This window comes from Salarias fasciatus, chromosome 3, assembly GCF_902148845.1.
Source record: "Salarias fasciatus chromosome 3, fSalaFa1.1, whole genome shotgun sequence".
NCBI lineage: Eukaryota > Metazoa > Chordata > Actinopteri > Blenniiformes > Blenniidae > Salarias > Salarias fasciatus.
Genome location: NC_043747.1, coordinates 6,980,634 through 7,051,410, shown reverse-complemented (window position 1 = coordinate 7,051,410; position 70,777 = coordinate 6,980,634). Strand labels below are relative to the sequence as shown.

The 70,777-nt window shown below is 46.5% G+C and overlaps 2 protein-coding genes and 2 long non-coding RNA genes across 8 annotated transcripts in view; 2 read left to right on the top strand and 2 right to left on the bottom strand.

Annotated features, from left to right (window-relative positions):
- The first annotated feature begins 4,038 nt into the window (after positions 1-4,038).
- Positions 4,039-12,754, top strand: LOC115384487 (uncharacterized). Its single transcript, XM_030086774.1, has 7 exons — positions 4,039-4,088; positions 5,233-5,284; positions 9,402-9,439; positions 9,524-9,627; positions 9,737-9,836; positions 10,001-10,124; positions 10,984-12,754. The coding sequence occupies exons 3-7, from the start codon at positions 9,410-9,412 to the stop codon at positions 11,787-11,789; spliced, it is 1,164 nt and encodes a 387-aa protein (XP_029942634.1). The 5' UTR covers positions 4,039-4,088; positions 5,233-5,284; positions 9,402-9,409; the 3' UTR covers positions 11,790-12,754.
- A 10,151-nt stretch (positions 12,755-22,905) lies between these two features.
- LOC115384541 (uncharacterized) lies at positions 22,906-25,649 on the top strand. Of its 2 annotated transcripts, none has more exons than XR_003930896.1 (3): positions 22,906-23,080; positions 24,620-24,797; positions 25,442-25,644. It is a non-coding gene; the product is annotated as an uncharacterized LOC115384541 (long non-coding RNA). The 2 variants fall into 2 exon arrangements; XR_003930897.1 differs by lacking the exon at positions 22,906-23,080 and adding an exon at positions 24,289-24,341 and having other exon boundaries at positions 25,442-25,649.
- Positions 25,650-56,210: 30,561 nt separating this feature from the next.
- Positions 56,211-70,511, bottom strand: LOC115384472 (E3 ubiquitin-protein ligase TRIM21-like). 4 transcript variants are annotated; one of them, XR_003930884.1, is made up of 11 exons: positions 69,797-70,511; positions 69,254-69,312; positions 68,213-68,288; positions 61,885-61,967; positions 61,516-61,617; positions 61,003-61,098; positions 60,412-60,515; positions 60,203-60,302; positions 59,921-60,093; positions 59,033-59,059; positions 58,136-58,213 (listed from the first exon to the last, which is right to left on the bottom strand). XR_003930884.1 is itself a non-coding variant. In XM_030086747.1 (10 exons), the coding sequence occupies exons 2-10, from the start codon at positions 69,299-69,301 to the stop codon at positions 57,681-57,683; spliced, it is 1,212 nt and encodes a 403-aa protein (XP_029942607.1). In that variant the 5' UTR covers positions 69,302-69,312; positions 69,797-70,501; the 3' UTR covers positions 56,211-57,680. The 4 variants fall into 4 exon arrangements, 2 of the variants coding, with proteins under 2 accessions (XP_029942607.1, XP_029942616.1); XR_003930883.1 differs by having other exon boundaries at positions 59,921-60,065; positions 69,797-70,506; XM_030086747.1 differs by lacking the exon at positions 61,516-61,617 and having other exon boundaries at positions 56,211-58,213; positions 59,921-60,065; positions 69,797-70,501.
- Positions 70,512-70,666: 155 nt separating this feature from the next.
- Positions 70,667-70,777, bottom strand: part of LOC115384519 (uncharacterized) — a 2,019-nt gene continuing 1,908 nt past the window's right edge. Inside the window, exon 3 of the long non-coding RNA XR_003930887.1 lies at positions 70,667-70,777. This exon is cut by the window's right edge and continues 583 nt beyond it. This is a non-coding gene — a long non-coding RNA (uncharacterized LOC115384519).

The following is a 70,777-nucleotide window of genomic DNA, read 5'->3' as shown; positions in this document are numbered from 1 at the left end:
CTGTGACGTTCAACGAATGAGTCGTTGGTTTGAACAGCTCTTTTAAATGAACGATGAGAGCCGGTTCCTGACTGTCTGAGAGACGTTCCTACGTTCAAACTGTCCACGCTTCCTTCCCGTTTCTCCTGTGAGCCTTTAGAGTCCGTGCTGTCAGCGCTGCCTTCTTGAGAATGACTGAGTTTCAGTTTTCCGCAGCATGATCCAGTCACCTGAACGCAGCAGCTAACTGACAGAGGAGAAGTGTGTAGACACCGGAGAGGAGCCGGTGTTTTGGAAGAACTGGTTTCCCTGTTAATTGGTGACTGGATTTCTTTCACGTCCCTTGTCGCTGGTAGATGTTAAAAACCAGACGAAAAGCCGTGTCAGATTTTTAATGAGTCTGATTTAAACATTGACTGCTGCAAGCAGCAGCAAGAAGTGCTAAAGGAAGTCAGCCACCAGTTAACAAGGTAACCAGTTAATTTGAAACACCGTATCGACTGCTTTATCAGACATTTTAGCAACGGAAAGCACACACACACACACACACACACACACACACACACACACACACACACACACCATAAAATGCTCAGTCAAAGGACACGTAGCAGGTAAACCACAATGCACTGTTTCAGAAAAGCATCGCTTCAATCCAGGTCATCAGACAAATCAAACCACCAGATAAAAAAATCATAACAGTAACAGTGTGAGATATCAGAAAATAATGGAGTGACTCTGCAGGCATGAGGTTGATGTCTGTGACAGAGATCATGTGACGTTCGTCAGGGAGCCAGTCTTTTAGATTTAGATTTGTTTAAGATTGTTTTGGTAAATGGCTTAACTGTGAACTTCCCAGATCGCCATGATTGTCTCCTAGCACTAGGAGGACCAGAGAAGGTCAACTGTCCCTTTCCATGTGTCAGACAGGAGAGGAGTCATTTGACCCAGAAGGTGACCAGCCGAGCTTTTGTGATGTGAAAAGGCAGGTGAATGGAGCATGTAGATGTACATGACGACCAGGGCTCAGGCGGTGCCAGAAAGTCTACCCGTCTCTCCTGTCATGTAAATGAGGCAATCACAGCTGCAGGCATGGACAATACAGAACAACATCAAGGAACATCAGTGAGAGAGGATCTATACATACCGTAACAAAAGCTCGGCTCATCCCCGACACACCCCGCCCTTCTGGGTCAAATGACTCCTCTTTGGTCTGATATTGAGAAAACCTGGTCCTCCGAGTGCTAGGGGACAAAACTATGGTACTTCATTTAAACAAACATATCTTTAGAATTTCAAAAACTAGCCTCATAACCTGTGCAAGGACAATTCTGAAGTGTTGGAGAGACCCCCAGATCCCCAGGCTGAATATGTGGAAGCAGCAATATGTGAGAAGATGTTAGGAGATTGAACAATCAAACTAGTAATCACCAACTTTGGGATAGTTTTGGCAGTTTTACATTAAAGACAGAAAGCTAGAATTTAAAAGACAATACTGATTTGATAAAACTGTGTTGCATCAATGCCTGTGCTTTCCCCTTGATCATGGACTGCCCTTCATACAGAAGTATATTTGTGTACATATATTGAAATATGTTTAATTACCTGCTGACCTGCTCATTTTCTTTTTGTTATTTTTCTCTTTTTTCCATCAAAAATCTGTCTTTTTGTTTTTTAGTTGTGTTTATTTGTCATTACAAAAATGAAAACTTGATGAAATTTGAAATACAAAAAAAAAAAAAAAAACAGCCAATCCTTTGAACGACTCTTTCAAATAAATGGCTTCTTACAAGACGGCTCCCTTCAAAGAGCCAGAAATCCCAGCTCTATTTGGCCTTACTTTGGAATCTATGAGAAAGATTTGGAACTTGGTAAGACTCACGCAATATGCAAAGAATGTTATGCTGCTATTAAACACAGGAGCAGCACAACAAACATGGCAACACACATGAAAAGACGGCACGGCGTTAAAACCTCGGACGCTGCTTTCTCCACAAGTATTGCTTTTTTGTGTAAGTTGTGTTGACACTTAAAGGTATAATACAGGATTTTCTCGAAAAGACGAGGTCAAACGTCTGTTACTCACTTTTTGAACAACACGCATGCGCTAGACCATCCGCCCGGCTCTCCTGCTTCTCCCGGGAAACGTGGAAGCGTGCGAGCGCGATCTCCTCTTCTCCGGGCGTGCACGGCTCTGTTTACAGTTTCTGCGATCGACCTCGCTCATACATAAAGCTCGTTTTCAGAAACAGTTACAGTTTCATTATGTCAGACTCGCCATCGGTAAGTACGAGCTCAGAAGCTCACCGGCTACATAAACACTCTGAATGCGCATGCGCAAAAGGGAGAAGCTGACTGGGTGCAAGCACGTAGAACCGCCTTACGAAAGCAGCTCGTCAGATGATTGACAAAAAGACCCACCAATTATTTAGGTGATCCACCCAGAAATCAAAATCCTGTATTACACCTTTAAGTGCAGATATCAAGTTGATCTGAGAGTGATTCACACTGACGATCTCTATGACAAACAGACTTCTTCTCTGTATTTTACTCCTGTGACTGTGTCAGACCTGTGTGCCGCTCCACATTTCAAAGCTTGGTAGAAGAACTTCTGACACACTCCATGTTGACCTTCAGCTTTCAAAGCAGGCTGATCTCTCCTGGACCAGTCCTGTTGGCTTCAGCTGTTCGGACTTTATATTCCTAAACTCTCATTGTGGGAATTGTGGGCCACATTCAACAAGGCAGAGGTGGCTTTGGCCTGGGAGGATCAAGAACAACATGGTAAAAGGCTAATCCTGCAGAACACTGACTCCTGGTGATAGAGGAAGTGCGCAAGCAAGAGGAAGTGAGTAGGTGTGCCAGAGACACTTCCCAGGGCTAGCAAGGCCGCTGGACGAGATAGGATGATGTCAAGAGGAGAAAGATCACCTGGACTGAGCTGTGGGGACTGCAGTCAAATGTGTTGAGCTTCATTATCAGGGCAACATGTCCTGCCTACTCGCAATAACTTTCATCCCTGGATGGGCCAAGATCCAGCCTGCCCTCTGTGCTCGGGGCCAGCTTCACTCAAGGACATCTTGGTAGGGTGGTTATACCTGGCGGCATAACCAAGTTGTGAGGTGTTAGCAGTGGAGTTAGAGGCCAAGAGAGTATCCATCAACACCATGCCTCTCCATCCCCAGGACCAGTGCAAGCAGACCATATTGTTTGTACGGGAGGGAGAGAAACAGACACCAAACTCTTGCTCTCCTGAGCTCAGACAACTACAGGGAGTCAGAGACTGGGAAATGTGTGTTGACTTGGACCACCGTCTTATATTTCCATCTGAGATTGCAGCAACCAATCTATGACCAGATTTGGCCTTCTGGTCAAAGTCCCGGCAGCTCGCCTTTCTCATAGAGCTCACTGTCCCCTGGGAGGATGCCATAGGGAGGCCTTTGAATGGAAAAACCTTTGTTATGGTGACCTAGCGGCTGTAGCTGCAGCGGGTGGTTGGAAGGCTGAGGTGTGGCCAGTCAAAGTAGGCTGCAGAGGCTTCATAGGCCACTCCATTATAAAACTCCTCAAAGACTTTGAACTTAGTGAGCCAACACAGAAGAAAACCATCAAAGCCCTGGCCAACACAGCAGAAAGAAGCGGTCACTGGCTGTGGATGAAGAGGAAGGATCCTGTCTGGGCCCCAAGGTGACAGAGGGAGGAACCAACCCATCGACACTCACCCAGGTCTGATCAGCCTGTGGTGGGCCTTCCTCAACAGAGGGTGTCTTATGATAAATGGGCAAAACACTCAATGAAGTTGAGGTACACAACTGAAGGGGTCAAGGGTTGGCCTCAGTCTGTTACGACGATCGAAAGCAGTCTCTGGCAAGGAGTGTTCTGAAACATAGGAATTGTAAGATTAAGTCCTATTCACAAATCTAAACATCCAACTTTGTCCTCTCACCTCACTTCTTTCTCTCTTCATACAGGTTGATGATCTGCAGTTTGTCAGAGATCAGCTGCTTTTCTGTAGCTTCAGCTCTGAAGTCCAATCCCTCCCTCCTGAAACATCTGGAACATCTGGACCTGTTTCTGCAGAGTCCACTCTGTGGTCTGTAGACTCTGAGGTCAGTTGACGGTCTGTTACTTGTCTTCACGCGAGAAGATTCTGTAGGAGCCGAACCTGGGTTGATATTGGGATTTATAACCTTCTAGGGTCGCCTAGGGGTCACAGGTGAAATTCTTGGTATACATACTCGAACTGCGCATGCACCTAGCGAACAGTCCAGTGCTTTCAGTACAGCCCTCTAACAGTCATACGCGAGCTGTAGAACTGTAGTTACATTTGTAACTTTTGTTTTAATGCATGTGTAATATTTCTTTTAAACCCATTTAAAATCTGTATTTTTATATTTCAAACCATGTCTCATGCCTCCCTATTGAGCAACGATCCTGTGTGCCTTTTTTGGTGTAAATAATTCTCTGGGTGAAATTCCCAGGGTGGTGTTGCCGTGCTCCTCAATGCATTCTCCAACCATAATCTTACCCATCGTTGCAACACTTATAAGCTATTCTTGGAAGAGCAAATCTGTCAGGCACATAACAGCAGCCAGACCTCCATTCTGCTGGAATGTTCTCACTAAAGGGACGGAGGCAATTACAGGAATTACAAACTATCTGGGTGTGTCTTTTTTATGCAAGGGAGTGGTTTGCAGCATCTTCTTCCTTTAAATACAAATGAATTGTTGTAGTTACTGATTACAGGGATTGAAAAACACAGGACACATTTCTTGGTACAAAATCATAGCATCATCTGCATAAAACCATGCAGACGCTCATCCTTGATGTTCTGAACCACACTATTGATGTAATGTACTAGACTGGCCCTAAAAAGAAGGATGATGTACACTTTTGATGTGGCAGTAAGTACTTAGAATCTGGCACTTGCTACTGACAGTAAAGTATCAGTAAATGTCAAAAATGTATTAGTGTAAAAGTACCAATTAAAATGGAAAGGTATCGATATAGTGCTAGTAATAGTGGAAAGGCATCAAAAAAAATTTAAGTATCAATAATTTACAATTAAGAGTAAATAATTCTCAAAGTACCAGGAGTAAAGGAAAAAAAAAACACAGACGAGGCTGTGAGAGAAAGCAGGGCCAAAGGGAAAATTGTCATAAAATGGAATGAAGCCATAATAACTTGTCATTCAGGTTCTGTGTGGTTTTTGAAGAAGTGAAACTTAGTCAGTGAATTAATTTTTGGCTCCAGCAGATAAAAAGGAGGCAGATCCCAGCTGAGTGTCACTCCAGCAGAGAGACAGGTAAGCTGCAGCTCCTCCTCACTTCTCGCTTTTTATCCAACTTAGCAGCTGTAAGATAGAATACTAAATGTTTGTGTGTATGGGCTGGGGGAGGGGTGGGGGGGGGGGGGGTGTTGTTAATGTATTTGCTGAATTCAGCTCAATTCACATCTGCTCTAGCTTTTCTTTCACTCAGAAAAGGAATACAGGAAACTTGCAACAATTATGTGACAGTTTCAACTCGGGTGCGGACAGAGACACAGCCGATCAGTAAAACTCAGGACTGAAAACCAGAAAAAGAAAACTTGGATCTCAGAACTAGAAAGAGAAAATGCGGGACTCTGAACCAGAAAGAGAAGAGTCACAAATCGCCGAAGTGGGGAGTACGGCTAATCTCAGAAATAGGGTGCTGAGGAAGACTCCAGAAACTGGGAGCAGTAGGGAAACTTAGAAAACAAGAAACACGAGGACTGAGAACGGTCCTGCTGCAGCCAAAGCTGAAATTAAAACTGAGGCTACGTTCACACTGCAGGCTAAAGTGACCCAAATCCGATTTTTTTGCCCCCTATGCGACCTGGATCGGATCTTTTCATGACGGTCTGAACGACACAGATCCGATTTTTTCAAATGCGACCCAGGCCACTTGGATATGTGGTCCTAAATCCGATACGTATCTGATCTTTTGCCATGCGACTTCAGTCTGAACGGCCAGGTCGCACTTATCCGACCTACATGTCACGATATGGGGCGCCAAAGACGTGTGTCTTACCGTGAGTGTTAAAAAAAGGCGCTCGCAGATGTACATTAAGGGAGTTCTTGTCATCCGAAAATTATTATTGAACTCATGAAAGCCTCGCTCTCACACCACTGTCCCCCCACTCCTGGCTGCGTTTCAAAACGCCATGGCCAAAAACTTGGCTCTCTTCCGTCTCATTCTAAATTCTGTAGCGCCAGGACAATGGAGAAAAAAAAAAAATATATCCACACGTGCTCTCTCTCTCGCTCTCTCTCTCTCTCTCTCTCTCTCTCACACACACACACACACACACACAGAAGGAGCTCGGCGTGGCTGATTAGAAGCGCTGTGCTCAAATGATTGCTCAATGTTCAATTGTAAGAATGCGTGTTTGATCAGTTCTTAAATAAATCATCGACGCTTGAAAAGCTGCAGATTCTGTCTGTTGTTTGTGGGTTCTGCAAACACTGAAGCGCTGCTGTGTGACGTCGTTCTGTCCTCTTCTGCGCATGCGGGACACTTTTGGGTTGTATTCCATTCAGACGGGAGATCACATACAAGTCGCATTTTATTGTAAATGTGAACAAACTCGCAAAAAGATCGGATTTCACAAAAATAATCCGAATTGAGCATTAAGCCCTGCAGTGTGAACGTAGCCTGAGTCTTTGGAGCAGGACCAGCTGCATGTCCGCTGGGTTCCTGTTTCGTTGGCTTGTCCTGTCACGACCAGGGAATTGTCCCAAATGCAGACCACACAAGGCGAGTGAAGAGAAGAATTTATTAAGAAAGAATTCCATGGACACTGAAGCCCAAAACAAAGTAACAACTGTGATTATGTTTAGACTTGAAGCACACTAGAGAACCAAGCAAGATGAACGAGCACAGGACAAAGACAGAGATACCACTAAATAGCAGTGGCGGACCGTGCATTTCACACTAAGGCCTTCAGAACAGATCCGCCTGAACCAATCCACCTCTCAATAACTATTTTATGTCTATAAAAAAAATCTTATTATACAGATATGCATATAAAGAGTTGTTGCACAGCAGATAGATACTTCTGCAGCCAGAAAAAATGCCTTTGCTGAAGTGCACACGTCTCCTACTACATCTGTGCACATACGGTAAGCATCAACAACTTAAAGCTGGGGTTGGCGATCTTGGAAAACTAGCGTTAGCATCTAGCATCTCCCCAAGGCTCCGCCTAGCTAGCTCCGCCCAGCTCCCACCCCATTGGAGAAGCTCCCGTTGGGAGCGGAGACGCGGAGACGTTCGCGGCGCGTCCAGTGCGTTCCTGGCGTAACCTGTCCTCGGCACTTCGTTTCTTCGTTTTTCTTTAATTGCACAATGCCAAGGTATGGCGCACTCAACGGTAAGTAAACCCCCAAACATTTGTCTCCGCCATTCTGCAACGACGCTCCGTCCTTCTACGCGTGCACTGAACCAGGGTCAGTGCACGCCATTGACATGTACGCGCAGGGGGCAGGTCGAACGGCGAAGGGATTTGATTGGTTTAAAAAAAGGTGTCCTGTCAAGACGATTGGTTGCTGTTTTTCCCGTTTTACTCCTGCTGTAGATAGAACTACTTTAAGAACACGCAATGAATTGCTTCCCATCGGGTCTTAAAGATCATTTTAACCAGTATTTAAAAAAATGTATCTCATTCAAATCGCCAACCCCAGCTTTAATAAAACAGCAATATTATTTAGGAAAAGAGGAACATTTTACTCACCAAAATCCCGATTATTTGTAAACAAAATCCATCCTCCTTTCCTTCCTCAAAAAGACTTCATTTTCTCTGTCATATAGATTATCCGTGCGTTTCAGTTCCATCAGCAGATCCTTCTCCATTGCCATCAAAGCCAGGGCTGAACGTCCAGCTTTCCCTGAGGTATTTCTGGCATTAATTTTAATTCTCTTCGAAGTCTTCTTCTTCTTTGGAATAATGGTGGGTGGCGACCAACAACTTAGGTGCATACCGCCACCTACTGTATCTCTTGGTAATTAAATCTCTGCCCACTGTTGGACTTTACGAAGGACTGCGATCTTTTTTTTTTTCTCCCGCCCACTTAAACACGAACAGTGATTGGTCAATTTTCTCCCATCTCTCTCCACTCCCAAACACAAAGCCTGGTCTTCCCGGGATTCGTGATGTCCTAACCAATAAATGAGCCAGCTAACCGGGCTCTGACAGTGACGGATGATTCTGATTGGATGACATGTGTCTGGACAGTAACCCTTTCATTGCTGATGTGAACTTTACAGGAAACTTAATTTTCAACTTATATGATGTACTTATACTTGTATTAACTGTATTTTATCAAACTAAATAAGATTATATAATGACAATATATATATATATATATATATATATATATATATATATATATATATATATATATATATATATATATATATATATATATATATAAATATTGTATATATATATTTTCTCATTATATAATCTCATGCAAAAAATATGAGTTTTGATTAAAATTCATATTTTTTGAAACTCATATTTTTTGGTCCTTCTCTGAAGGCCGAGAAGGCCCTGAGGGTTCCCCTCTGCTAAATAGGCTTGGGCAAGGGGCTGAACCTAGACTCAATAGATAGATGGGATATTTGAAAGATTGAGGTGACATGAGGCGAGACAGACAGGCAGACACAGGTGAGATTGACAAAGCACACAGGAAAATATGAGAACATAGAAGAGGATGCAAGACCCAGCCAGAGGGCGGGACCCATAGGGTCCTGACAATAACAGCGCCCAAGAATTTCAAACTATCTGGGTGTGTCTTTTTCAAGAAAGGAAGTGGTTTGCAGCCTCCTCTTCCTTTAATTTCAAACGAAATGTTGTAGCTACTGATGGCAGGGATTGAAAAACACAGGACACATTTTTTAGCACTAAATCATAGCCTTATCTGCATAAAACCAGGTAGATACTCATCCTTGATGTTCTGAACCCCAGCATTGACATAACATACTCAAAGATGGCCCTAAAAAGAAAGATGTGGTACACTTTTGATGTGGCAATGAGTACTTAGTATCTCTAGAAGATTTCAGATGACATTTTCTACTGCCACTTGCTGCAAAGTACAATAAAGTAAAAGTTAAAAAAGTATCAATAAAGTCATAGTATTAGTGAAAAAGTATAAAGTACCAATTAAAATGAAAAAGTATCAATAAAGTGCCAGTAAGCATGAAAAGGCATCAACAAAAATGGGAAAGTATAAATTAAGTACCTTTAGGATTATAAAAAAAAAAAAAAGTATCTAATGAGGGAGAAAAGTGGAATCATGGATTTGAAATACTTAATCCTCAACATAGGGGGGCCTTTTTCTTGAATGTGTGACATAGTGGCACAAAATAAGTGTTGCATTAATGTGTTTTTGTCTTCAACAGGCATCATCATGGCGGACAGCAGAATTCAGGAGGAGAGGGTGGGATGCCTAAAGTAAATTTAACTAACCTGTAACATGACAGTTTAATCCCAACTCATGTTCCCTATCCACCTCTTCTTTCAGGGACATCTGGATGCTAAATGGCAGCAAATCGACAGTGTCTTCAAAAATGTGATGAAACTTGTTCTGGATGTTCGTCAGAGAATGCTTCAACCTCTGGAGGACAGGTCAGTCCTCAGTGGCTCAGGAACTCTCAGCAAAGTTAAAGAACTTTGATGCACTTATAACACTATACATTTTATTAGAACTAACATGTCATCATGCCTTTATTTGCAGAATAAGGGAATTAGGAGGAGGAGGTGAAAGTGTTGTTCGGAATCCACAAGGAGAAACTGACACACTTGAAAATGCCATGGGAGAGTTAAACCTTAACCAGGTGAGCTTTAATGACCAGAAGTCTGACTCCTGCCCTTTCTAACATTGATAAAACATTCAAACTGGATGCAGTTTGTTCAGTTCCAGTTTTCAAACTCTTTATTTTTTGTGTGTTAAATGAACCTGGACTCTCAGTGTGACACTTCTCTTGCCCTCAAACCTCAGGTGTCCTCTGCAACAAGCCTGGATGAATCTGAGGATAATGAAGAGACCAGCATTCATACCTCAAATGCAACTCTATCCATGATAAATGAGATTCAACAGGAACTGAGAAAACTAACCTCACTTGGTGTGTTTTCTTATTTGAAACAGTTTGATCCAAATTCCATCCATTTGAATTCAACTTTTAGTATATTTTTCTGACTGTTTGTTTCTGCAGAACTGAAGACAATTCCAACATTTGCAACTGAGTGTTTATATTTCTGTGTGTGAATGCTGGGAAAAATGCACATTTACAGAAAGACATATTAAAATAAGATCACATAATGAAGTTATTTTCAACTTGATATCCCAGATCTTTTCAGAGGAGTCTGACAACCTGGGGTCCATGACTTCAGGTTCTGATAACAAGACATTATTTCCTCAGAGTCACTAAAAATGCTACTTTTTCAAATGCCTCCAAAGGTGGAACTTTTGAAAAAGCTCTGACTCCATGTCTGTGGAAAAGGGAGAAAATGCTACTTTTTTGAAAAAACTTAAAACTGTCTTTGTGGAAATGGAAAAAAAGGCAACTTCTCTGAAATGCTGTTCCTGTGAATGAGGACCACGGCTGCAGTAAATAGTTATTTTGCATATTCACCAGTCGATGGACAATATGAAAAAAAAGTTTTAGTAATGAAACCACACAGGCATGCACAGAAAACAACACGCGCTTAACATTTACAATGGGAGAGCACAAACCTCTGAATGAACAGATGACCAGGTTGGTTTGGCATTACAGGTGACTCTCAGCTATAAAACTTAAAACTACCAAATCCCAGAGAGTATGGACTGGGAGTCTCAGTCTGGATATAAACATTGTGCCTCTACTCTTCACTACAGCCATGATGTGCTCATACAGTAACAGCATTTCTACCATCTTCATGGAGTCTGCTGTGTTGTTAGTTAACTGTTGAACTGTGAAGTTTTGCTTTCCTCTGTTTCTACAGACACAAAGGCCTCCCTCCCCAGCATCATCGCTGGGAATGTGAGATCCATCTGCAACAAGATGGACGATCTAAGGCAGCTAACACTGAAACACCCGGAATGTAGCCTGATGCTGTTCAGTGAGATGTGGCTAAATGCAAATAAAGAGGCTGAGCTGGAGGGGTTTGAGCTGATAAGGGCAGACAGGACATTAGACAGTGGTAAGGAGAAAGCAGGGGGAGTAGCTGCATATGTAAACAATCAATGGTGTCACCCGAAGAAGATTACTGTCAATGAGAAAGTCTGCGAGAGACACATTGAACTGCTAGCGATCACTATGCAGCCATACTATCTCCCAGAGGAATTCTCAAAGGTTATTGTGGTAGTTGTGTACATCTCCACTTCTAAAATTAAATCAGCCCGTGAAGATCTCCACTCTGCTGTTAGGGAACTGCACACAAAGGATCCAGGAGCCCTCCTCTTAATCACTGGAGACTTCAACAGAGTCACCCGTTCCCTCATCTTGCCAACATTCATCCAATATATCAACTTTCCCACCAGAAAAAAAAATATCTTGGACTTGTTTTATGCAAATGTTGCCGAGGCATACACAGCATCACCCCTTCCTCCACTGGGGAAATCCGACCATATCTTGTTGTATCTTCTTCCTGTGAACAAGTCTGAAGTACGCAGAGAAACAGAAAAAAAGGATGGTTTTAAATTAAGGGGACAGGGAGGAGCTGAAGAATGTGCAACAAAAACAAGAGACGATCAGAAAGAGGAAGAGTATACTGTAAGCAATTGCTGGAAATTTAAGGCCAATTTTTAGCACTAATCTACTGTTTTTATGTAATACGGCTTTGTACTGTATTTTGCAATGCATTGTGGTCTAAGAAATTTGAAACGATGGCACAAAGGCCTATAACGGTATGTCAATGTTTCAAATTACAGTACACTAAAGTATTTTTGAAAAAGTGGCTGTTTTTCCTGAAGTCGATAGGAGGAGGCACTTCAGAGAACATTACTTGTAAGATAGCATGTGCAGCAATCGGGCTTCACATCTACGAAGTATATGGTAAAGTTTATTAATAATTGTTCTGTCAGGATCCTTATTTTACTCAGAAAGTTTGACTGACCAAAAATACTGTTGGACAGACAGATGTTCAGCAAGATGCCTAGCTAATGTTTGTGTGTGATTTTGAAATATCACCTATCATGAAGACTTAGACTTGAAAAAAATAAGTTCAATATTCACATGCTTTGCCATCAGTACTAAATCAAATATGAACTTTTTGCTTTAGCTGTAAATTGTATTAAGAGCAGCAGTTAGCTAGCTACACACTAACTAGTGTTAGCTATTGTTAGCCATTTGTTTTCGCCCGTTTTGAACAGCGGCAAATGCCCCGAAGTCAAAGCCAAAGTCTGACAGTTGTGTAGGCAACTTTAATTTTTTCCCACATTGGCAGCAAAATGTTTCCCTTTCAGGTCTGTGGTCATAACTGTGCCACAATATTGGCTCATGTTATGTTACAACTACATTTATCTAAAAATACATATCGTGTCTGAGGTGTTTTCTCATTTGGTAAGGGACAGTCTGACAAGCAAATTTAAGAAAAAATCCCATTCAATTTAGTTTGCTACTCAAATCTCTTTTGGTTTGTTACTCTGGGTCATACATGTTTTATGCAATTGTTCTTTCATAGTAGCCTACAATTATTTGTGTTGACGCTTCCCTTAAAAATAAAGGTGTGTTTAACATATCCTTTCTCTATTTTTTTTTTTTGGAATAATCAATCATCACAATGCATAATTTTGTGCAGTTTTATGTAGCTGACAGAACAATAAGGTTCTATTTTTAATTTAATTTAAGATTTATCATTTAGACTTTGCAAACTGCCTAATTGAGATATTGTATTTTATTATCCATTATGGCTGTCTGCATTAAAAAAGTGGGAATTTGAAGTAATCTACAAGAAACCTCCCCATAATGCAATATGTGAAAACTGTGTGCATACTGTAGAAGTACAATGTAGCTGGTGTGTCTGCTGCCAGTTTTGTAATGTAAATTGTAAAAACATACAGAAACACGTTGTCCAGTGTGGTTTGGTGGGTTCTTGGCTGGTTGGGTTTGCTTCTTCTGTTATCGGTTGTAACACCCTCTTCCGCCGGGCTTATAGAATAGTGGTAAGTGAGAATGTGTAAGCTATGTGTGTTACATTATAAAAAAGTTAGCCCCTGTTAATTCAAGAGACTTTGTCCCAAACTCCCAGTCATCCACAACCAAGCACCAGAAAAGTCTGCTAAGACCATTTAAAGTGAATTCAGACATTTTCTTCAAAACACATTAATAAAGTGTGTATATAATCATTCACATTATTTGACAGTGTGGTGGGACCTGCCCAAATGACGTCTTAAATTACATTTACAGTGAGAGCCTTCTGGATCTACACAACGATCTAAGCATTGCACTGCATCTCCTCTGAACTCTTCCTGTCTCTGTCGCCTCTGGTCAGAGGAGCTTTTCTGCTTTGAAGCTCATCAAAACGTATTTGAGGTCAACCATGTGCCAGGAGAGGCACACAGGACTCGCACTGATTTCCCAGCCACCTGGTCCCTGCCGGATCGTTATCTTCTCTGGTCTGCCGTGCTGCTGCAGAAGCGCTCTCCTGCCCAGCACATCTTAATTAAGGAATTTGCCTCGATCTTGCCTCGCCACGCCTCGACCTCGCCACGCCACGCCTCGACCTCGCCACGCCTCGACCTCGCCACACCACGCCACGCCACGCCATGCCTCGACCTCGCCATGCCACACATCGACCTCACCTTAAGCCAACCTGCGGCACTGCAGCCAGGCTGCAGTCCTAGTGACTCTCTGCTCTGAATAAACCTTACAACACATCCTCATCTTGCCTCTGTCTCTGCGCTTGGGTCGAACGGCACTCCCACGACAGAACGATCCGGCCAGACCCCCGACCCAGCAGAGAGTCGCCCCGCCACACCCAAGGAACGCTTGGATGCTGTCGAGGGCTACTTGCATCATCTGGGACAACAGATGAGTGAGTGTATGTCCATGGTGAATCAGTTGGCGAAAACGAAATCAGCCCCGGGTGCATCTGCTCCGCCATCGGGCCCCCCACCCTCGGTGACCAGTGGAGCGGCCTACGGCCAGAGTGGCATCATCTCTATTTCCTCTCCGTCAAGGTATGGGGGAGAGGTTGGAGGAGCCAGTGGTTTTCTGCTTCAATGTAAATTAGTTTTTGAACGGGCTCCGGAGGAGTTCCCCACTGATGCTTCCAAGATCTATTACTTCACAAACCTTCTTGACTCGCGGGCACTAGCTTGGGCCCGAGCCATCATCGAGAGTGCTGCATTTGCTAACTACTCCTTCTCTCGTTTTTCATCTGAGTTTAAGAAGGCCTTCGACCACACTGAGGAGGAGGGGGATTTCTCCCAGCGGCTGCCGACGATGAGACCAGGAGGTCGTTCCATCGCGGATTACTCGGTGGACTTCCGGGTGGTGGCAGCCGCAAGCGGTTGGAATGACATAGCCCTGCGTGGGGTGTTCCTGTTTGGGCTAAGTCCGGAGCTCCAGGCTGAACTGGCGCGCTGAGAGGATATAAGGACGCTGGATGACCTGATATCCCAAGCGGTTCGGCTGGACAACCGCACCCGGGAGGTCTGCCCTGGTAAGACGGTCTCAGCCCACCCCAGAGCTCCGGTGCTCACGGTTGAGCAAGATCCAGATGCCATGGAGGTCGGTCGTATCCAGCTAACCGGGCCGGAACGCCAGCGGAGGGTGAGTCTGGGACTGTGTTTCTACTGTGGGGAGTCCGGCCATGTCCGGAACAGGTGTCCCAATCGGCCAAAAGACATGGCCCGCCAGTGAAAGTAGGGGGCCTGGCGGGTCAGGAGGATCAAAGTCCCCTTAAGAAGCTTCTGTTGCCTGTCACTTTGTCATGGGGGTCAGTGGAGGTGCAATCCAAGGCTCTGGTGGACTCAGGAGCTGAAGGGAATTTTATCTCGGAGGGGCTGGCGCAGAGGCTGGGGGTCGACGTCGACGGGTATGCTCCAGTCAAACGGGTCCTCAGTGCTTCTGGAACCCAGGTTGCCATCGTTGAGTCCTGCACAGTTCCTGTTACTCTGCTTTCCTCCGGTAACCACAGGGAGGAGATCAGTTTCTTTATTCTACCCCAGTCAATGGATGAGGTGATCCTCGGGTACCCCTGGCTGCAGCTCCATGACCCTCTCATCTCCTGGACCAGGGGAAGGGTGATCTCGTGGAGTACTCGCTGCCTGGCCAACTGCCTCCGGTTGGCGGCCTGTTCTCCATCTCTGCCCACCCGTCAGCCCACCATGGAGGCTGCTGATCTCTCCTTGGTGCCTCCGGTTTTCCATGACCTGGCTCCTGTGTTCAGTAAAACCAAGGCCTTGTCTTTACCCCCTCACAGGCCCTACGACTGTGCCATCGAACTGGTGAAGGGGGCGACCTTGCCGTCGGGGAGACTTTACAGCCTCTCGGGTCCCGAGAGGGAGGCCATGGAGGCCTACATCAAGGATGCCCTGAAGGCCGGGATCATCCGACCCTCCTCGTCACCTCTCGGGGCAGGCTTCTTCTTCGTCAGTAAGAAGGATGTCTCTCTTCGCCCGTGCATCGATTTCAGGCAGCTCAACAACATCACGGTCAAAGACAAATACTCGGTGCCCCTTATGGACTCAGCTTTCGAGCTGTTACAGGGAGCCACCATCTTTACAAAGCTGGACTTGCACAATGCGTACCACCTGGTCCGCATTCGTGAGGGGGACGAGTGGCTGACGGGGTTCAAGACTCCGGTGGGGCACTTTGAGTACCCCGTCATGCCCTTCGGCCTCACCAATGCCCCAGCAGTGTTCCAACGTCTGATTAATGATGTGTTGAGAGACTTCCTGAACACTTTTGTTTTTGTGTACATTGACGACATCCTGGTGTTCTCCAGATCTAAGGAGGAGCATGTCAACCACGTCCGGCAGGTGCTGCAGAGGCTCCTGGAGAACCAGCTGTATGTCAAGGCAGAGAAATGTGAATTCTTCTGTCTCCACTGCATTCCTGGGGTTCACCATCGCGGAGGGCTCGATCCAGGCGGATCCAGCTAAGGTCAAGGCGGTGGTGGACTGGCCTGTCCCCCTGAACCGCAAGCAACTGCAACGCTTTCTGGGCTTTGCGAACTTTTATAGGCACTTCATCAGAGGCTAGAGCCAGGTAGCACGTCCCCTCACCCAGCTCACATCCACTAAGTCCCGCTTCGCCTGGTCTGAGGAGGCTGGGAAGGCCTTCGCCAGACTCAAGGAGTGCTTCGGCAGTGCCTCAATCCTGAGACAGGTGGACCCAGCCCAGCAACTCATTGTGGAGGTGGATGCTTCTGATGCTGGAGTCGGCGCTGTCCTTTCGCAAAGGTCATTGGACGATGGTAAGGTCCACCCCTGTGCTTTTTTTTCGAAGCGCCTGTCTCCCGCGGAGAGGAACTGCAGCGTGGGGGACCGGGAGCTGCTGGCAGTCAAGTTGGCCCTGGAGGAATGGCGGCACTGGCTGGAGGGGGCGAGGCAGCCGTTTGTGGTTTGGACTGACCACAAGAACCTGGAATACCTTCGATCTGCTCGGTGGTTGAACTCTCGGCAGGCCAGGTGGGCGTTGTTTTTTTGACCGCTTCTCGTTCTCCATCACTTATCGCCCAGGCTCCCGGAACGTCAAGCCCGATGCCCTCTCTTGTCAATTCGCTGGTGAGGGAGAGAGGACTAAGACTACCATTATCCTGGTGGATTGTGTGGTGGGGGCATTGACCTGGCCCATTATGGAACGGGTGCAGGAGGCATTGGTGGGTGAGCCGGATCCTGGGGGAGGTCCAGCCAACAGGACGTACGTTCCATCCAAGGTCCGCGGTGAGGTGTTACACTGGCTTCACTCATCCAAACTCACCTGTCATCCCGGGGTCAGGAGAATGTTGTTCCACCTGCGCCGCGGATTTTGGTGGCCTGGTATGTGGAGGGACATCAAGGATTACGTCCGAGCCTGTCCTGAGTGTTCTGCGGGGAAGTCTTCGTCTGCCCCTCCCTCTGATCTGTTACAGCCTCTGCCTGTTCCCGGACGCCCCTGGTCTCACATCGCTCTGGACTTCGTCACGGGGCTTCCCCCCTCCAGGGGTCATACCTGCATCCTGACTATCGTGGACCGGTTCTCCAAGTCGGTCCATCTGGTCCCATTGTCGAAACTGCTTCAGCGCGCAGGACGGCTGCCCTCCTCATGCTCCATGTCATCAGGCTCCATAGTATCCCCGTTGACATCGTCTCGGACCAAGGACCTCAGTTCACCTCGCAGGTGTGGCGGGCTTTCTGTGAGGGGGGGGGGGGCTTCCGTCAGTCATTCCTCTGGGTATCACCCGCAGTCTAATGGCCAGACTGAGTGTGCCAATCAGGCCATGGAGACCGTCCTGCGCTGTGTGACGGTTTCCAATCCTGCGCTGTGGAGTGGCCTGCTTCCTTGGGTGGAGTACTCCCTCAATGCGTCAGTGTCAGCGGCCACGGGTCGGTCCCTGTTTGAGGTGGCTCTGGGGTACAACCCCCCACTGCTGCCCCTGCTGGAGAGGGAGGTTGCTGTCTCCTCGGTGGGACGGCACATCCGCCGATGCCAACGGGTCTGGCGCCTCACCAGGGCCACCCTTCGGCGGTCTTCGGAGGAAAATGCCAGGTGGGCGGATCGGAGGCGTGCTCCAGCCCCGGACTATCAGGTGGGACAACAGGTCATGCTGTCGACTCGCAACATCCCCATTAAGTCTGATTCCAGGAAGCTGATGCCTCGGTTCATCGGTCCATTCTCCATCTCCCGGGTCATCAACAAGTCTGCGGTCAGGCTGTCCCTTCCCCCGTTGTTGCGGATCCATCCCACATTTCACGTGTCCCAGGTGAAGCCCCATCACTCCAGTAACCTCTGTCCCTCTCCTGCTGATCCTCCTCCACCTAGGTGGATCGATGGAGGGCTCACCTACACAGTGCGCCGGACATTGTATGTCCGACGTCGAGGCAGGGGCTTCCAGTACCTGATTGACTGGGAGGGGTACGGACCAGAGGAATGGCAGTGGGTTCCGCGTTCCCGCATCCTGGACGGGGAGCTGGTGGCTCGGTTTCACCGGGACCATCCCGAGAAGCCTGGTGGAGGGAGGGGTACTGTCAGGATTCTGCTCTGGCTGGCTGGGGGGCAGTCCCAGTCTCCCTGGGTCCTGCTGATTACTCATTACAGTCAGCTGGGGACTGCCACCTTGCCTGCCTATTTAAGCCTCTCCCAGCCACCTGGTCCGTGCCGGATCGTTATCTTCTCTGGTCTGCCGTGCTGCTGCAGAAGCGCTCTCCTGCCCAGCACATCTCAATGAGGGATTTTGCCTCGCCACGCCTCGACCTCGCCACGCCACGCCACGCCACGCCTCGACCTTGCCACGCCACACATCAACCTCACCTTAAGCCAACCTGCGGCACTGCAGCCAGGCTGCAGTCTTAGTGACTCTCTGCTCTGAATAAACCTTTGCACACCTCATCTTGCCTCTGTCTCTGCGCTTGGGTCGAACGGCACTCCCACCATGACACTGGGTTTTGCCTGTTGTAGGAATAAAACTCATCTGCACCCAAGTCTCCATCTGATTATTGAGTCAGTAAAGAATTCTACCAGAAGTTTTTGGGTCACCCTGGAGCCACCCCTGGCTCAAGGTCCTGGGAACTCCACAACAACATTCAGGTTGAAGGAAACCACTGATCAGATGTTTGAGGTTCCCTAAAACCACAAATATCACCATCAGTCACTGTTTCTCTTGTGTTTTTCGCAAAAAGCTCCTTTTTGTGGTATTTTTGGGGAAACCATCCTATGTTGTACTGATACTAAAGAATGGTGAAAAGTAGAAATACTTTTTTTTTGATGAAAGAGACTCTACTTTTTCATTTTGTAGCTTCAGTGTCTACGTAGTCCTGGAACTCAATATTCTGTGGGTCTTGAAAAATCAGTCAAAATCCTTTAAAATGGCTGTCAGTGAGAGATTGATCTGAAAACAGCTGGAAACCAAATAGTTAAGCAGCCACCTGTAGGGAGGAGGAGCAGCTCTGTTCAGGTGATCCAGGTACAACAGTGCAACCAGGAAACCAGAGTTCAGAGTCCAACTTCCTCTCCACTGTGTTGGCGAAGGAGAACCAGGTCAGTGTTTATCGATCTTCAGTCTTCTAATGTTGAAGTCTTCAACAGGTTAGTCCTGATCCTTGTTGCTGCTTCCTCTCTCAGCCTGACTGAACATGTCTGATGTGGATGAAGAGGACAGAGAGTCTGTGGACAGGTGAGAGACGTCCTCTGCTCCTGCAGAGTCCACATCCAGAATCCACACAACACACCAAAACACAAGACAACATGCATCACCTGGTGTTTTCCGCCTTTCTTTCTGGTATTCTGCCAGAACCACCTGACCTGTCAATGACCCAACATGTCTTGACAGCATCTGAAACTCATTACTGGGCTGAGTGGGTCTGACCTTTGACCTTTGCCAATACTCATCTTTTTAATACTGTGTTTATGATGACTTCTTAAATTACTATGCGCGCGCGTGTGTGTGTCTGTGTGTGTGTGTGTGTGTGTGTGTGTGTGTGTGTGTGTGTGTGTGTGTGCGTGCGCACGTGTGCATTTGTAGCTGCCAGCAGCTCGACACACAGCAGAGTCTTCAGGATCCAGCAGGTTGTCTATGAAGAGTGACTCGTCCAAACATTATCCACCAGACTTCAGCGGTGAACCTGGACCTTCAGACTCAAAGTAAGAAACAGTTTGTTTCCTTTAACTTCCTCAAACAGTGCGAGAGACGTTGAGAGTCCCGAATAGCACAAAGAGCCTCAAACCTCTGCAGGATTTCAAAACCAAGTTGTTGAAAATTAATTAATGGCTTAAAAAAACTCTTAAGAAACACAAGATTGGGAGTTTGCATGTGTGAGTGAGTGAGTGAGTGAGTGAGTGAGTGAGTGAGCGAGCGAGCGAGCGTGCGTGCGTATGTGTGCGCGCGCGGCTGAAAACGCCAGCTGAAAATGTTGCCATTTGCCTGTGGTATCTTATCCAGCCCGAATGACATCCCGATGTCATTGCTGTATATCCTGGAGAGGTGAATCAGGGAGTCGATGTCCCGCACACTCTTAGCATACAGCTTGATGTCATCCATGTAGAAGAGGTGACTGACGGTTGTTCCACTGCGGAATCGGTACCCGTATCCACTCTTGGTGATGATCTGGCTGAGGGGGTTCAGGCCAAACAGAACGACTGAGGGGATAGAGCATCTCCTTGGTTTATGCTACATTTGATGCACACCTGTGGCACTGGCTTTGAGTTAGCTTCCAGAGTTGTCTTCATAGCCTCATTGAGTTTCCCAGGAGGGTTCTCAGTTCCCTGTTGATGTTCTACAGTTTCAGGCATTCCAGTATCAATGTATGCAGCATTGAGTCATAAGCTTTCTTATAATAAATCCAGGCAGTGCTCAGGTTGGTGTTTCTGTTTTTACAGTCTTGTGTAATCGCCCTGTCGACCAGTAACTGGTGCTTGGATGCTCTGCTGTTATTGCCAATTCCTTTCTGGGCTCTGCTCATCTTTTGCTCCACATGCCTGTTCATCTTAGCCACTATGATGCCAGATAGGAGCTTCCAGTGCTGAGGCAGGTTATAGGTCGGTAGTTGGATGGTATTGTTCCCTTCTGGGGGTCCCTCATGTGCCGGACATTGGAGGCAGCTGGTTGTTGGAGTGGAATGGCCCGGCGACGAGTGGTGTCACCAGCCAGGTGACTGGGTGCCTGGGTGATGAACAGGTTCAAGCAATCTGGCCACTCGCTGCCGCAGTTGAAATTTGTCTGCTGATTACTACCAAGCTTCCCTGAGCACACTTGGACACATCCACCAGAGGTAAACATTGGGGCGATACTGCCGTGATGGGGAATGTGTTGGCGCTCAATAATTTGCTGAACAGATTTTTGAAAAAAAAAAAAAAAAAAAAATTCAGGGATGTGTGCATGTGCATGTGCACTGCATATCGCACTGATGAGCCAGCCTATCTCACCACACTGGGAATTTCCTAACTAGAACAGCCCTGTACAATTCAGAGGAGTGTGGGGTTTAAAAATCAAATCTGTCCTGAATGAAACCTCACATTTGTTTCCTTTATTGTTTTCAAACCAGAGCAAGACATGTTTAGATCTCTTTAAGGTTCAGCTCCAATGTTGTGGAGTAGTGTATAGCTGAAGCTGGGTCTTTGTGTCTTTGCTGTGTGTTGTGTTGCTCAGAGTAAATGTTGCTTGGTGTCTACAGAGAGAAGAGTAGTGATTTCTTTGAGGAGCAGCCAGAAAGACCCAGAAGCATCGCTGCATCAAGTAAGATTGGACATGTGTCTGCTGAGAGATTTGTTTGTCTTCACTGGACTTGTTGTGTTTGTGTGCAGTCTGATTGTTGTTGTCTGTGAGCAGGTGTGGGTCTGCAGCAGCTTCTAGAAGAACATAAGAAGAGTCTGAGGAGGAGATGTGAACGTGTGACTGAAGGAAGTGATGAAGCAGGAGGAGGAAGCCTCCTCAACAGGATCTACACTGAGCTCCACATCACAGAGGGACTCAGTGAGGAGCTTCAGAGGGAACCTGAGCTGCAGCAGCTGGAGACAGCTTCCAGGAAGGAGAGCCTCCATCACTCTGCCATCAGGGTTCAGGACATCTTCAAAGCCTCGGCCCAGCAGCTCAGATACATCCGAGTGGTTGTGACCAGCGGCGTGGCCAGCAGCGGAAAAACCTTCTCGGTGCACAAGTTCAGTCTGGACTGGGCCGAGGGCCTGGAGAACCAGGATGTCAGTGTGCTGGTGGTGCTCTCCTTCAGGGAGCTGAACCTGCTGGGAGAGCGGCCGTACAGTCTCCTCTCGCTGCTGGCTGTTTTCCATCCCACGCTCCAGAAGCTGACGGCAGAGGAGCTGGCCGTCTGCAAGCTGCTCTTCATCTTTGACGGCCTGGATGAAAGCAGACTTTCTCTGGACTTCAGCGGCGGCCGGCGGCTGCTCGACATCTCCCGGCAGTCTTCGGTGGGCGAGCTGCTCACTAACCTCATCCGGGGGGATCTGCTGCCCTCGGCTCGGGTCTGGATCACTTCCCGACTGTCGGCGGTCCATCAGATCCCTCCATCATGTGTGGACAGACTGACAGAAGTGCGAGGCTTCACTGACGCCCAGAAGGAGGAGTACTTCAGGAGGAGGCTGAGTGATGAGGAGCTGAGCAGCAGAATCATCTCCCACATCCAGACCTCCAGGAGCCTCCACATCATGTGTGGAATCCCAGTCTTCTGCTGGATCACTGCTACAGTTCTGGAGCACATGTTGAGCAGCGAGCAGAGAGGAGAGCTGCCCCAGACCCTGACTGACATGTACTCCCACTTTGTGCTGGTTCAGACACATAGGAAGAAGCTCAAGTACCATGAAGGACCTGAGACGGGTCCACAGGAGCTGACGGAGGCTGACAGGGAGCTTCTTCTGAAGCTGGGCAGGATGGCCTTTGAACATCTGGAGAAAGGAAACATGGTGTTCTACCAAGAAGACCTGGAGCAGTGTGGTATGGATGTGACTGAGGCCTCGCTGTTCCCTGGAATCTGTACTCAGATCTTCAAGAGAGAGTCTGTGATCTTCCAGAAAGCCGTCTACAGCTTCGTCCATCTGACTGTTCAGGAGTTTCTGGCTGCAGTCTTCATGTTCCACTGCTTCACCAGCAGGAAGACAGACGTACTGGAGCCCTTCATCAATAAGTGGTATCATCATGATTTTTTCACGTCTCTTGACAATTTCCTTGAAGTAGTCCAGGAGAAATCCTTCAGCAGGTCAAACAGGAGGAATCCAACAATGCGTCCTCTCTCATAGCAACTTCCTGTCTTCTCTCTGTCTCATTCCAGAGTCGGTTCCTGTTTCCTCTCTGATTCTGACTGTGAAGTGATCTCCTCAGCTCTGAAGTCTGGCCACTCCCATCTGAAACATCTGCACTTGAGTAACAACAACCTGCAGGATTCATCAGTGGAGATTGTGTGTGCTGGACTGGAGAGTGCAAACTGTAAACTGGAGACTCTGAGGTCAGTTCACTGTCCTGTCCTCTCTCTTTCTCTCTCTCACCCAAAGTAGCTGGGATTGGCTTAAGCACCCCACGAACGAAAATGCTCAGAAAATGAATTCACGTGCTTCATTTTCTTAAATTAAACTGCAATAAAAGAGCAGATAAACAGCTTGGGTTGCAGGAAAATTGCGGGAGGCGGGTCTTAGCACAGAATTCACCAATCACCGATTAACAATATAAATGAACGAAATGGAATCAAACCAAGAAGCGCCATTTGATGGCAGCTGTTTGGGGTGAATTTAGAGTCAGTCATTGCTATCTAGTTTATGAAATTGAAACAATCATGAAGAATCATAAAGTGCCCCACCTTAGAAATTCACAACCAGCCACCACTTCGGCAGATGTGTTCATTATCTGGTCGTATGATGGTCATTCTGCACTCTGATGGAGGTTGCATGTACAATGTGGTGTGAATGACGACACACATGAATGACAACAAATCGGAATTGAGCATCAAGACCTGCAGTGTGATGCCTACTATCACTTCTTTCTCTCTTAATTCAGGTTGAGCTGCAAGTTATCAGAGATCAGCTGTTCTTCTGTGGCTTCAGCTCTGAAGTCCAGCCCCTCCCTCCAGAAACATCTGGAGCATCTGGACCTGAGTTACAACGATGTGCGGGATTCAGGAGTTGAGCAGCTGTGTGGTTTTCTGGAGAGTCCACTCTGTCGTCTGCAGACTCTGAGGTCAGACTCGTGTTTGAGTTTGTGTGCGGTGAAAGTTGTTTTGACGCTAAAGGTCAGACATCAGTCTGATCTGAGAGTGATCCACACTGAGGATCTCCATGAGAAATTAAGACTTCTCCGTATTTTACTCCTGTGACTGTGTCAGAACTATGTGCAGCTCCATATTTCAAAACTTGGTAGAAGAACCTCTGACACGCTCCATGTTGACCTTCAGCTTTCAAAGCAGGCCGATCTCTCCTGGATCAATCCTGTTGGCTTCAGCTGTTTGGACTTTACATTTCTAAACTTCATCTCTCAATAATTTCAACACCAAACTTTGTCCTCTGATCTCACTTCTTTCTCTCTTTCTTCAGGCTGAGGAGCTGCAGTTTGTCAGAGATCAGCTGTTCTTCTGTGGCCTCAGCTCTGAAGTCCAACCCCTCCCTCCAGAAACATCTGAAACATCTGGACCTGAGCTCCAACCCTGTGCAGGATTCAGGAGTTTCTCAGCTGTGTGGTTTTCTGCAGAGTCCGCTCTGTGGTCTGCAGACTCTGAGGTCAGTTGACTGTCTGTTCCTGTTGTAGAAGGAGAAATGTCTGTCAGCAGCTGTGATCTGAGACTCTGATCCTGCAGTGAGAGAGTGGACTGAGCTCAGCAGCAGCTGACTGCTGTGTGTGGACATGAGGAGGAGTGTGAATGTTGTGTGTGATGAAGATCCACAACAACAGAACAGCTCATTGATCAGGACTCAGTAATGTGGAGCTGCTCATTTCTCCATCAATACATCTGATTGGTTCCTCCTCATTGATTCTGCAGCTTTCTCTCTTTATTCAGGTTGAGTCGCTGCAGGTTGTCAGTGATCAGCTGTTCTTCTCTGGTCTCAGCTCTGAAGTCCAACCTCTCCAACCTGAAAGAGCTCCACCTGCGTTGCAACTGGCTACAGGATCCAGATGTGCAGCAGCTGGTTGCTCTTCAGCAGAGTCCATTCTGCAGCCTGCAGACTCTGAGGTCAGTAGATGGTTGGAGTGAGTCCATGCTGCTTTCTCCAGGTTTGGACTAAACACAGTCAGTGTGAGAACAAAGATCCAGTGTTTGACTCTCAGTGAGGCTGTGAGAGGAGAACGCTGAGCAGCTTCAGGATTGGACAGCAGAGGACACAGTCAGCCAATCAGAGGAGCCACAGGCTTGTTGTGTTTGTCACGGGGCGAGGATGGAAGGACCCACACGCAGGCAGCCAGGCAGAGTTGAGCTTGTTTATCATAGGAATCCAGGGAAACAGGAACGCAGGGCAAGCTGAGCTGAGGTGCAGGCAGGGACACAGAACACACGCACAACCCACAACGCACCGACAAGGACAAAGTGAGGGAAGCAGCCTTAAATAAGGTAGACACAGGTGAGACACATTAGGGCACTAACGAGATAGGCGACCAGGCAGGAGAACATGAGGAACAGACAAGCAGGTGTGACAGGGCATGCAAAAATGGGATAACAAAACCAAAACTGGCCCAGAGTGCCCCCACATGGCTGGAGAGGCACAGGGCGTGACAGTGTTAGTCTGGCAGTGGTGGTCCTTCATGAGCTGCTGACTGCTGCTCTGAACAGGACTGAAGTTCTGGAGACTCTGCTCCCCACCTCTCATCTCTCTGCAGATGGAAGAGTTGAGAGCAGAGAGGAGACTGTGTCCTGAAGATCGACTGAGAGCAGAGCTTCATCCAGCAGTGAGTGACGGAGGAACCACCAGAAGATCTGCAGTGTGAAGGGCTGTGAGAGTCCAGCATCGAACCAGGTTTTCTATGGATGTGACACACTGGTTAACAGGAGAATTTCAAACTGGCCCTCCATGTTAAGCCATCTTTCCACGGCGCAGCTGTTATCAATACGGGTCAGGTCGGGCTGGCAAAAGCGTAACCAGAACCAGAACCAAATCAGTGTCGCATATCCACTGTACTGGGTTACTGTTGAAATGTAGGCAGAGTTATCAAATCAAATCAAATCAGATTTTATTTATATAGCACTTTTCATATTAATAAAAACAACGCAAAGTGCTGAACATTAAAAACAGTCATAAAAACAAAAAGAATAAAAACCGCGCCATCAAACAGTATGCACCACACACATACACACACACACACACACACACACACACTCTACCATTAATTCGCACAGAACAGAGGAGACATGGCATGGCACTGAGCATCTTAGGGAAAACGCCACCAGTGGGGCCCCCCACACCAAGGGAAGTCGAGGGTCAATTAAAACTGGGGCTCCAGCGCCCGACCACCGACCCCGACAGACCAAGGGAACTCGCACACCAAAGTGTGGAGCCCCCAGGCCAGCCAGGACCAGAGTACCCGGGCACAGTAACCCCAGCGTTGGACCAGGACCAACTCCCGGTGTGAAGGACCCCCCTGAGGAAACACTGGAATTAAACAGCTAAAACATAATAAAATATGACACGAAATTAAAATAAGATAATAAGATAGGATTATAAAGTAAAAAAGTAAAACAAGTTGAATGTGCATAATAAAATAGAATAGAATTACATAAATAAGAATGGAATAAGAGGACTATAAAAGGTCAGTTAAAAGCCTGATTAAAAAGGTGTGTTTTCAACCTCCCTTTAAAAATATCAACGGTCTCTGCGGTCCTGAGGTTCTCTGGCAGGCTGTTCCACAGGCGGGGGCCGTAGTGGCCGAAAGCCGCCTCACCATGAGTCTTGGTTCTGGCTTTAGGAACACACAATAAGGCACTGCCAGAGGACCTCAGGGCCGCGAGGGTCGATAGGGTAAAAACAGATCAGCTAAATAAGAAGGCGCAAGGCCGTTAAGACATTTAAAAACTAATAAGAGAAGTTTAAAATCGATCCTGAAGCGGACAGGGAGCCAATGCAGCGACTGTAAAACCGGTGTAATGTGGCTCCGCCCCCTGGTCCTCGTCAGCACACGTGCGGCTGCGTTTTTTAATAGCTGTAGGTTTGAAATATTCTTTTTGGGAAGACCAGAGAGCAAGGCATTACAGTAATCTAATCCACAGGAGATAAAAGCTGCATTAGCACCTCTGTACTGTCCTGAGAGAGAAACGGGCGGACTCTGGCTATGTTCTTAAGATGATAAAATCCAATCTTAGTTATGTTTTTTATGTGTGGAATAAAATTTAGCTCAGAGTCAAAAATCACGCCCAGGTTCTTAACTGACTGTGCTGGTTTAAAATCCCGTAATTTTGGTAAAATCTTCTCTCTCTGACCTTCAGGACCGATAACTAAAACCTCAGTCTTGTCCTGGTTGAGCTGTAGGAAATTCACTGCCATCCATGACTTGATGTCTGAAATACAGTTAAAAAGGGTTTCTATTGGCCCTGAGTCATCAGGAGACACGGCGATGTACAGCTGAGTGTCGTCAGCGTAGCTATGGAAACTGATGCTGTGTCTCCTGATGACGTCCCCAAGTGGGAGCATGTAGAGCAGGGGTCGGCAATTAGCGGCCCGCGGGCCACATGTGGCCCGCCGAACCGTCCAATCCGGCCCGCGAGAGGATCCCAACACGCGCGCGCACAAACGGATTAACGCACGCATTACCCCGGGCCCTCGAGCGGATGCACGCACCCCTGTTCGAGTGCGATATCTGTCATTGTGTTGCAATAGACAATCTTCGAGGGATGTGTTGTTTAGTTGTGGTTGCCGGTTTGTCACTGAAAAATAAAGAGGAGTGGCACCTCGTCTGGTGAACAGAGAGCGCAAGTGAGTGCGCTGCACCGAGCTCACCGTGTGTTTATTCTCCAGTCAGTTTGAGTGTGTGTTTCACAAAGTCACTGTAATGACGCGATTGTCGCTCAACCTTGAGAGGCGGACGGCGAGCCATGACGCAGCGAGCGTTTCCAGGGAAAAATCCGCGCGCCCGTTGACTTGCACTGCCACTCGCTGCCGCCCGCCGCTCCATTGCTTGTTGCTCGAGTTGAAATAATTGAACCTTTCAAGCGAATTGGCGCCATGACAACCTATCAGCGTGGAGGTCTTCATGCACGTGCTGACGTAAGGCAGCAGGACTCCGACCACGCAGAACAGTTGGCATGATGCCAAGGCGAGCGGCGAGTGGCTTGCAGCGAGCGGCGTGCGTGATCTCACTTGTTCACCGCTTCTGGTGGAAACCGGGTCAGCCTGAAGCAGCGCTGGAACCGGCCGTCCGGGCGCAGCTCCTGCAGAAGACGGTGGAACTCACCGAGCTCTGACCGCCTCCGGAGGGCAGCAGGCAGCCTGAAGCGATGCGGCGCCTCGCTGCAGCCGGAGCTGACTTCCTCATGTCAGATACAGAGCAGCGACGGTGGCAGGCGGAGCATCTCGATCTCAATCTTTATTTGTAAAAGCACTTCTCATATTCATAAAAGTGCTGAACAGTAAAAACAGTCATAAAAACAAAAAAGAACAAAACCCGTACCATCGATCAGTATGCGCGCGCACACACACACACACACACACACACACACACACACACACACATACACACAGACAGCCGGGTGCACACAGGACTGTGGGACAAACATCAGAGGAGTCCTGTCCACTGCTGCTGCAGGAGACAGTGATGAGGAGCTGTGATGTTTCTGCAGGATGTTCTGTGTTGCATATTTGTTCCAGCGTGACGCGTCCCGCGAATGAAGTCATACTGCGCGGCGCGGTGCCATTTGTTGCGCAAATGCAGTTGCGTTAAATACGTCCGGTGGTATACACCCCCCCCCCCCCCCCCCCCCCCGTTGCTCTCCAGTCCGCGGATGGAAGCGCGCGCAAGCCGGAGGCCCCTTGGCCCGCGATTGAAGTGCCCCCAAAAAAGTGACCCGCTGCCAAATCTAATTGCCGACCCCTGATGTAGAGATTAAAAAGTATAGGACCTAAAATTGAACCCTGGGGAACCCCACACCTAATTTCATGGGTTCCTGAGGAACAAGTATCCAAACTTACATAAAAACATCGATCTGTGAGATAAGAACTGAACCAGTTAAGAACAGTACCAGAGAGGCCCACCAGGTGACTCAGTCTATTTATTAAAATGTGGTGGTCTACTGTGTCGAAGGCAGCACTCAGGTCCAGTAGAACCATCACTGTGAGCTTTTTATTATCTAAGTTCCACCTGATATCATTTAAAATCTTTAAAAGGGTGTCTCGGTACTATGGTTCACTCTAAAACCAGACTGTTGTATTTCTAAAATGTTATTAATCATTAAAAAGTCATTGACTTGGTTAAAAACCAGTCTTTGTAAAACTTCACTTAAAAACGGTAAGTTGGATACTGGTCTGTAGTTATTAAAAACATCGGGGTCTAAATTGCTCTTCTTCAGAAGGGGCTTCACCACCGCCGTTTTAAAGGCAGTGGGGAAGACACCCGTCTGAAGAGAGCAGTTCATGATATTTAAAATCTGTTCCTCAAGGAATCCATAAAGTGATTTAAAGAGTGGTGTGGGGATGGGATCTGAAAGGCAGGTTGTTGATTTTACTTGGCAGAAAACTCGACCAAGAGTCCTCGCGTCAACCAGGTCAAAACTGTCCAGTGTTTCCTCAGGCATGGACAACGGTTCAGCTGTGTTCGCTGATAAAATCTGTTGGGGTAAAAGACGAGACCTGATGTCCATGATTTTAGTTCTGAAGTGGTCTGCAAACTCTTCACAGAGAGCGTCTGTTGGCTCCTTAAAAGCTTTATTAAAACTAGTGCCAGTTAAAATGTTGAAGGTGGAGAAGAGGAACCGGGGGTTGTCTTTATTGTCTGAAATAAGTTTAGAGAAGTGGGAAGTTCGGGCCTGTTTAACTGCATTATTGTAAATTTTGAGTTGTTGACGTAGAATCTGGTGATGTACAGTCAACTTGGATTTTCTCCACCTTCTTTCAGCACTCCTGCAGTTTCTTTTCAGTTTGATGATTATATCATTTTTCCTCCACGGGGGTTTGGGATAGCCCTTGATTGTTTTAGTTAAAAGTGGAGCGACTGAATCCAGACTGGACTTCAGTTTACTGTTAAAATCGTCAACAATAAAATCACAAGATGCAGGTAAAATCACTGCAGGAGTGTTCTGTAAAATCTCTATAAAATCTGCAGCCACTTCAGAAGTAAAGTAGCGTTTCCTCACTCTTCTCACCGGGGCTTCCTGCTGGTTAAAACTGGTGATGTTAAAAAACACACAGTAGTGGTCAGACACAGCCAGGTCAACAACAGAGGACACACTGATGGACAGACCGTGGGTTATAACCAGGTCCAGGGTGTGTCCTCTGTTGTGAGTTGGCTGTGCGACATGCTGTTTAAAATCTAAACAGTTTAAAAGGTTTAAGAATTCTCTGGACATAGAGTCCGAGTTGTCATCAACGTGTAAGTTAAAATCACCAGTTATTAAAATTCTACTATATTTAGAATGAATTATTGTTAAAAGTTCTGAAAATTCACAAATAAAAAGACTAGAGTACTGAGGGGGTCTGTGGACTGTTAAACACAGGATCGGGGGACTGCTAAAAATAAAGGCGTGGTGCTCAAAGGATGTAAAACTATTAAAAGCTACTGCACACGCACTAAATGAAGTTTTTAAAATGGAAGCAGTCCCTCCACCCCTCTTACCCTGTCTGGTTGAATATAAAAAGTTAAAACTCAGTGGGGAAGCCTCAGTGAGGATAACAGGTGCATTGGTGCCAAGCCATGTCTCAGTTAAAAGCAGACTGTCCAAGTTATTATCTAAAATAAGATCATTAATAATAAAGGATTTGTTTAAAAGAGAGCGCACATTCAGCAGGGCCATGTTAATGGTGGTGGGCGGGCTGGATGTGCGCTCTCGGTGAAGTTTCACTGTTAAAAGAGTCTTTTTGTGTTTAGGAACAGTCCGGGGGATGTGGTGTCTGCACGAGGTGATAACTGGGATGCTGTGGATGGTGTGTGGTGTGTCCGGGGGCAGTGAAGGTGTGTGAGGGGTGTGTGTGGCATGTGGTGGATGGGGGGGGCTTGCAGGTAGTCATGAACAGACATGTAATGATGCAGGATGTGACCGTATTATGCTCAGGCAAACGCGGGAGAATTTGTGAAACAAACATGGAGAACGGTGTGGGCATCGTATTCTTTCTTTTTTGCTTGTTTTCAAAGGGACGGGCTGTGTTTTAAAGAAGGCTCCAGGCAGCCAGAAGAGATGCTGCCTGGGACAGATACTGGAAAAATAATAATTTCATTGATGAGTGAAGCCATGTTTTAGTAATGGAAATGTGGTGAAAAGTTCAGGTGAAGTCATTGAAATATCACTGAAAATCCATCCATCCATCCATTGTCTACCACTTTTCCGGGGCCGGGTCGCGGGGGAAGCAGTCTAAGCAGGGATGCCCAGACTTCACTGTCCCCAGACACTTCCTCCAGCTCTTCCTTGAGGGATCCCAAGATGTTCCCAGGCCAGCCGGGAGACATAGTCTCTCCAGTGTGTCCTGGGTCTTCCCCGGGGTCTCCTCTCCATGGGACATGCCCCGAACACCTCCCCAGGGAGGCGTCCAGGAAGCATCCTAAAGAGATGCCCGAGGCACCTCAGCTGGCTCCTCTCGATGTGGAGGAGTAGCGGCTCTACTCCGAGCTCCTCCCTGGTGACTGAGCTCCTCACCCTATCTCTAAGGGAGCACCCAGCCACCCTACGGAGGAAGCTCATTTCAGCCGCTTTTATCCGGGATCTTGTCCTTTCGGTCATGACCCAAAGTTCATGACCATAGGTGAGGGTGGGAACGTAGATTGACTGGGGCAAATCGAGAGCTTCGCCTTTCGGCTCAGCTCCTTCTTCACTATGACGGACCGATACAACGACCGCCTCACTGCAGACGCTGCATCGATCCACCTGTCAATCTCCATCCATCCATCCCCCACTTTTGAACAAGACCCCAAGATACTTAATTTCCTCCACTTGGGCCAGAGTCTCTCCACCGACCTGGAGGGGGCAAGCCACCTTTTTCTGGGCAAGGACCATGGCCTCGGATTTGAAGGTGCTGATCCTCCATAGGGTGCTCAAGGGTTCGTGGGAGTTCGCCCAACCAGTTCACATGTGTTTTGTGGACTTGGACTCGGTGTTTGACCGCGTCCCTTGTGATGTCTTGTGGGGGGTGCTTCAGGAATATGGAGTCCGGGGCCACTTGTTAAGGGCCGTCCGGTCTGTGTAGGAGTCTGGTCCGCATTGCCAGTAAGTCAGACCTGTTCCCGGTGCATGTTGGACTCCGGCAGGGCTGCCCTTTGTCACTGGTTCTGTTCATAAGCTTTATGGACAGAATTTCTAGGTGCAGCCAGGGGCCGGAGGGGGTCCGGTTTGGGGACCACAGGATTTCATCTTTGGTTTGCAGATGATGTTGTCCTGTTGACTCCATCGAACCCGGACCTACAGCATGCACTGGGGTGGTCTGCAGCCAAGTGTGAAGCGATGGGGATGAGGTCACTGAAAATCATAGATGAAAACCCTGTGAAAACTATTTGGATTTTATATGAAGTATAGATTTGCTCGTTATAGTTAGCATAATGGGTAACATTCATAATTCTTTTCTGTAACAGACTGACCACGACTGATTATGATGTCAGAGGAGAGTTATACTTTCAAAGTAGTCTCATAAATTGTGTAGAGAATACAGGCTTGTCAAAGTTAGGCCAGCTCAAAAGGAGAGTTGGTTGATGACAGGATAGTTTTATAATGCTCTATTTAGTGCTGATTGTGTTTGAGGATGTGAAGAAGTAAGATTAGATCAGTGCTGACTTCTTCCTTCATGTAAATGAAACTGGCACCACCTGCTTACCTTTCGTCCTTCAAAAGCAGTCAAACAAAACTGTGTGGGTTTTATGAAGGTCCCTGTTTTTAAATGTCACAGTGCAAATGTATGTGGATTGATGTTCATGACGCAGATGATCAACATGTACAATATCACTATGTACATTTTTTTGGTTGAAAGTTGTTTTTTTTAATAAAAAATATTCAGTCAGGCATAATTTCAAAGTTACAATACAGTTGTCTTTTTTGTAAACACAACCCTGCCCCATCCTTGAACAATCTCACCCTGGTTCACCATAACAAAAGCCAAAAAAAAAAGAAAAAAAAGAAAAGGAAAATATACATTACAATAATTACAACCTTACTTTTTTACAATCAGTGATGGATCGACCTCTTTAATCTGACCTAAAATAGCTTGCCAGATACAATAGAATGTGTTAATACAGCCTCGTCATGAATATTGTTTTTCCAGAGTTAATTGATTCAACAGGTCAATGAACCATAGTTTGTAAGATGGAGGTTGTTTCTCTTTCCATTTAAGCAGTACAAGTCTTCGAGCAATCAGTGTAGTGAAGGTAATCACATCTTTATACTTTTTGTCCAGATTAGCACACTGTGGTACAGTGCCAAAAATTGTAGTTGTCACCTCTGGTTCAAAATTAATCCTAGATGTGTCAGAGAGGAATTTGAATATAGACTGCCAAAATGGTATCAAGTTCAAACGATAGGTGCGAGCCTCGGTTTGTCCATAACGAACACCATGTTCGAGCCCTGGAGGGTCCACAAGTGCGCTTGGCGGAGGCCGAGTGCACAAGGCTGGAGGAAACTAACAATCACACACAGGGAAAGAACATGAAGATTCCACTAAGGAAGACCCTGGACGATGTTTGAACCCACAACCAATAAGTTTCAGCCTTTCTTAAAAAAAAAAAAAAAAAACGAAAAAAATTGACACTGTTTGTGGAACTGCTCATGTTAAAAACATCTTGAAGAATAAGCACAAAAACAAAAGAAGTTTTATTTTTCACAGAAATAATAAGATCAAGGTCTTTCTTCTGCGAAAAAAAATGTCTGTCTCCCTCAATGTCACCACGATTGTGATTGCATCCCTTTCCAAGCTGACAAGCCAGACAGCGCTGTCAGCTGTTAGCCTCTATGCTCAGACCAACATGACTACAGCGATGTACCACGGACTCGACCCACACTTCGCAGTTGCAAAAGCCAATAAAAAGATTTCTGACCTTAAAGAGGACATTCGGTTGCTTTTCAATCAACTCAGGCACAAAGACACTCTGCTGGCTAAGACCATGAAAGTAGCTCACAAGCAAGCCCTGATAGCGTGTTATTCAGCCACGGCCAGCCCAGCACCCTGGATTCCCTCCTGCTCCACACACGATCACCAGTGCTCATGGGCAGAGGTTGTGGCCCCTGAAAAATGATGGCCCAAGGCCACCGCGATTTTGCCTCCACTCTCCATCTCAAACTGCTTCCTGGCCCTGATGAAGCATGAAAACGGTGGTGCTCCCAGTGGTGAAGCCTCCGGGTCTGTGGCAGTCTCTGCTTCTTCCGCGTCCACTGTGGCTCCCTGCTTCGACGACCCGGCAGCCATGGACTATGTGACTTCTTTTCTACTGGACACCGAGACGGTCCCTCATCCTCCCAGGTCCAGACCTCATCACTCCCTCACGATTAATTAGAACTATTAGAGATAAAATTGAAATCACAGTAACCAAAGTGGCCAAAGACCTTTTAAACACATCGTCAGATCTATCAGTAGAACTTGACCTTAAACTGTACAGCAGGGGTCGGCAATTACATTTGGCGGCGGGCCACTTTTTTTGGGGGGCACTTCAATCGCGGGCCAAGGGGTCTCCGGGCTAGCGGACTGGACAGCGGGGGGGGGGGGGGGCAGCGATCATGTTTCACGCGACTGCATTCGCGCAACAAATGACACCATACCGTGCTTAGACGCCCGAGTTTTATCGCTGGTGTGTGAATTCATTCGCGGGACGCGTCACGCTGGAACAAATATGCAACACAGAACATCCTGCAGAAACATCACAGCTCCTCCTCACCGCCTCCTGCAGCAGCAGTGGACAGGACTCTTCTGTCTGTCCCACAGTTCTGTGTGCACCTGGCTTTCTGTGTGTATGTGTGTGTGTGTGTGTGTGTGCGCGAGCGCGCATCCTGATCGATTTTGCGGGTTTTGTTCTTTTTTGTTTTTATGACTGAAATGCATTTTGTTTTTACTGTTCAACACTTTTATGAATATGAGAAGTGCTTTTACAAATAAAGATTGAGATTGAGATGCTCTGCCTGCCACCGTTGCTGCTCTGTATCTGGCCTGAGGAAGTCAGCTCCGGCTGCAGCGAGGCGCCCGTCATCGCTTCTGGCTGCATGCTGCGCTACGGAGGCGGTCTGCGCTGAGTTCCACCGTCTTCTGCAGGGGCTGCTCCCGGACGGCTGGTTCCAGCGCTACTTCAGGCTCGCCCGGTTTCCACCAGAAGCGGTGAACAAGTGAGATCGCGCACGCCGCTCGCCTCGGCATCATGCCAACTGTTCTGCGTGCTCGGAGTCCTGCTGCCCTGCGTCAGCACGTCCGTGAAGACCTCCACGACAGGCTGTCCTGGCGCCAATTCGCTATTTCAACCAACTCGAGCGACGAGCAATGGAGCGGCGGGCGGCAGCGAGTGGCGGTGCAAGTCGACGGGCACGCGGATTTTTCCCTGGAAACGCTCGCCGCCCGTCGCTCGCCGCGCACTCACTTGCGCTCTCTGTTAACTAGACGAGGTGCCACTCCTCTTTATTTTTCAGTGACAAGCCGGAAACCACAACTAAACAACACATCTTTCAAAGATTGTCTATTGCAACACAATGACAGATATCGCAGTCCAACAGGGGTGCGTGCGTGCGCTGGAGGGCCCGGGGTAATGTGTGGGTTTGTGCGCGCGCGTGTTGGAATCCTCTCGCGGGCCGGATTGAACGGTTCGGCGGGCCACATTTGGCCCGCGGGCCGCTAATTGCCGACCCCTGCTGTACAGCTTCCCTCCTATAGAACTCTCTGAGTTATCCTCAGTTGTGGCCTCATCTAAACCTGCAACTAGTACATTGGATCCAGTCCCAACTAGACTGTTCAAAGACATTTCCCCCTGATCAGTACATCAATATTAGATCAGATCAACTTATCCTTAGTAACAGGCCATGTTCCACAGGCCTTCAAGGTTGCTGTTATTAAACCTCTTCTTAAAAATCCCACCCTTGATCCAGGTGTTCTAATAAGATACAGGCCAATGTCCAACCTTCCCTTTATTTCCAAAATCCTAGACAAAGTATGTTTCAAGTCAGCTTTGTGACCATTTATATAATAATGACCTATTTGAGTCTTTTCAATCAGGTTTCAGAGCTCATCACAGTACAGAGACAGCTCTGGTAAAAGTCACTAATGAACTTCTCACAGCCTCAGAAAAAGGACTGGTCTCTATTCTGGTCCTGTTAGATCTTAGTGCTGCATTTGACACAGTAGATCATTATATCCTACTACAGAGACTAGAATATATTATATATACCATAATAATATATACTATAATATATTATTGGGATTGAAGGTTCAGGATTAAACTGGTTTCAATTATATTTAGCAGACAGGTTAATGTGAATGACTCGTCAGCTCAGATCAAACTTAAATATGGACTTCCACAGGGTTCTGTTTTAGGACCTATACTCTTAAAATTATGCATGCTTCCTGTAGGGAACATCATCAGGAAACACTCCATTAACTTCCATTGTTATGCAGATGATACACAGATCGACTTATCTGTATGAAGCCAGATGACATTGATCAACTTGTCAAACTAGTAGCTTGACTTAAAGACATAAAAACCTGGATGAGTCGTAATTTTCTACTCCTAAATTCAAATAGAACAAAACACCTGACAGAAAAATTATCAGCGAGCAATCTGAAAATGCATTTATTGCATGGTTTTCATTTCTTTCATCCAATCAGGAATAGTTTTTAGTTATTTGTGTCTTACTACACGTTTTGGGTTTAGCTACTTATTGTGAATTCTGGGAGGCTTTCTGATAACATTTGTGAGAATCATATGAAATCTTAGGCATAGTTTTTGACATTGGAATGTCTCTTTTTTCCATAGTGTTTTGGGCATTTTGGGAAGGAAAAAAGGGCCTGCATTGATAAATTACTCCCAAACCGGCTGGTAAAAGAATACAATAGAATACAATAGAATACAATAGAATGCATTTATTGTCATCATACATGTATGACGAAATTTAAAAAAGCAACACTTTGGTGCAAACACAAAATAAAGAAATAAGAATAGCAATAAATAATATACACACACAGAACAGCAAAAAAAAAAGAAGTCGCTGCTCTGATTTGGTGCGCAGTCATGGGTGTACAAAGTGTACAGCAGTGGACTGAGCACACAGCCCTGGGGTACACCAGTGCTCATGGCCAGGGTTGAGGACTGGTGGTCCTTTTCAGACTCCTCCAGACACCACTGACATGCTTCTGCTAAAGCGACTCTTTCATCCTCCTCCCCTTGCAGCCATTCCCATTTCTGATCTCCTCCTTTAACTGTGTTTGCAGTGTGTCCATCTGCTCCCTGTTCCCTGAAATAAAAACACTCCTTTTTTCCTCGAGGAGGGTCTTTATGTCAGGAGTGATCCACGGTCTTACCAACAGTCTTACCGTCTTGGTGGGTTTGGTCAAGTCTACACAGGAATTAATGTAGACCGCGATACAGCTCATAAAACTGTCCACGTCTTCCCCGTGATCCTGACGGAGCACATCCCACACCTTGTCAAAGCACTCTTTTAATTTCTCCACCGTGTCTTCAGAGCAGATCTTCCTTGTGTGGCTGGCAGCTGGTTCTCTGTCTACTTCAGACTTGTTCACAGGGAGAAGATACACCAAGTCATGGTCGGATCCCCCCAGTGGAGGAAGGCGTGATGCTGTGTATGCCTCGGCAATGTTTGCATAAAACAAGTCCAAGGTTTTATCTCCTCTAGTGGGACAGCTGACATATTGTTTGAATGTTGGCAAGTTGAAATCGTTGGCTGTGTTGAAGTCCCCGGCGATAAAGATGAGAGCTTCTGGATTCTTTTTTTGCAGTCTGCTTGCAGTAGAGCAAAGAGCTTTACGGGCTGATGAAGCATCAGCAGAGGGGGGGATGTACACAACTACCACAATAACTTTTGAGAATTCCTCTGGGAGACAGTATGGCTGCATGCTAATGGCTAGCAGCTCAATGTCGCTGTTGCATCGTCTCTCACAGACAGTAATCTTCCTGGGGTGACACCATGTATTGTTTACAAATACAGCTACCCCCCCTCCTTTGTTTTTACCCATGTCTACTGACCTGTCTGCCCTTATCAGCTGAAACCCCTCAAGTGCAACATTTTTATCTGCTTTTAGCCACGTCTCACTGAACAACATCAGGCTACATTCCTGGTATTCCTTCTGGCACCAGGTTAGCGCCGTGAGCTCGTCCATCTTCTTGGGGATGGATCTCACATTCCCAGTGATGATGGTGGGGAGGGAGGGCTTGATATCGGGTCTGTAGCCAGTTAGTTTCGACTCGGTCTCTGGAAAGCAAAACTTCCCACGTCAACAGTCAACTCACAACGCAGCTCGCAACACAACAGACTCCATGTAGACGGTGGGAAGGAATACTGTTACTGTACAAGCACACTGTGGCTGTAGCGAATAGTTGATGCACAACAACCGCCTCCAGAGTGAGACTGTTCATATTGTATTGGATTTGCTAGTTTTATAGACTGTGTGTGTGTGTGTGTGTGTGTGTGTGTGTGTGTGTGTGTGTGTGTGTGTGTGTGTGTGTGTCCTCTCAAGCATCAATATAAGCAGGAAGACATGTTGTGACTGCTGCATTGTGCCAAACAGATTTACTCTTCCATGAGGAGCTTATAGGTATAAGGCTCCTCTTCATGATATGATTACTTATTTTATTTTATTTAATTTGAATACTGGTGTTGTTCAAGGCAAAATAAGCAACATTAACAGGTGCCATTGTGGGGCACTTTTTTCAGGCTTTTCAGCAGCTTCCCAACGGTTGCACAACCGCCATTTAGTGGCTCATCTGATACACACCGCACCACAAAGCTCCTGACTATGGTGGCCACACGTTTCATACATAAAGTGCACCGGACTGTAAGGCGCACTGTTGATTTTTGACAAAATTAAAGGATTTGAAGTGCACCTTAGAGCCCGAAAAATATGGTATCAGAGTTCAAACCAAGGCATCAGGAGAGACCTGACACAGATAGCCATTAACACAGTGACTGAGCCCACATGCTAAGTATAATGCAGAGTCATCAAATATCAGCGTGATCATGCAAATGTGAGTATGATTATGCAAATAACCTCTGATCTGGTAGTTTGTCCATTGAAAGGTTTGTGTTCTCCCATTGTTAATGTTTGCAGATTGTGTGGTTTAATTGCTGAAACAACTGCTGTATTGTTCATCTCCTCCTACATATGGAGAACAACTATTTACTGCAGCCGTGGTGCTCATGCACAGGAACAGCATTTCAGACAAGTTGCGATTTTCCCATTTCCACAGAGACAGTTTTGAGTGTTTTCAGTAAAGTAGCATTTTCTCCTTGTTCCACAGATATGAAATCAGAGCATTTTCCAAAAGTTCCACCTTGGGAGACATTTTGAAAAAGTAGCATTTTTAGTGACTCTGGAATCACTGTCTTGAAACAGAATCTGAATTGACCCCAGGGTGTCAGACTCCCCTGAAATATTCCCGAATTGTCATTTAGAAATAACTTCACTATGCAATCTTTCAGTTGTCTCTCCAGAAAAGTGCATTTTCCCCCCAGCATTCATACATAGAGATGTAAACACTCACCTGCAAATGTTGAAATCTTCAGTTCTGCAGAAACAAAACATCAGAAAAATACAGAGAAAGGTCAACACAACACATAATCCTGAAATTTGGATCAAACTGTTTCAAATATGAAAACACACCAAGTGAGGTGAGTTTTTTCACTTCCTTTTGAATCTCATTCATTATGGTTGAAGTTGTAGGTAAGGTATCAAAGCTGGTCTCTTCATTATCCTCAGATTCATTCAGGCTTGTTGCAGAGGAAACCTGAGGTTTGAGGGCAAGAGAAGCATTACACTGAGAGACCAGGATCATTTAACACACAGAAAATAAAATTTCAAATAGAGTTTGAAAACTAGAATTGAAGAAACTGCATCCAGTTTGAGTGTCTTGTCAATGTTAGAAAGGTCAGGAGTCAGACTTCTGATCATTAAAGCTCACCTGGTTGTTGTTCAACTCTCCGATGTTCTTTTCAAAGGTATCAATTTCTCTTTGTATTTTCTGAACAATAATCTCAGCTTCTCTTTCCACTTCCCTTTTCCTAAATATAAAAGTATGATAACATGTTAGTTCAAAAAAAAGTGTAGTTCTGCGTATAAGTGCATCAAGATTCTTTAAGTGTTCTGAGAGTTCCTGAGCCACCGAGGACCGACCCGTCTTCCAGAAGTTGAAGGGCTTTCTGATGAGCATCCAGAACACGATTTGTCACTTTTGTGAAGACGTTGTCGATTTTCTGTAATTCAGCATCCAGGCATCCCTGAAAGAAGAGGTGGATGGAGGATAATATTGATATGTCTAAAGATAATCACATCTCAGAAGCTCTCTTCCTGGATTGGTCCAGTGAATCATCTGAGGTTCATTTTTGATTTGACAGTTTGGAGTTGTCCATTTCAAGGACATTCATTGAAAAACTTTTATTTTAAAACATTTCTGACACTTACAGGAATATTCATGAATTCCGTTTAATATTCAAAAATCTCTGGGTAAATCTCCCACACATTTCATTAAAGAGCCTCAGTATGAGTCATTAGATGCAGTTTGGGAAGACTTGAAAGCAAACATGCAAGTCAGCTGCAGTAGACAGGAATAATTGCAAGATTTATCACACATGCCTTGCTCATGGACCATCAGTGCTGATCGGTGGGATCTGAACCACTGAGCTTCAAGTTACATAATGTCTTACTTAAGATCAGGGGCCTCACCTATAAAACCCTGCGGGAAAATCTGACAATAATGGTGCGTGGGAACGCAACGCAAACTTCTGTCCGCGAAAAAAATTTGGGAGCTAAAAAAAAGTCCGCCGCACAGCTGTTCGCAATTTCCAAGTCACGGTTTCAAATCCTGCGGAGAACGTGTCGGTGGCCGATCACACCCACAATCCCGCCCCAACTCCACCCCTTGGCACCATATATGGGTATGCAAATGAACTCATGAATGAAATTTGGGTATATTAGACGGTGAGGCGCACGCGCGGAGCCTGCACATAATCGCGGATCAGGCGGATGAAGTGTCGAAAAATTAAGATTTTAATGACATTCGGGCGGGTTGTGTTGAAGCACTCAAATAAAACAAAAAAGCAACATTTTAAATCTTATTCCAAACATAAAGAAACGAACGAAAACGATAGAAGAACACTTTATGATCAGCCAAATGAGCAAAAGTGTGCATAATCATGGCATTTACAATTTAATCGCACATTCAGCAGAGGACACCGCAGCTTTTCCTTTTCAAGGCGATCAGCGTCTCGCTGCAGAACACAAGTGTCGCCGGCAGGTGAGACGCGCCATGCAGGCGGTGGATCTGCCGCTGAGGAGGATTGAGGTGATGCTGCTGCCGTTATTTGTGAGGTGGAGAGCTGGTCTGCTGTCCTCTCTGGAGGACACAGCAGTGGAGGGACAGACGGAAAAATATTGAGTGGGAGCAGGTGACCACAACGTGGTCAGAGCCATCGGGCCACTACTGCTGAAGTGAAAAAAGTGGTCCGACTTGAAGGTGAGTGGTCATAATTCATAGTCTCAACATTGCGGAAACACCTTTTAAAAAAAAGGAAAAAAAAAAAATCTTAACATAAAAATGTAGTGGAAATGGTTGCACAATGTGATTGTGCGTCCAGGCATTATCTAAATTGTTTTGCCTCTGGAGTCAGCAGGGTTTAATGCGCTGCAGCACATAGAGGCTGTGAACCCGGGATGATTCGGGGTTCGGACGTCAGATATGGCCATGGCTAAATAGCAAACATTTTTTGTGTAAATTTGCCATTTAATTGTGAACAATTTGAAGTGTGTATCATGAGAAAAATTGTCATACAAGGGACAGTCGGTATTTGTAAGTGCAGAGACAAAGACATTGTACATGTTTATATGTGATGTGTTTGATTGCTCCCTGTGAACTATTTATTTTGTGTTTATTTTAGAAGATGCAGAAAGGAGATGGTACAGGATGGAAACATTCCAAAACGCACTGAACATGACTTCCTCAAAGTGTCTCCCCTCATGTGCAATCATCACCACTCACTGTCTGTCTTAAATGTATATTTAAATTATATCGAACTTATGTCTGTTATTTATTTCGTTATATCTGTCTTGGATATTGGTGTGAATTAAGTTTGATTTATATCTGTCGGCTTCTATCTATTATTTAATTAAATGTGTCTTCCGATTTCTTTCCGTTATATTTAATTCAACTTAAATAATTAGTTGTGTCGGTCAGTATATTCCTGTTATGCAATTATATCTAATTTTGCATACAAACTATATTTAACTTTTCCTTGTATGGTTGGGCTTTGTATTTTTCTACTTTTCTTTCTACGTTTCTTGCCGCTGCAGCCCTGCAGTTTCCCCATGTGGGACAAATAAAGGCTTTTCAATTCCGTTTCCTTCTGCTTAGTCGTCTCCACGTAGTTTTTCTGAATTGTGCGGTCCCGTACGGCAGCTATTTTGTTGGCGGTGAGGACCGCAAAGTCACGCGCATTTTTTCCCTTCGCAAAATGTATATAGGTACCTGCTTTGGCGCAGAGGGGCGGCACCGCAAGATTTGGGGCTCGTTTTGTGCGCCGCAAGCTTTATAGGTAAGGCCCCTGGACCATGACCACCCCAAAAGAAGTGCAAGACCATCCACAAAGTCAAAAAATTGAGAGCTTACTCGACAATCTGCTGCTGATGATCTGACTTCCTCCAGTCTTTGATGTCTGATGTGAATCTTCTGCCTTAAATCAGCTTCCATCTTTCTCTGCTTTATAATAGAAAAAAAAACACATCAATCCCAATTAAATACATAATATAGTGACATGGTAAATCCAGTAATTATCAACTGGAACAAGACTTCCCTGCTCCCCTCGCTGGTGTTTTAACTATTATTAAATCCTTTAGAAACATGATAAGAGTTGATCACCTCACAGGGAGGCACCAAACTGAAACAGAGGAGACCTGATCTGTGAAAACAGGATCCCATTTAGTACATACTTGTGTTGGGCTGCCACGATCTTCTGTAGCAGGCAGGTAAGGTTCAGGCTTAGTGAGTTAGATAGGGCTAGTCACTGGTTAAGGTAGTTAGGGTCGCAGGGTCAAGGTGTAGGGGAAGTTCAGGGCTTTTGTGTTAGTGGCACCGCCCACAGGGCCCTTCTCCCACGTCCTCCTGCCCTCCATTAGTTCTCCCCATTTTTGCTTTTTGCCAGCTTTTTGTTTAAAGCCTGCTGGCTGCGTTCTGGCATCTTTGTTATAATTTGTAAAATTTGTAACACTGCTTCTGTTTAATTATATCCTTTGTTATATAAATTTCCCTTTTCTCTTGGAAAAGGCCACCCAAGTTCTCTTGTGTTGTACCTTGTGTCGCCCGTGCACCACGGGCGGCCGCCTAGTTTCCACCTGCCCAGTAGGCCTGCACATAAGCTGTTGCGTTTCCCCCAGCTCCTCGCTTGGCCAATTTTAACATCTTAAAGGGGGACCGTAACATCCCCTAAACAGAGAGCTCCTGTCTCTCCATCTGCTTGGAGTTCTGAGACCCTCCTTCCCCCGTGACAGCAGCGGTGAGCCGAGTCCAGATGGATCAGATGCAGAAGATCAATGATTTACTGTTGTCCAGCATTCATTTAGGAGATTATTCATACCTGCTGGTCCCCAGTGGAGAAATCCAGTGCTCGACGGCAACTGGACAAATCTACATCACGGGCGATTCCAGGTGGTTGCAGCGGAGTCTGAAAAGCTGCAGGAAAAACAAAAAAAAAAAACGTTTGACGAGATTGGTCTGATTCAGGGGTGATTCCACGTTTCGGAGTATAGACAGTTGCTAAGAAACAATTGGTCACAATTGCCTACTTGTTTTCACAGGTGTCAGTTCATCGTTTTGCTAGAGAGTGTTTAACATCCTAAATCTCTTACTGTCTTATAAAAACCACATATTTCTGACTTCATAGGATTACTCACTGCTTCTGAACATGTGATTCTCCAAGAGATTTCTTGTTTTCTCATAATCAATCATAGATAGGTATTTCAAAGGAGGGTGCTGGTCATTTCCAGCCGGCTCAGAGGGAGAGAGAAGGTCCTGGTTCAGAAAGGAGTCGCCGCCCCTCTCTCACCTCAGGAGAAATATAATTTGCGTCAAAAGTTTTATCGACGAGATGGTGTTCTGTTGGCAGAAATACGGTGGCAGAAGGGGTTTCATTCCCAATCAACCTCAGACTTTTTTCAAGAACTCATTCAAATAAGCTTAGTTAATTTTATTTCAATTTTTACTATTATTTTTTTTTAATTGGCTATCGACCAGCTGTGCTCAGAATTTTCAGAAAGTGCTTGAACACTTGAACACTGGAGCACTGATGGCAATGGCACTTTAGCTTTTACGAAACTTCAGAAATCAGCTGCGAATCACACAAAATGGATGATGACTTGATGAAGTTTGCCAAACTGTCCCAAGATTTTCTGGCAGAGGAGGGAAAGGGCCACAAGTGTATCTTATGCATTCGTATATTTCAGTTATTCCCTCCTCTCAATAAACACTGAGAAGTCATGTGACCTCCTCCACTGACCACTGTGCTGGATTCTCCTCCTGTCCAACAGCCTCCATTAAATACCCAACAGAATGGCACAGTCAAGCCAGTGATTATCAGATGGATCATGGCTTCCCTGCCCTCCTTGTTGGTATTTTTACCTGCTATCAAATCGTTAAAAATATTATTACATAGATTAGATCACCTCACAGGGTCTACTTCTTTCTTTCTTCTGTTAAAGCATTTGTGAGAATTACCAGAGGCTTCAACATCCATGCCATCTTCCTCATCTCTTTCTTCCTCTGATGCCTTGTTGTCATCCTCCCCAGAGTCCTCATTCACTACAAGGATCTCATCAGAGCCGGAGTCACTGGCCACACGATAATACCTGGGAGGACTGATCTGTGGAAACAGGATCAAATTGAATATGTTAACTGGTGTACGCTCGTGATGTGTTTAAGATGGCTCCGATAAACACATCACCGCATGTTATTAAAGGATTATACATTTGTAAAAACTGAAAAAAGTGCAGGGACACAGGGCACCGATAGGAGAAGTGCATTACGCTCATGCCTGTGGCATAAAGCGTCCTGACACTTGATCGTCACATGAAGCTCATTGAAACTGTACCAGGTGATTTTCCAACCTTTATGGTAACTGAGCCCCGCTACATGCTACAGCTACATTCTACATGCTCAACATGAATCACATCTGATGGACACCACATTAATCCCAGTTAAAAACACAACAGAGTGATGCGGTGAAGCCAGTGTTGCACATTTTTTACATATCAAGTATGAATTCGGCTGTAAGGGATTTAAATTTACTTGAGGTGTGTGTTCCATCTCCTCCTGGTGAATTCTCCTGTCAGCCATGATGATGTCTGTTGAAGACAGAAACACATTAATTCAACATTAGTCTCACATTCATGATCACTCATGAAGTAAACAGATTCCTCCCATGTTCAGGATTGAAGTATTTCAAATCCATTATTCCACTTTTTACCATCACCGTTTTTTATTGGTGAAACGAACCATACAGTTAAATAAAGATTTTTTTTTCTGTAAAAAGTGAAGATAATTTCAAATAATTGTAACACATAGTGTCAGAGAGTTACAGTTTTGTGGCTCTCATAAATTTGCCTATTTCTGTTGTGGACAATGAATCTTATCAAAACTCTGAAACTGATCACTTTTCCAACAGGACGAATACAAACAAATGATCTCCAGTTACTGAGGAACTCTCCATTTCTGTTGAAGCAAAGTTTATATAAAATCACCCTGTTGGAGTATAGTAGGAACAAACACAGTCAGCGCTGTCAGTTGTGTTATTTTCATCTGTTGATCATTTTAAATCTGCCAAGCGGTTTGTTAATTCCAGATATAAATGAACTTAATTATTACATCATTCTTGTAACTGTCAGTAAAACCAAACAATATCAAGTTACAGAAATACTGAAGTACTCTGGAGAATTTGTCAAACACATTTCTTCACTCGACATTTTCTAATGTTTTATGGCGAAATTTGGCAAAATAAAGATGCTCAGAAAAACAACACTGATGAAATCACCAAGACATTTAAAAGAAGCTGAAATAATGTTTCAACAAATACACAATACAATGAAAAACTTTGCAAAATTTCTTAGAGCTGATAATTTAGATTAAAAAATGTGATGTTAAGAGGAGCTGCAGCTTACCTGTTTCTCTGCTGGTGTGACTCTAAACTGTGATCTGCCTCCTTTTTATTTCCAGGAGATCAAACACTGACTCACAGCTTCTGTTTCACTTCGTCAGAACGAACACAGAACCTGGATGACAAGTTCTTCTGACTTTACATAAATGGCCAAAATGTTGATGTTCTTGAACTTATTGCATTACTGGTTGTTAAAATCTGTCTTTCAGGAGGCTGGAATATTACAGAAAGCTTCCAAACAGATTTGTAATACCAATAATAACAATATTTTAACACAGTGAAACTGTCTGTCTCCTCTGCTTGCACAGCCGTTACAGGCCTGGGGCTATATTTCAGTTGGGAGGAGTCAGGTTTCACTTATTCGTCATACATACTGTACCTGTTTAATCCGTCAAGGTGGGGCAAGTTTATTTATATCACACCAATCAGACACAAAGCAATTGATAGTTCTTCTCAAACACAAAGAAAAAACAAACATCGGTAGACAAAAGGAGATGAACAGGAAACTTAAAAAAAATAAGCCAATTAAACTCCTGAGTAGGGAGCAGAATCTCAATAGCGCCCCCTCTGACTCAAACGTCACCAATTTATCTTCATATAACCTAAATAAAGAGGAACGAGATCCCCTAGAAAAAGGACTTACTTTTATTGCAACCCCTAAACCACCTAGTCTTCTGGATCTTCGTAGAGACGTCCACTTCCTCCACAGGAAACTTTAAAAAAAAAATCTCCGACTTCACCTTGGCAAAATTAATCAATGAAATAGGCGAATTTCAAGCAGAAGCATTTGACAAGGCTGTCCACTGGGGAAAGAAAAGGTACAGACATAAACTGACAAATAGCAGTATAACGTGCCTGAGATCTATGTTGTCCAGAAGTGAACCCGCACCTGTTCCCTGCTCAAGTGTCACAGAGGAGGTTAACCCAGCATTAGCTGTTACTGTTGAAAACTTCCCTCCTTTGGCGATCCTGGATTCCAGTAACAGTTTTAAAAATCGCTCACAGGTTCCTGAACCTCCAAAACCCCAACGAAGAGGTTCATTCAAGGGAAACGCAACTCAGAAAAACCTGATACAATTGGAACACAAAGAAAACACAGGCTCAGCTTCCCCCATTGGGCCCAGTAGCATCACTGTAACAGCACAAGTTCATGATCAAGATAACAAACCTTCTTCATCTGAATCATTCTGTATACAGACAGCTTTGACACCAATCCACATTATGGAATCTTGCTCTCCTCCACCTGCTCCTTTTTCAGAGGAGCTGCAGGGCCCTAACGACAGTCCATCGCCTGTTGAAGGACCCCTTCACCTTCTGGGGACTTTTGGCTCCCCTCCCAGGAATGCTGAGCCCCCCACTGAAGCTCCTCCACTGGACGACGAGAGCAAACAAAGAGGGCCACAGCCCCAAAGTGAAGGGCCACCATCCAGCCCTGTGTTGCTGCCTGATCCGTCCTTTTGTGACCCGGGACCCCAATTGAGAGTGTCTGGAGGTCCTCAGGGGAAACAAGACCAGAATGGTCGAGCTAAAAAGTTATACAGTAATGTGGTTACAACAGACTCTCTTGTACAAATTACCAACTCCCAAAACTCTGTTACTAGTCTCAGTGTTGCCTCTCTACCCTCAGGTCTCTCAAAATCACCCAGACAGAATCTGGTGATGGGGAGCCCAGGAGAGCCAGACACAATAAACCCTGCTTCAACCAATCAGGGCCAGAGGCGTATGATGAAAAAAAATCAAAAGCGAACATGGTAGGACTTTGCTTCAGTCTGATCCCAACCCTGTTGAAACATCGGTCAAGGCCTCCCCAGGCTCTTCCACATACCGCATCCTTTACAAAAAATAAATTTGAAAGTGAGCAAGCTCCTGTTAATTATTGGAGACCCCAATTTAGCACGGATCTCCAAATTGAGAGATCCTGAAATCCAGGTTGACAGCTTTCCAGGGGAAACATTCAATCATATTGAAAATGTTTTAGCAAGACTGGCCCCAAACAAGACGGTCAAAAAAAGTGGTTCTGTCATTAGAATTAAATAACTGCCTGCGTACTCAAACCTTTAAAACCACAACAAAACAACTTAGTAGAGGCCTCAAACAAACTAAAGAGGTTTTTCCTCTAGCTGAGGTGTACATTCCTTTAATAAACTTCAGCCAAGACCTGGAAAAAGAGAAGATTGACAGGATTTCAATGAACATGTGATAAGTAAACATTATTACATTACAGACATCAACCGACTCCTTTTTAAGGTGGGTCCTGATCAGATACATTGGACCAATGCTACAGCAGATCTGATTCCTCAGCATTGGAGAAGCCAGTTAAACTCCTGAGTGGGGAGCAGAATCTCAACAGCGCCCCCTCTGACTCAAATGTCACCAATTTATCTTCATATAACCTAAATAAAGAGGAACTACATCTCCCAGAAAAAGGACTTACCTTTATTTCAACCCCGAAACCACCTAGTCTTCTGGATCTTCGTAGAGACGTCCACTTCTTCCACAGGAAATTTAAAATAAGAGAACATTTCAATTATGTCAGTGATCCTTCTCACCTCCCATTCACAGATAAATCAAAATGGGAACCTCCCTCTGACGCCCTCTCTGGGCCGCTAAAAGAATGTATAAAGAGAGATGGACAGATGTTATCTACCCTCTCTATCCCCCAAGCAGGACCACCCAAATATTAGGGTGGCACAAAATAGAGCCCTGAATAAGTTAAAGAAGAGGAGGGATATTGTCATTAAACCTGCGGACAAGGGAGGCCAGATAGTCCTGCAGGATCGACACGACTATCTGGTGGAGGCTCGAAGAAAACTGGACAACCTGAAATATTATGTACCTCTCCAGGTTCCTTTACAGCCTGCAACCCAAGAATTGATCAAACCTATTATTCAGTCTCTATATTACAAGAAATACATTTCTTTCAAACAAATGCAATATCTGCTTGGACCAGACCCTCCAAGTCCGAGGTATTTTTATCTTCTTCCGAAGATCCACAAACCGCCGGCTTCCTGGACGGTTCCACACAGAATTCCATCGGGTCGTCCCATCATCAGTGACTGTGGATCTGAAACATATAGAATTGCAGAATTTATAGATCTTCATCTCAATCCACTCTCTAACAAGCATCCCAGCTATATAAAAGATACCTGTCATTTTCTCAGGGAACTCAAGCAGATCATAGTACCAGCAGAAGCCTTCTTTTTTACTGTTGATATAGACTCTCTACACGAATATTGACACAAATTTGGGGATGCAGGCCATAAAAAAAAAGCTTTCTTGGAATCCCCTGATCCTAACCGTCCTGACGAGTAAATATACCAACTACTCTACCTCACCCTAACAAGGAATGATTTTACATTTAATGAGCTCTGGTATCTTCAGGTGTGTGGGTGTGCGATGGGAAGGAAATATTCACCAGCATATGCAAACATCTACATGGCAGAGTGGGAACGAACGGCTCTTATTAAATGCCCAGTGCGGCCCTTTCTGTACATGAGATATCTGGATGATATATTTGGGATTTGGAGTGACTCCACAGAAAAAACTTGCGGCGTTCCTCCATGCACTGAACAACCACCACCCAAATATAAAAATTAAACACAACAAACAAATCCAGAAGATTGAGTTTCTAGACACAAGTTTTTTTCTATAATTCTAAAGCAAATACAAAACAGTTAGCTACCAAAGTTTATTTTAAAGAAACTGACAGACATACACTCCTGCATAAATCAAGTTATCACCCTAAACACACCTTCAGAGGTATTATTGAATCCCAATTGATTCGATTCCACAGAATTTATTCTTACCCAGAAGATGTGGGTGAGACTGTTGGCATCCTCTTCAGAGCACTGAGACCCCGGGGATACTGAAACGGTTCCTGAGAGGTATCAAAATGGAAGTTAAACACAATCCTCCCAGTTCCTCTTTGTCCCCTCAGACTAGAGAGGCTCCTCTGCTGGTTCCATTCGTCACTACTTTTAATAAACAATTACATGTTTTTAATAGGAGACTTCGGGCCAATTCCACTCAGTTGCAGGAGTCTTGTGCACTGCTACAAGGATTCAAAATGATCCCGGCCTGTAGGAGAAATAAGAACTTACATGACATTCTGGTCCGTTCGCAGTTTAAAGCTCTCAACAGGGCTACAACCTCCACTCACATTCAAGTAGCTCCCCCATTTCTATTTAATTCTCATTCAGGTGAGGGAGCTCCAACCAAAAGCAATTGGCAAACTAATGAAAAAAACTTAATTTATGCTATAGAATGTGGGCATTGTAATACAGTTTACATAGGAGAAACAAGAAATTCTATTAGAACCAGAATGTCACAGCATTCCTATCTTATCCGAACAGGCAAGGGGATGGGCCTCCTACACAGGCATTTTCAGCAAGTTGGGTATCATTTTATTCATTATAGAGTTATAGAGCATAACCCGAATTGGTCCTCCGCTCAGCGTAAACACCGGAAGAAAATATGGATCAACACTCTTTAAACTATTACACCTCTGGGTTTTAATGAAAGACGCGAGCTCCTACTATCTTCCCTGTGAATTAAGGCCCGGGCACACCGCCCGAACTTTGCTGGAGCGTTCCTTGTGAACGGTAGGGAGGGGGGCCGAACTCTCGTCACCCAGCACAAAATGGGAAAAAAATCGAAAACATGGTGTTGGCTTAAGGCCTCAGTATACTTCCCCGTCGCCGCTACGTCGTTCCTACGACGTAGACGTCGTAGCCCTACGACGGGCTACGTCGGGCTACGTCGGGGCTTGACGTGCGCCTCCCGAAAATTGTGACTTCGCGTCGTTTCGACGCGTGGTGACGTGAACGTCGAGGGCTGTGATTGGTCCACTTTCGCGTTGTTTATAGAATAAAGTAGAACTCACCCGGAATACTTTTCTGGTCCGAACAGTGCTTCGGGAGAAATTTAAATCCAAAATTGAGCGGCGCACATCCCGATGCTGTTAGCAGTGTTAGCACTGTTAGCAGACGGGGCTATGTGTATAGCCGCTCCTCAAACGGCTTTAATCGTCCAAAAGCTCATTAGTTTCACCAATATTTCATCACGGTCCGCTCAGCCTCTCCTCCACCACAGCCCGGTGTCGCCAGATATGTCATATATGCAGATATATGTTCGGTAAATGCACGCGTGTCTAGATACGTACGTCTAGAAATCTATGTCTATAGATCTATGTCTAGGTAAAGCCGGAGCTACGGAAGCCGCATTGTTGTTGTGACTGCTAGCGGCTTGGCAGAGGAGGGCGTTCCCTTGACGCAGGAGCAAGATATGTTCAGTAGCGGCGTAGGGTTGTCGGCGTAGGAACGCCGTGGCGGCGACGGGGGAGTATACTGAGGCCTTTAGCGGTGCACCACTGAAGCCGGCGTTGCTTTAGCGTTGGTTTTGCGGTAGCGAGCGTTGGTATAGCAGCGTTCTGCGCATGCGGGCGTTGGCTCGGCGGGGGTATAAAGTTGGTTTAGCGGCATCCCGCTTGTGACTACAGAGCTGAACGGATCGTTTTGATACAAGTTCTGATAGGTTTTTGATAGAAGTCGATAGTTGAAGCTCATCATGCAACGTGGACAAAAGAAGAGGAAAGTTGGAGAAGGAAAGGCAGCAGCCTCCAAGAAGATCATTACTGAGCAGGCAGCTGAAGCGATGGAGTCAGGTTAATACATGTGGCCCACTGGTTGTATCAAGAAATATTTAATAACTGTGAAAAAATACTGTTATGTATATTACTTCAACCTTTTTTATTTATTATTCCATTGTTATATTTTGCAGAGACCAGTCAGGCCACCAATCATAGCAAGTCTCTCAGCATCCATTGTGATGCAGTTTTACTGTAAATGAGCAAATTTGATATAGATGAGGTCTGAACTAAACGGCAGCTCGATTCCAAATGAGCTCCTGGTCCGTTTCTCCCCGTATTTATAGGCAAATTCTGGTCCCGCTCCGACACCTCCATACCAACGCCAAACCAAAGTTCATCGCCGCCATGAATCGCTGCTTTAGCGCTTTACACCGTTCCAGCAACCTGAACTTTTCAGTCCAGGCGCCCCGCCCGCACTAAATTGTGCAGCGCCCGGTCAACGGAGAGGAGAAAAAAAAGAAAACTCTCCGACGGTCGAACACTGGCAGCTGCGTTAGCTGCGAAAGCTGTGGAAGCTTCCCCCCGCCCACCCCCGAGCCGATGGCTCACATTAGCAGCATTCCCCGCGGCACTACACACTGCCCCCCCCCCCCCCCGCCGCCGCCAAAAAAAAAAAAAACACTTGTTCCCCCCCCCGGCCAAACAGAGAGTGATCTGATGCTTTAAAGGGATAAAAATTTGGGAGTATTCTTCCTTCAGCAAGTTGGATTAGGCCAGCAACCTCTTGGTTGTGGGTTAGTCCTAATCCCCCCCCCCCCCCCCCCCCCCCCTCTTCTCATACCATTCTCGGTTGCCAAGACTCCGTCTTCTATAAGCTTCCTATAATTAGTTCTAACCATAATTTTTCTACATACAGCGTGTTTCTCATAGTTCTTAATTTTTCCCCCCTATTATTTTCCCCTCTCCCTTTGTGTGGTTTGTAAACCACCTAAAAGAGTTCACTTTGTTCTCCCCCCTCCCTTTGAAAAAAAGTACATCTGAAATCCTTTGGGCTGTTGAGGATTCTGATACTGAGGCCAATGCTTTTCTTTCCTATGACCCCTCACCTAACCCTATGCTGTATAGTGACTTATAAAGCATTGTGATCATTTATGAGTGTTTGTAACTACTTATAACGTGTTGTACCAGGTGCTTCAAGTGCAGTGTTACCAACTTCATTGACTGTTCATGCCCAATTTCCTGCACACAAAAATAAATAATATAAATAAAAAATACATATTTCTACTCTCCTTGAGAGTCATCTCAATACATGATGTGGCAGTTCAGCTGTGGGGCTTTTTCCTCATTTTTTTTGAACCGAGAATCATGGGAGATTTGTGACGTCATTCAAAATGGCCACCCCAATGAAGAGCCCATGATTCAATGTTCAGCTTGGTGATTTTCAGCTGGAGCTGGGATTTGGAGCCCAAAAAAAAATATTTGGATGACGAACTTGTTTTTGTGTCTGTCTGTCTGTCTGTCTGTCTGTCTGTCTCTCTCTCTCTCTCTCTCTCTCTCTCTCGACCAACAGGTCTTTCAATGTGTTTCTAATGAAGAGTGCTAAAATACAAATTAAATATAAAGATACATCCTGACAATGTTCTCACAGTGTGTGATTTTCAATCAGCTCTTTCTTCAGCAGCCGTCGGTTCATCTCTGGTTGTTTATTGCTTTTTGTGGTGAAGGAGTGGTACAGCCACGCAGGAGTGAAGAACAATGTCACACACAGTAAGACTCACCACAGGCTACCCCACTCAAAGTGTTTTAAAGATTCTGATCATCGCTGATTACCTTTTGACTGGAATGTAATCGTGAATAAATTTTTATGTGATTGTTGAAAATATCCACAAACACTTGAAAGACTCAAAGTAATCACAAGAGTGAAACACAAAACACAAACAATACGGGCTGAGGCTGTCACGTGAAGTGAAACTTCCACATTACAAAAGACAACATGTACAAACTTGCTCAAAACAGCAACGAAGACACAGCAGGTACAACGAGCAGCTGCTTTAAATAGCTGGTGGAAGACTCAAAGCCAGAGACACTCGTGACAGCTTGATGTGTGACTCACAGCAACCACAGAAAACACCAAGGGCCACAAAAACACAATACCATGATGCAAGAAATACAAAACTACTCATAACAAATACAATGAGACACACATCTGATGATTCAGAACAGAAGCAAATATACTCAGGCATCCGATAAAGGTTCAAAATGAACACGATAGGAATTAAAGAAATGAACAGATCAAAGACACTAAAAACAACCTTATTGAGGCAATATGAACTCCGACAATCAAATACAAAATTTGAGGTGAGACGTTAAAAACTACAAAAATGTAGAAATAAAAACTCCTGAGCACCAACCACACAAACTCAAAACAACCGAGTGACTCATAGAAACACAAACTCAAATTACATCACACTTCAAATAAGCACTCAGAGTCATTGAAACAAATGCAATATCCTGTCTTTTTGCAATTTTTTTTTTTTTTTTTTTTATCGTATTTATCATTCAAACGACCAAATGGAAAAAAAAAGAAAAAGAAAAAATTGAAGAGAGGCAGTGACTGGCGCTTTTGCCTGACCAACAATGAGACTGCAGACAGCCAAAAACCACACATCCTGTCATGATCAGAGTGCCGTTACACCCAGACGCAGAGAGACCGGACCAGGGTAGGCGTTTGAACAGGTTTATTCAGCTCAAGGGAGATCTGGAAAGGATAACGATCCGGCAAGGAGGAGGTGGCAGGGAGGGGTTTATATCGGCAGGCAGAGTGGCAGTCTCCAGGTGAATGCAATCAGTAATCATCTGGACCCATGGAGACTGGGACTGCCTGCCTGAACAGAATCCTGACACGACCATCAAGAGACTGGAAGCATTCATGAAAATACACAAATTACCATAAAAATCTCAAGGGACCTCTAATAGAGCTTGAAGAGAAAGTTTCTGAGACATGTGAGAAAATGGTCTCTCTCTCTTATTTGAGGTGTTCAGGTCCAGCTCTCTCAAGTGGGAGGAGTTACAGTCCAACGCTGAGTCCAGAAAAGTCCTTTGTGATCAGACAATCTGAGAACCCACATGAGCATAAAACCATGAAGTTACTGAAAAGCTGGGAAATATTGGGTGTTTGTTTGGCTCATTACCACTGTTTTTTTTTAATGATAGAGTGTACCAGATGAGTTTGATGTTGGACCATGTATTTTCTCTAATAGTAGAGTTGGGAGTCAAATAGGAGGTAGTGCTGTCTTTTGCACATGAACAGTCTTTGGGTTTTGGGTGATCGAGCTGCACAAATAATGGTTTCTTAAGAAACACACATATTGGTCGATTGTGCAGTGCTTTTGGCTGATGGGTGTGATCTACCCTTGTACTGCGGAGGAAATGGATCCTGAAGAACTGCACTCATGAACCAACCCAGTTAGTCACGGCAGTTCGTTCTATGAGTCACACAAATTGAATATTGAATGCCGTCCAGGAGCACGATATGCACAGTTTTTTCGTGTCCCTCGCCTCTCTTTTTAAACTAATACATTTCAATGAGAGTCACCTGTCCACGCCCCCTCACGATTAAACGAGGCATATACTATTATGATGATGTTGTCCTGTTGGCTTCATCGAACCCGGACCTACAGCATGCACTGCGGCGGTTTGCAGCCGAGTGTGAAGCGACAGGGATGAGGATCAGCACCTCCAAATCCGAGGCCATGGTCCTCGACTGGAAGAAGGTGGCCTGCCCTCTCCAGGTCGGTGGAGAGACTCTGGCCCAAGTGGAGGAATTTAAGTATCTTGGGGTCTTGTTCACGAGTGGGGGACGGATGGAGCGTGAGATTGACAGACGGATCGGTGCAGCAGCTGCAGTGATGCGGTCGTTGAATCGGTCCGTTGTGGTGAAGCAGGAGCTGAGCCGAAAAGCGAAGCTCTCGATTTACCAGTCAATCTACGTTCCCACCCTCACCTATGGTCATGAGCTTTCGGTCATGACCGAAAGGACAAGATCCCGGATACAAGCAACTGAAATGAGCTCCCTCCATAGGGTGGCTGGGCTCCCTCAGAGATAGGGTGAGGAGCTCAGTCACCAGGGAGGAGCTCGGAGTAGAGCCGCTACTCCTCCACATCGAGAGGAGCCAGCTGAGGAGGCTCGGGCATCTGGTTAGGATGCCTCCTGGACGCCTCCCTAGGGAGGTGTTCTGGGCATGTCCCACTGGGAGGAGACCCCGGGGAAGACCCAGGACACGCTGGAGAGACCATGTCTCTCAGCTGGCCTGGGAACGCCTTGGGATCCTCCCAGAGGAGCTGGAGGAAGTGTCTGGGGACAGGGAAGTTTGGGCATCCCTTCTGAGACTGCTGCCTCCACGACCCGGCCCCGGATAAGCGGTAGAAAATGGATGGATGGATGGATATACTTTTTTTTTTTTTTTTTTTATCCAGACTCTCACATAATAGCCAGTTTTACTGTTATTGTCCTGTCCACACTAAAGGTAACTTTAAAGATATGTGCAGCCACACTGCTGAACAGTAACATTCTGGAAACATCGCGATCGTATCCATTCCAATATAAAAGGGGAGAAAAAAATTCATCCACTTTCTGTATGAGCGAAATACATATTGGCGATCTAAGTGGTTCCATTCTTGGTTGAAATGTGTTCAATAGTGAGTAAAGCGACACATCAAAGCGAGTTTAACTGAGGACGCTCCATGCAGCGCAGGGCGCGGACACGACTGGTGTAACCCATTGGCTGCCAGCTGCCTCGTAAAGCAGCTTCAGCTGGCTCTGCTGTGCAGCCGCCCGCCGTGCTCCCCAGTTGGGAGACTGGAGGACAGACTGTGTGATTATGGTGACTGACAGGTTAGAGGTGGACAATGCGCCTGGAGCTTCATGTTTCCCATTCTGTTTGTACTGACTAGCTTAGCTACAAGCAAGCAGAGGTTGTTTGCTCATGTGACCAGGTTGCAAAGAATTATGGGAACTGTAGTGACAACAACACGGACTGACAACCGGGTGGTCCCATAGACTCAATAACCCGCCGCATACGTCGATCTGTTTGGCAGGTGTATGTACCATCTGTGTTGGTATATATATGTTCCACATCTGTCTGGGGCCCTGCGCCAAAAATCATCTTACGGACTGTCAACAGACAAAAACTTTTTAATTTGGGGGAAGAATTGGCGGTATCACGAGAAAACAAGATCTCGCGAGAATTGGCGGACAGGGCTACAAATCACAGAAATAAATCCAGAGCGACGTACTTCATCACAGTCAATTCATAAGACACACAATACACTTTACCAGTAGTATGTTCAGCTGTTCATATATTTTATTGGCGTTCATAAACTCATAAATGTAACCCTACATTCAAACCCCAGAAAGAACTACAAAATCTATGACTTGGTCAATGGATTTGTATCATGAGACTATAAGGAGTTGTAGTTCTATCTTCAAAATACCCCTTTTCGCTCAATAGAAGAGTGAAATAAACAAAATAAGTACATTTAGGAGTTTAGATTGTTGAGGAACATGCTCCTTTGGATTCTTTATTAAAATGAAACTGAAAATAGAAGCTTTAAAAGAAGCACCAAAGCGAAAGTTCAAAGGTCAATATCTCTGAGCAGGAGTAAATTCAAACTTCCAATCTGGCACAATCTGATGTCTTATGTTTATGATTTTATTGTAATTTCATTCAGTTCTTCATTTTTGTGAAGCACTTTGCATTGCTCTGTGTGTTAATGGCATAAAACAAATAAAAAGAGAAAAACTCATCTGCAGTAAAGTCAGTCATGTTTTTTTCAATTCACAGCAAGCGATTGCAAGGATAATGTTTTGAAGGTACTATTATGTTTTCTTTGATAAAACACTGTATTTACGTTGCACATCTTGAGAAAAACGCCCATCATCTAAAGCAGGTCAATCACATCAAACGCTTTAAAACATCTGTTTTTTAATTGCAGAGTTCTACTTTTTAACCTCTTCAGCAGCTACACAGCACAGATAAACAGAGGATCTGAATTCTTCTCATTTTGTGTGTGTGGACTGAAATAAGGACGGATCTCGCCGCCAAACAAGCACTCAGTGAAAGAATAGATGTGAGACTGAGTTTTGACATCGTAGAAGGACACAAGTCCTTCCTCGTAATCTACAAACACCCCCACTGTCTTAGGCTTCTCCTTCAGACTGATTCTGACAGGCGGTGCCGTCATGGCTGCGTACATTATATCTTCATAGTGAACAATAACCCAGTAACCCTCCTCGGGGTTCAGCTCCAGCTGGCCTTTGCGGTTGGCACTGCGTTTTGCCACACCAAGATCCCAGCCGGACTTGCGGCCGACGTCCACCTCCCAGTAAGCCCTTCCAGAGGTCAGGCCGTTGAGCCCCAGGACGCTGCCCAACATGTCGAACCTCTCAGCAGTGTCAGGAACTCCAGAGTTTTTTCCACCATCTCTGACTTGCTTCCCATCAGGAGAAACATCGAGGTTCTGATGGGCAGTGGTCGGATCCAGCTTCACATCCACTGCAGGTGAACAAGATAAGCTTGTGAAAGAAATGTCATGATGTTTGCACATTTCAAGAGAAAATGGAAACCTTTTGGGGATCCATTTACCAAAGAATAACCAACAGCGCCACACTTGTGGCTTATCATAAACTTGATTTTAAAATATTTGCTGTGCAAATGACAAAATGCATTTTCATGTTGGGCCACTAGTGGGTGCTGTTGATTGTTTTTGTAACAAAACCAAGCTCACACACTTAGAATAATACTGTGTCAAATAAAACAACGATGACTACACGGACATTCACATGGAGAGGTACACAGTTGGATTGTCATTTAAACTACCAAGTCCCAGGAAGATGTACATTGTCGCTACTGGCCATGTGGTGGTGGTGTGTGGCCAAGCTTGCATGTATGGCATAGAGAGGCAGGGGAGCTGCAGAACGAGGGTGAGCTGCCTGAAGGAGGGCCTCCAGCTGAGAGGGAGTTTTTTTTTTTTTTTTTTTTTGTGTCACCTGGAGGGAAGCCTGAAAAGCCCCCCCAGGTGGTGAAGTTTCTGTATTTTGGTTAACAAAAGGCTTGAACCAATCGTGGGCTGTGTCCAGTGCATGCGGTGGACCCCGCGGATGGCCAGTGGGCCGTCACACCCATCAACTTCCACATCTGCAGAACTACTGACTACGACTGGGGTGTACATGTGTCATGTTTCAAAAAAGTTACTTTTCAGCCCATTCCTACAGATACAGAGTCCAAGCATTTTCAAAAAGTTGCAAAAGATTTTCTTTCCATAAATATGCATTTTTCTTTCCAGGATGCATACATAGAAATACAAGCACTCACCTGCAAATGTTGAAATCCTCTTCAGTTCTGCAGAAACAAAAATTCAGGAAAATGCAGTCAAACAAAAATAATCCTAAAATTTGGGGTAAACTGTTAGAATGCAAACTCAAGTGCGGACATCCAGGTGAGTCGGAACTCTCTTTATTTAATGAACACAAGGAACGCAGGGGCAGAGTCGATGCACTCAGGATCACAGGAACAGACCAACAGTTACACAAGAAGAGAGAACAGTATAAATAGGAAAGAAACAGGTGAAGCAAATGAGAGCTCATGAGGGAAAACCGTTAGCTGGGAGAACATGTGAGGCAGACACAGACAGAAGGTGGGGCTGAAGACGCTGACAGGGAAAGACACGGACAAAGAAGAGGATGGGAGAACCAGCCAGGGACATAGCCCAAAGAGAACCCCTTTGTTGTCCCATGGGGACAGAATCCCCCCACCAGGGGCTGGCACCCAACAGGCCAAAGTCTGAAAGGTGGACCACGCTGGCCCAGGAAGACCAGCAACAAGAAAGAAGACTTGGATGTGAGCAGGGAATAGTGGGACCTGGACTGATGGGACAGAAGCAGGAGGGAGCCACAACTAAGGGCGAAAAGACCAGAGGACCTGAGGCTGGGGTGACAGGAGGCACTGGGGACTCAGAGGCAGGGACCACGAACTAAAGATTAGACAGTGCGGGGACACAGAAACTCAGGGGACTCCAGACCAGGACACAGAAAGTCAAAGGACTTCAGACCAGAACACAGAAACTCAGGGGACTCAGAAACTGGACAACTGGTGAGGCTGAAGACACACAGGGAACGACACGGACACAGAAGAGGACAGGAGACCCAGCCAGGGGGAAAGGGAAGCATCCTGACACAAACTGTGACAAATTTGAAAACACACCAACAGAAGTGAGCTTTTCCAGTTCCTGCTGAATCTGATTCATCATGGTTGAAGTTGCAGCTCTGAGAGTACCAAAAGAGAGTGAAGTATCCACGCTGCTCTCTTCAGTTTTGTTAGATTCAACCAGGTTTGTTGCAGCGGAAACCTGAGGTTTGAGGACAAGAGGTGTCACACTGTGCACACACAGAAAATAGAGTTTAAAAACTGAATTGAACAAACTACATCCAGTTTTGAGTATTTTGTCAATGTTAGAAAGGCAGATTCCTCATCATTAAAGCTCACCTGGTTGTTGTTCAATTCTCCAATGGCTTTTTCAAATGTATCAATTTCTCTTTGGATTTTCTGAACAATTCTTTCAGCTTCTTTCCCCACTTCCCTTTTCCTAAATATAAAAGTATGATAACATGTTAGTTCAAATAAAAAGTGTAGTTCTATAAGTGCATCTAGGTTCTTTAATTGTGTTAAGAGTTCCTGAGCCACTGAGGACCGACCTGTCCTCCAGAGGCTGAAGGGCTTTCTGACGAGCATCAACAACAAGTTTAATCACATCTGAGAAGACGCTGTTGATTTGCAGCCATTCAGCATCCAGACGGCCCTGAAAGAAGAGGTGGATGGAGGATAACTTTGATATGTCTAAAGGTGATCATATTTTAGCTCGCTTCCTAGATTGGTCCAGTAAATAATTTGAGGGTCATTTATTCTATTAGGCAGCTTGGAGTTCACCATTTAAAGGACATTCATTGAAATACTTAGGTTTGAAAAAAAAATGGAACATCAACATCCTTGTAAAACCTGGTCACATGAAAAAAACCTCTGCAGAAGTCCTGTACCTTTGAGCAATATTCTACAACCTGATGTGTTATTTGCAACGAAGGAGCTGAAATATGCAAACATGCTGCACTAGACAGGAATAATTACTGAATCTATCAAGCATGCCTTGCTCATAGACCATTGGTGCTGACCAGTGGGATCTGAACCACTGAGCTTCCAGTTACATAATGTCCTCCTGAAGATCTGGACCATGACCACCCCAAAAGAACTACAAGAACATCGACAAAGTCAAAATATTAATCACAGCTTACCTGACAGTCAGCTGCTGATGATCTGACTTCCACCTTCCGTTGCTCTCTGATGTGAATCTGTTGCTTTAAATCAGCTTTCAGCCTTTCTTGCTTTGCCTTTTAAGAAAAACAAACACATTTTTATTGTTATTATCAATATTCCCCAAAGACAGATCTGATAATTCCAGTGATTATCAGCTGCACTAAGACATTCCTGCTCCCCTTGATTGTATTTTTATCAAATCCTTCAGAATCAACAAACTGATACAGAGGAGCCTGATCTATGAAAACAGGAGTCAGTTGAACACATAAATGAGACTACCATGCAATGCTTTTGCCCTTTCTTACCCTCATCAATAATTTTGAAGGATAATGGTCACAAGAATGACCATCTATTAGACTAAGTATGGATTAAAGTTTCAGACTGAAGAACTACTGAAAAACTAAGTCAGTAAGTGGGAGCAAGGAACATTGATTAATCACGTATTGGAATCAGTATCAGTGCATCCCCACTAAAAACATTCAAGTTTATACATTTTGCAGTTTTTTCTCCTGTTTCTTCTTCTTCTTTCTTTGCTTTGACCGAGCGACAGGTTATTGATCTGTAGTCGTTGAAGTCTCCCTGGATGGATTCACCTGGATGAGAGCATCAATAGTGAGAGTGGGGGATTGAGCAGCCCGTGGGGAGTAGTGTGGGAAGAGATAATCAACCATCATTCGCAGGTGAAGTCAGTTATATCCCTCCCCTCACTACTCTCCTGCTCAAACCCCCTCTCCATCTACTTGGAGTTTTGAGACCCTCCTTCACCTGTTACAGCAGGGATGACCCAAGACCAGATGGATCAGATGCAGAAGACCAATCATTTACTTTTTTCTAGCATTTATTTAATAGATTATTCATACCTGCTGTTCCTCAGTGAAGAAGTCCAGTGCTTGTTGAGATTGGTCTGATTCACCGGCGGTTCCAGGTTGCGGAGTATCAACAGCTGCAAAGAAGCAAGATGGTCACGAAGACCACATTTACACTGCAAGTCTGGCACAGATCGGATTTGCTGGCAAAACATGATTTTCTATTTTTTTGGGCAATACAGTTATACATATATTGTAAAATGACTCACAGCTGATGGTCCCAATTAATCTCTCCAACAACAATAGAACCATCATGGGCATGCTTGCAGTCACAGGCTCCAAAAACCACATATTTCTGACTACAAAGGACTGCTCACTGCTTCTGAACATGTGACTTTGGGATTTCTTGTTTTCTAATAACTGGGATGTCTCTCTCCCGGGACGTGGGCTCTTCAGACACAGACTCTATAGATCATCAGAGTTGAACCTTTTATTGGTTTTGGTTTGACAACACAGCCCTGGAAAGCCTTTCCAGAACATTTTCTCAACAGCACAAAAACCCTTAATGTCCTTCACTGAGAGTCGGATTTTAATTTAAAGTCGCTACTGTAAGCAAGAGGGAGAGAGACAATCAATGAAGTTTAGAGTCAGGGGTCTCATATCACCTCTCTCCACCTCCACCAACTCTCCCCTCCAGCTGAACCTTACGAAGCCCAACACCACACACACACGTGTTCTATTTCATCCTCACTGACCGCCAGAGGCGGTGCTTAAAGCACTGGAATGTTCCCTTCGCGCATGCGCAGTTCGAGAATGTATACCAACAAAGTCACTCGTGACCCCTTAGGTGACCCAGGAACTGCATAAGTTCAGGGCTCCACCCACCAATTGTTCCTATTTTTCTTCTCGCGTTCAGTTCGTGTACACCTGACGGGACGAGCCTGTACGGCGTCGTGATGCACCGTTGCTGGGAGCCTTGTGACCTTCAAGGTTGGAGCTGCTTTATGCCCTCCAAAGGCTGTGACGTGTTGCGGCCCCGTTCATCTGATTCTGCGGCGCTGCGCGTCGCCTGTGGTGAGAGATTCATTCACACCTCCGGCAGACGGTAGGTTGCTGAATCTACTATTCCTCATGGTGAGTGATGGGGGGAGTGGCTGCTCCCCCCGGGCTTGTTTACATGACGACCGTGGCCGTGCGGCGTGGTCGGTGGTAACTTGGGGCGCAGGGACGCTGCTCGTGTTCCTGGCCCGGCTTCAGGAAGCGATTTGGCTGGTGTGATGCTGTGCTTCTGACTGTTATGGAGCTGCATGGAGCCCCCCGCTGTGCGGGGCTCGCTGAGACCGCTGGCTCGGCTTCTGAGTGTGCCGATGACCGCGGCGCTGCAGCGTGCGGGGTGCCCCCGCCCCCGCCGCCACGGAGCACGGCGCTTGCTCGGCTAGGCGGCTAGTCAGTGAGGTGTGTTGTGTGTCGGGTGGGGTGGGGCCGTGCACACACACTCCCACACTAGCCTGCTGTCATTCTACACTAGCCTGCAGTGTTTCCACACATACATGTCTTGGTGTTTGTGGTGTCGCCATTTCTGTGTAACTAAGTGCGAGGACGCTGGTTGCGGTGTTTCCGCTTTTGCAGCACTTACGCTGGTTGCGGTGGTTCCGCTGTTGCGGCGCTTGCGCTGGTTGTGGTGGTTCCGCTGTTGTGGCGCGTACGCTGGTTGCGGTGGTTCTGCTGTTGTGGCGCTTACGCAACACCAGGTTACGGTGTTTCCACCAGGTTGCGGTGTTCCGCAACACCAGGTTATGGTGTTTCCGCAGCGCCAGGTTGCAGTGTTCCACAACGCCAGGTTACAGTGTTTCCACAGCGCCAGGTTGCAGTGTTTCCGCAGCGCCAGGTTGCAGTGTTTCCACCGGATTGCAGTGTTTCCGCCAGTTGTAGCGTCTCCGCTGGTGCGGTGTTACGCTGTTGCACTGTGTGCACTCTTTGTGCAGTGGACCGCTCCGTGTTCTGTGCGAGCGGCGGCATGGCCTTCTGTTCTTGGTGCTAAGTAGCGGACGTTGCTGTGCGGCCGGCGTTCCGGCCTGCCGCCCTGTCCTTTTCCCCACACCTGTTGCTCGGTTTGTGGAGCCGCTCCCGCGGGAGCAGCGGGGCAATCTTTTTCCCCCCGCACCCACTGGGTTTGCCGTGCAGGCTGCGTATATGCCACCTTCCCTCGGCTTACCGCACCACCGTCCTGGGCACCTGATACTCTGACTGATGGAACCACTGCGGAGCAGTGAGGAGAAGGTGTCCCTGGGCAACTGTTTTTTTCCATTGTGGTGTTGCCCTGCTGCTAGTTTAACACTCTGCGTTTGCTGTGCAGGTGGCGTATGTCCCCTTCCGTCGGCTTACCACGCTAGCATCTCCTACTCCGGGCGCCCAGTCCTCCGACGGGCTCAGCTGCAGATGCTGTGCAGGCGGCGTACGCCCCCTTCCCTCAGCTTCTGTGCTGCCATTATTCTGACCGGCTGCGTGCGCATGGCAGTGCGGTCACGCAGGAGGTGAGAGAGCAGTCGCTTGGTGCCCGCTCTCTCTGTTGGTCGTGGATGGTGTCTGGTTTGGTTGTGCAGGCGGCGTGCGCCCCCTTCCCTCGACCTCCCTGGATAGGATGTGATATTAGGTGGTAGAGCCGCGTGTTTAGCGATGGACGGCTCTCACTGCGGCATTGCCTGGGGAGCCCTCCCTACAGGCGGATAATGGCCGTGACCACTGTCCCAGTTGTCTTGGTCCTGTTCACCTCAGGGAGGCGCTGTTGTACAACCTGTGCATGGCCAGTGGCTACATGCGCTGGGCGCAGCGGGCTGGCTGGCTGGCGCTGGTCTCTTCTGCTGCTGGGGGTGGCTGGGAAGCACCCCCCCCCCCCCCCCCCCTCGTGTACTCTGGCTGCTGTACCTGGAGCATATGCCAGCTGTGGGGCTATGGTGTCCCTCAGCTGATCACGCTACCATTGTTCTGGCCTATTGTACGCATCCGCCCTGGATGGCCTGGTGTTCCGTGTTGTTTCGCGGGCGGCATTCACCGCAGTTTCCAACCCTTCTCTATTGGTGGCGGGTGTGCGATGCATGCCCCCGCTGCTGTTGGGTGGTGCCACTTTGGAGGCTGTTGAAGGAGGGAGCTGCTGGGCAGCCATTCCCTCTCCTCGACATGGCCTTAGCTGGGACCCTGGCCGGTGGTTAGCTTTTGCTGTGCAGGCAGCGTGGGCTGCCTTCCCTCAGCTTACTGCATCGTTGTTGTCCTATTGCCTTCTGGTTGCTGTGTGCACACCCCCCCCCCCCCCCCTCCCCCTCGCCCCTGGCGGTGGACCTAGTGGCAGCTGATGGAGGGGGGCTGCCGGGGGCAACTGTCCCTCTTCGGGATGTGATTCTGCCGGCTTGCTGGCCGGTGATTGAGGTTGATTGTGCAGGTGACACACTCCTCCTCCCTCTGCTTCTTGTATGCTGCTGTTTCTTCTGGCCGGGGTACCGCCCTGACAGCACAGCAACGGGGGTGCCGCTGCGTGGCTGTCCCCTCTCCCATGTACAGCCTCAGCTGGCTTTCAGGGGCTTGATCACAAGGCGTCCGCTGTCCGGGCGGCGTCCGCCCCTTCCCCAGCGTGTCGCACTGCCGTTGTATCAACTTGTTGCGTGCACCCACCGTTCCCGGCGGGTGGCACCGCGGGGCAGGCAGACGGTGCAGGAGGCTGCTAAGAACTCTGCCTGGGTTGGCTCTCTGAGCTGCTAGCCCGGTGAATTGTGCTGTGCCCCCGCTCTGGTGGGTGGCGCTACTGTGGGGGCTGATGGAGGAGGGGGCTGCTAAGCAGCTGGTCCCCCCTCCTGGACGGAGCTCTGTTCGTGCGCGCCTTGCTTGGCTTGTCGGCATGATCTTTGCTGATTGTGGTAAGGCTAGCGTTGGCTGGCTCTCGGTTATGGGCCGCATGTGCTGCTTCCCCTGCTGTAGGACCCCGCGGTGGCAGTCGCCACACGATGAGTGTTGGTTGGGCACTGCCAGTGGAAGCACTGTTGTGTTCTTCCGGATTATTGGTGCCTGCTTTGGAGAAGGGCACCTCTGGCGAGGGGACAGGAGGGAGAGGGCGCTGCCGTGCCACCCTTCCCTCCCCTGAGAGTAGTGCAGCTACCCCTTGTTGGCCTGGCCGTCGTGCGCCGGCTGTGTAGGCGGCGTATGCCACCTTCTTCAGCGTATTGCACTCACCTTGTCTCCTGACCCTCTAATCGATACTGTGGGGGTCGGTTCGGCTGTATCCGCCCCTGCCTCATTCCCAGCAGGTGCCGTCTTGTGAGACGGAGGGAAGTGGGGGCCGCCATGCGGCCGCTCCCTCTCCCAGATGTGGCTTTGTTGACTTGGTTGCATCGGCTGTGCAGGTGGCATGCGCTCCCTTCCCGCAGCTTATCGCCCTGGCCCCGTCTTATCCTACCGAGCTGCACTCCTGGTTCCTGGAACCTCTAGCAGGTGTTGGCCGTGCGTCACTTTTTCCTAGGCTTGTACGGACCCTGCTTGTGGTGTTACGTGGCCAGCTTAGGGCGGTGGCGGTGGTGCCTGCCGGGGGTCCATTCCCCTACTGGGCGTAGCATCAGCCAGGCTTCGTGGGCAGGCTTGTCTGGTGATGGCAGGCCTCCCAGTGGCATTGTGGACGGTTGGTGTCCTGTCTGGCCGGCCTGCAGGTCGTGTGCCTGCAGGGGCCTCAACGCGCTGACGGACTCCCTCTCCTGTTGGAATCCTCCACCGGGGGGGTGGTGCCTCCATGGGCGATATGTGCACTGGGGGGTGCTTAGGAGGTGGCCACTTTCCTCCTAACCCCACGAGAGCCGCTGGCCTCTGGGCCACAAGGCGCTCGTGCACTCTTGGCCGCAAGTCCTTCGGTGGACATTCCCGCCGGTCCCTCTCCTTGGTCGACGCCCATCAGGGTGCTTCAGAGGGGCACACACACACACAGTGCTGCTGGTGGCCCCCTACTGGCTTGGTTTCCTCTGCTCCGCTGGTTGTTCTGTGGCAGCCCATGGCACCTTCTCAGCAGGAGGGTTCTGCTGTCTCAGCACGGTGGCTGGGTGGGGCACCCCCGTCCTCACCGTCTCTGTCTTGCGCCTAGCGACTGAGGGGCCGACTCGCTGCTGAGCAGCCATTCGGAGCCTGTTGGGCGAGCCGCTTCGGATACTCGGGTGCCCTCTACCGGCGGCTGTCTGGTAGTGGTGGAGGTTGGTTGCACAGTGGTGCAACAGCCTTGGGGAGGACCTGGTGCCCTGCCCAGTCCCTGTGGTCCTGGACTTTGGCGGTCTTTGGACGTAGCCCGGTCCCTGTTCACCCTGGTGTTGTATGTGGCGGCAGGCCAGCCCGCCATGCATGGTTGCAGGCGGCACGATTGGGGACCACACTCTGGTGTGGGCTTTCCTCAGGGGGCCTCTGCAGACATCTGATCAGCTTGTTGTCCACTACGGAAGCCCTAGTTGGGGCTCTGCTCTTTCCAGGAAGTGCCTGTCCCACTGGGTTGGGGACACCATTTGCCCTTCCTATCAGGTCGCAGGGCGCCCTCTGTCCGAGGGTGTGCATTGCCACTCCGCCAGGGTGGTGTCCACACCATGGGTCGCCCTAATGGGGGTGCTCCTGGGCGAGCTATGCGCTGTCGCCGTTGGGACGATGCCTGGCACCTTTTCCTGGTCCTACAGGTTGGCCATTGTGCCTCTGCATCCACTGCGATTGGTACTGGGCCCTGCAGAGGCTTTTTAGTGGGATTGGTCTCTGGGATTCCTCGTAACCAAGTTGGCATACGTCATTCCAGAGCTTTAAGCACCGCCTCTGGCGGTCAGTAGGGATGAAATAGAATGAATGTAACTACGGTTCTATGAATCCCGGATGACCGCCAGAGCACTCTGTCACTCGGAATCCTCGTGGTCACGCAAGAAGATTCCGTAGGAAACGATTGGTGGGTGGAGCCCTGAACTTATGCAGTTCCTGGGTCACCCAGGGGTCACGAGTGACTTTGTTGGTATACATTCTCGAACTGCGCATGCACGAAGGGAACATTCCAGTGCTTTAAGCACCGCCTCTGGCGGTCATCCGGGATTCATAGAACCGTAGTTACATTCGTAACTTTCGTTCATTAAATCCAATCAGCTGGTTTATATGACAACCACAGTGGAACATATCCAACACATATGTGAATGATGTCGACCGAGGCCTGTATTGGATCTTAGAACATCTGAATGAGTGAGCCGTTTTCCTGCTGATATTATCTTAAAGTAAATCTGATCTGTGCCACATAAGAGCAAAATTGGCTCACAAGACACTGACTGTGGAAATGTAGAATAAAAGAAAATAACTAAAGAAAGTCATGAATGAACAAAGAATTGATACATACCTGATGGACCTCTTTCCTCTTCTGTGGGCTCTGGAGATGGACGGTTCCTTTGTGTGGTGACTCTGGATGACTCCGGCTGAAAGAAAAATGTTTATTCTGTTGAAGACCACATGAATTGAACAATACACTTTGTCAGTTTCTGACCGGGGTCTGTAGCTAATTCTTCATTAATGTCTTTATTTTGTCCAAAAAGAAAATGTCAAAAATAATATTTTTGAATTAGGATCCCAATAATTTGTGTCTCTGTCTTAAAAACACCATCAATAATCTGACTCATCCTTCAACCAAAACTGCATCCAATCAGCATGGTAGGTTGACTTTCTAAGCCCTGCCTCCAAAACTGTGCAGCTTTGTGTGGCGTCTCCTCTGCAACAGCAGTAATGAATGAGGACCAGGGAGTCCAGTTCTGGTCCTGGAGGGACCCCGTTCTTCATGCTTGAGGTCTCTCCCATGTGAAACACACCTGAATCACATGAAGAACGCCTTATTGGGTCTTTTTAACAAATTAGATTGAGGTGTGCTGATCAAGGAGACGTCGACAACATGCAGGACTGAGACCCTCCAGGACCAGGTTTGGATGACTGACCAGGACGTGAATATGACTGATGGAGTTCAGAGCACTGAACACTGAAAACATCATTAAAACTCATAAACACTCTCCTTTGGCCCTCTGAACAAGATAACACTTTTAACCTTTGGACCAGAAGAGCAACGATGTCTCTTGTTGCTCTGAGCTCCATTCTACACACCAGTGACTGAACATTGTTTGCATATCAAGTATGAATTACACTTTTCAGTCCCGCTCCAATCCCTTTTTGTCATTATTTTAAAGCTTTCTCAGGAGTGTTTAAATTGTGATTCTGCATTTTCTCGTGAGATTATTGTTCACAGTTATTTGAATGCAGAAATCCTGAGGTTTTGGGCGAGGTTTTCTCAACACATGTCCTGCAGCGTCACAAAAATGCCACTTGAACATGTGAAGAACATGAAAAGCATAATTTTTATTGGAGTGGGTCTTTGAGGGATTCAGATTTCATTTACTTCAGACGTGCCTCCCTCCTTCTCCTGGGGAATCCTCCTGTCAGCCATGACGGCATCTGCTGAAGACAGAAACACATTAATGCAGCATTTGTTTTGTGCCATAATGCCACACATTCACTTGTGAAATAAACTGATTCCGCCCATGTTCAGGACAAAAGTATTTTAAATCCTTATAAAGCACAAGAAATCAATCCAGCAGACCAGTAATTCACAAAAAGTCACAAATAAAAGACCAGAATCAGTGAGGGCAGTGGCAGCCAGAGCTCCGTTTCAGAACATGCACCGTGTGAAATATCTTCAACTGTTATTTCACTCTGGGAAATGTCAGTAAATCCAAATAATCAGCAGTTATAGAAACATTCCAGTATTCTGGGAAATATTGCCACTTCACATTTTTTGCTTGGAAATGAGGTAAAATGAAGAGTTTCAGGCAACACAGCAGCTCTGATGAATTCAACAAACTCACAACAACTAAAATAAACTTCTTTCTTTAAGTTAATGTGTTGGATAAAAAACATGAGGCGAGGAGGAGCTGCAGCTTACCGTCTCTCTGCTGGAGTGACACTCAGCTGTGATCTGCCTCCTTTTTTATCTCCTGGAGCCAAACATTCGTTCACTGATGAAGTTTCACTTCTTCAAAAACAACAAGAGAGCCTCTTCTTTTTGAAGAACGTGAGAGACAGTGAAGAAAAAAAACACAGGAGTTCTCCCTCCTGCTGACAGGTTGGACATGTTGGGCAGTGTCCTGGGGTCAACAGCGTGACCTCTGGAAGGCCTCACTGGGAGGTGGACATCAGCAGCAAGTCTGGGTTTGATGTTGTGGGAAGATGCGGGTGTGCCCTGAAGGGCCAGCTGGTGCTAAACCCTGATAAGGGTGACTGGGTTACTGTGCATCCTGAAGATACAACCACAACCAAATCCATGATATCAGCAGCGATCAGAGTCTGAAGGAGAAGCCTGAGGAAGTGGGGGAGTTTGTGGAGAACCAGGACGGCCTTGTGTCCTTCGAGATCCGTCCTTGTTTCAGTCCACAGCCACAAAATGAGAAGAATCCAGATCCTCTGTTTATCTGCTGAGGAGGTTACAAAGTACAACTGTCTTTAGTGAAAGTTCAGGGTTCAAGTTAAACTAATTAAAAGCATTTGATATAGCTGATCTGCTTCAGAATTTAGTGACTTTTATCATTCAGTCTTCTTTCTGGACGATTTCTCCAGATGCAGAGGAAATAACTTGAGTCTTCAGAGCTGCTGCAGGAGTCCGTGGTGTCGACGCAGACGCTGAGCTGCCTCCATGCTGATGATGATATTTTACTACTGCAGAGATCACTCTGCTGCACGTCCACTGCTCTGAGTCCCACCCTGCAGCCGTCCCACCCAGAACCTCTATAGAAATAAAAACAGGGCTCCACCAACATCAGTTTTCAAATATTGACTTTATTCACAGTCTGATGTCAACAATGAATGACACAGCGAGACGTTAGAAAGTTTTAGTCGGGTTGTACTGGGGATGGTTTATAAGTATGAG

What these genes read in the sequence shown, in the direction of transcription:
- LOC115384487 (XM_030086774.1), top strand. Translation starts at nt 9,410, where the DNA reads ATGGCGGACAGCAGAATTCAGGAGGAGAGG. An exon ending in GCAGAATTCAGGAGGAGAGG is followed by an intron (nt 9,440 to 9,523) that starts GTGGGATGCCTA and finishes CTCTTCTTTCAG; the next exon opens with GGACATCTGGATGCTAAATG. An exon ending in CTTCAACCTCTGGAGGACAG is followed by an intron (nt 9,628 to 9,736) that starts GTCAGTCCTCAG and finishes CTTTATTTGCAG; the next exon opens with AATAAGGGAATTAGGAGGAG.
- LOC115384472 (XM_030086747.1), bottom strand. Translation starts at nt 69,301, where the DNA reads ATGGCTGACAGGAGGATTCCCCAGGAGAAGGAGGGAGGCACGTCTGAA. An exon ending in GAGAATTGAACAACAACCAG is followed by an intron (nt 60,066 to 60,202) that starts GTGAGCTTTAAT and finishes CTCAAACCTCAG; the next exon opens with GTTTCCGCTGCAACAAACCT. An exon ending in GAGGATTTCAACATTTGCAG is followed by an intron (nt 58,214 to 59,032) that starts GTGAGTGCTTGT and finishes GTTCACCTGCAG; the next exon opens with TGGATGTGAAGCTGGATCCG.